Below are 60,948 nucleotides of genomic sequence, written 5' to 3' on the forward strand. Positions count from 1 at the left end.
ACCCCTTCCTTGCCTGCCGGAGTAAACAGCTTGTTTCCTGTGCTGCAGCTGCTCTGGGCAGGAGACCCTCCTGAGCTCCTGATGGCAGGGGAGTGGTTTCTGGTGGGCTTGCAGCTGAAAATTCCCGAGAGCTAGGGTGTGGCCATTAGTCAAGGAGAGCCCTATATAAGCAGCACTGGACCACAACAAAGGGGGCATTCTTGTTTCAAGGATGACCCGTGTCTGTGTGTGTGTGTGTGTTTCAGTCTCCAGTCCTTTGTCAGGCTCGCGAACCGTCCCGTGCTAGACAGGCAGGATGGTACACCTGCCTCCGGGTCTCACTGCAGATAACTTGCTCTGTCCTGACCTGGAGGGCATGGTCTCTCGAGGGACTCACACCACAGCCATTGCAGCAGTGGCAGTCTTTGACAAAGCTGGATGTCTCTTCCAATACTCAAGGTCACCCCTTAGTTATGAACCCCTAAAAATGAAAAAAGCAAAGAAAAATGATATGCTTCCGACATGCAGTGGCATGGAGAAAATACCCCCATTCTGTAAGAGAATGACACAACAGAGTTTAACCAAAGCACAGGAGAACAAGCAGCAAAGTCTGCGACTCTGGGTCCTGGGTCTGGGGCTTGTGGTGGCGTCAGCTGGCCTCCAGCAAGCACCCCTGGGCAGCCTGCCCCTCCGGTTCTGACGCCTCCAGCATCCACAGTCCCTCTGAAGCGGCAGCTCCACTCCACGTTCACAGCTTGCCTGACCCTTCGGGAATGAGGCTTATTTATCAACGACCATAAGGCCAGGATCAGGTCTTGAGCTGGGACATCAGAAAAGAACAAGGAGCCGGGGTGGTGGTGGGCCATGTCTTTAATCCCAGCACTTGAGAGGCAGAGGCAAGTGGATCTCTGTGAGGTCGAGGCCAGCCTGGTCTACAAAGTGAGTCCAGGACAGACAGGGCTAAACAGAGAAGTCCTGTAGAAATATATCAAAACCAGCATGAAGGGAATGAACAGCTTCACTTGAAGACATGGACAGATACTTCACAAAGAGTGTGACTGAGAGAGCCAGGGAGGGCTCAGAGGAGCCTTTGGGGTGAATCCTCCAAACAAAGGAAATAGCATAAGTTTTGGGGTGCTGGTGGGAAGTTTTATACGATTTAGTCTGGGATAGTATGCCTGACAAACTGCATGGAGGAGCCAGAAATGAATCCCACAGCACAGAACAGCTTTGAAAAGAAGATTTGCTGAGTGTTGGTTGCGCACACCTTTGATCCTGAGGAAAAGACAGGTGGATCTCTGTGAGTTCGAGGTCAGCCTGATCTACAGAGTGAATTCCAGGACAGTCAGAGCTACACGGAGAAACCCTGCCTTGAAAAATTATAAGAAAAAGATCTGTAATGTTTCGTGTGTGTTCACGCACACACACAAACATGAGGGATGTCATGCATGCACACAAGTGCAGGTGTCTGCCAAGTCCAGCAGAGGGTGTTGTATCTCTGGAGCTGGAGTTACAGGAAGACACTGTCCACTGTGGGCATTAGAAATCGAACTTAAGTCCTACGCAAAAGCAGTCAGTACACACTCTTTACAGGAGAGCCATCTCTCCAGCTCCCAGAATATCTTCTTAATTCTCTGCCCCAGGGTAAGAGCTGAAGTGGGTACAGCCTGATTTCTTCAGGCTGGGAGATCTAGCCTCCTAAGAGCGACTGGCTTCTTAAAGGGGCCGATTCACGTTCTAACAAACACAATTGTCAATAACGTAATGGATCTGTGCTGTACACTGTGGAGGAGACAAGCGGTCAAGTTCTCTTTGAACTAAGTTGCGACACAGGGCTGGAAAATTAACATACCCTTGAGAAAGGACAGCGAAGGCATATTGCTGGACCAGCCAGCTGAGAGCAAATTGCTTCTGGTAGGCGTTATCGACAATTATGGAGAAAAAGCATTTGCAATGTCAGTCGACAATACTAGAGGCCAGGAGCTGGGACAGTGCACAGCCCCACATCTGGGGCAGCAGCTGCACCGGAATTGCCACTTGATTAAATTTAGGATAATTGGCTGTCTTTCCCCAGATCCATCCATCATCTGCACAGGCCAAATAGGAGGCAGAGTTAGGCAGAGATATGGAAGCGACCCCCAAGTCTTCATCTTCCAAGTCTCTTGGCGCTGGTCTCTTCTGCCCCTGCAGGGGTTCCATACTGACTTCAGTTCACTGTTTTCCAGGGCAGAGTAGCTTTAATGGATTCCTATTGGCCTTTTCAATAAGAGTCCCCATTCCCTCCACAGATAGGGGAGCCAATGTGAGGATTCTGCCAACTCTTAAGTATATTTGTCCCTATTATGCATTTCAGGTCTAAGGAAGCAACCGCCTCAGGATGAACTCAGGGACCCACGGTGTAAGGGAGGGTGGCCCTGCAGAATCAGTACAGGACACACTCAGACACCAATGTCTCAGAACAAAGGAGATTTATTACCCTGGGAGGGCAAGCAGGGTGGGGTAGAGTTGTGTGTGTGTGTGTGTGTGTGGCGGGGGGGGGGTGTTTCAAAGGTAGACAGCAGCAGACAGCAGACAGCAGCAGACAGCAGACAGCAGGAGACAGCAGGAGACAGCAGACAGCAGACAGCAGACAGCAGGAGACAGCAGACAGCAGACAGCAGGAGACAGCAGACAGCAGGAGACAGCAGGCAGCAGACAGCAGGCAGCAGACAGCAGACAGCAGGAGACAGCAGACAGCAAACAGCAGACAGCAGGAGACAGCAGACAGCAGCAGCAGACAGCAGACAACAGACAGCAGCAGCAGACAGCAGACAGCAGCAGCAGACAGCAGACAGCAGCAGCAGACAGCAGACAGCAGACAGCAGGAAACAGCAGACAGCAGGCAGCAGGCAGCAGACAGCAGGAGACAGCAGACAGCAGACAGCAGACAGCAGCAGCAGACAGCAGACAGCAGACAGCAGCAGCAGACAGCAGCAGCAGACAGCAGACAGCAGCAGCAGACAGCAGACAGCAGCAGCAGCAGCAGACAGCAGACAGCAGACAGCAGACAGCAGGCAGCAGACAGCAGACAGCAGCAGCAAGCAAACAAGCAAGCAGGAGTGCGGTTTTAAGGACAAAAAGAGAGAATTCGTGCTAGGGTGAGTTGGTAAGTCCTGATTGGACATAATAGCCAAATAATGAATTTTAATTGTTGGGCCTTAGTGTTTTGTGTCAGGAACGAGTCAGTGGCCATATAAGGGAGTGGACCTTGGTGGCTAGCTTTAGGAATGCAATCTAATGTTTTTTAGCAAGGAGAAGGGTAAAAGGCAAAACCTATTGGTGCCATGTTTGCCATGCTTGGGCCTGTGGTCGCCATACATGGGCCTGCTAGAGCCCTTCATTTTTTAAGTTTATAAAAAGAGATAAATGTTAGATTGCCACTGTTTGTTATTTATACTGAAATCTATGTTGTAGAAAGGGCAGTAAGTTCTTGTTTTGGGGCCATTGTAAAAGTATGGGAATCCCGACAATAGCCTAGAGGGAAAGAAAGAAATCTGGAACAACTTGCCAGCCCTAGATGTTCCCTCTGAATGTGCATTCCAGACAGCCCCAGAGCAGCTAGCTCAAGACAGTCCAGCTTCACTGCTTCAACACTGCTTCAACACTGCTTGTACTCCTTAGCCCCAGATGGTCCCCCAAAATATGGACATCAACTGACACAGCCTGCTCTTCCTTGACCAACAATCTAGCTCCCCGAGTCCCTAACAACGATTCCCCAGTATCAGCAGGAAGAAGCCAGAGAAAACGATGCCCACTTAGCTAACACCTAACACAAAACACAAAGAGGTGGGAATGATGGGTTTTAGCAGGCCCAAGCCTGGCAAACATGGCACCAACAGGATTTGTCTTTCACCCTTCTTCCCCTTGCTAAAAACCATTAGATTGCATTCCTAAAGCTAGTCCCCAGGATTCATTTCCTTATTTGGTCACTGAAACAAAACGCCAAGGCCCAACAATCCAAATTCATTATTTGGCTAACATGTCTATACTGAGTGGTTTTGTGTGTCAACCTGACACAAGCTAGAGTCATCAGAGAGGAAGGAGCTGCAGCTGCGGAAATGCTTCCTTAAGATCCAGCTGTAAGGCGTTTTCTCCTTTAGTGATCAATGGGGGAGGGCCTAGTCTATGATGGGTGGGGCCATCCCTGGGCTGCTGGTCCTGGGATCTATAAGAAGGTGGGTTGAGCAAGTCATGGGAAGCAAGTCAGTAAGCAGCAACACCCTCATGGCCTCTGCATCCGTTCCTTGTCTCCGGAATCTTGCCCTGTTTGAGTTCCTGTCCTGACTTCCTTCAGTGATGAACAGCAATACTGAAGTGTCAGCCAAATAAACCCTTTCCTCCCCAACTTGCTTTTTGGCCATGCTGTTTCTTCGTAGCAAGAGAAACCCTAACTAAGACAATGTCCAATCAGGATTTACCAACTCACCCTAGCACAGAGTTGCCCTTTTCGCCTTAAAACCTGCAAAACCTACCTAATTGCTTGCCACTGCTGCTTGCTGTCTGCCTTGGCAGCATCCCTGCTGCCCCTCCAGGGTGATAAAGTCTCTTTGGGGCTGAGAATTTGGTGTCTGGGTGTGTCCTAAGTTGATCTCTTAACTTCCATAAGCTCCATCTTGATTAGAAGGTCATGATACTTTTGGGGGTCCCCTGGAATCAACATCAATTCAGAGCCAGAGTCTAGTAGGCTCCCAAAAGTATGATCATTTTCTTTCTGCTAACACTGTTATCTTGGTAGAAGGCAGTAGGTTCTTCTTTTCAGCAGTGTAGCAAGATCCTTTCTCAAAGGGACTTGACTTCCCCTTTCTCAATGGATTTCTGGCCCATAAAGGACTTAAGTCTGCTTGGTGGATTGAATAGGTGTGGCTCCCATAGACTCCTGTGTTTAAATGCTTGGCTCATAGGGAATGGCACTATTAGGAGGTGTGACCTTGTTGGGCTAGGCGTGGCTTTGTTGGAAGAAGTGTGTCACTGGGGAGGTGGGCTTTGAGGTCTGATAAACTCATCTGGCCAATGTGACAGGTGCTTCTGCTGCCTACAGATTAAGACGTAGAATTCTCGGTTAGGATTAGGGTTAGCTTGCATGCTATTATGAGGATAATGGACTAAACCTCTGAAACTGTAAGCCAGCCCCAACTAAATGTTTTTCTTTATAAGAATTACTATGGTCATGGTGTCTTTTCACAACAATGGACATGCTGACTACGACATCTGGTCAGACGGTGATGGCACAAGGCTTTAATCCCAGTGCTTGGGAAGCAGAGACAGGAGCATTTCTGTTATGGAATATTAATTTTAACTATGTAAAGATGTGTTACATTTGTTTATGCTGCAGAATATGACTTTAACTCTGTAAAGGTGTGTTACACTTGTTTATGCTGTATTTGTTTAACAATGTAAGGATGTGTGTTTAATTATGTAAAAATGTGTTACATCTGTTTCACCTTGCCTGACTAAGGCACCTGATTGGTCTAATAAAAAGCTGACTGACCAATAGCCAGGTAGAGAAAGGATAGGTGGGACTGGTGGACAAAGAGAATAAATAGGAGAAGTTGAGGCTCAAGAGGAACAAGAGAAGAAGGAGCCAGAAGCCAGGCAGCAGCCAGACAGACATACAGAAGCAGTGAAAGTAAGATACACAGAAGATAAAAAACCCAGGGGCAAAAGGTAGATAAAGAGAAACACATTAATTTAAGATAAAAGTTACCCAGAAACAAGCCTAAGCTAGGCTGAGCATTCAAAACTAATAGGAAGTCTCTGTCATGATTTGGGGAGCTTATTGGTGGTCCCCCAAAAGCCTTGTACACATCTCTGAGTTTAAGGCCAGCCTGGTCTACAGAGTGAGTTCCAAGAGAGTCAGAGTCAGGGCTATCCAGTGAAACCCTGCCACCCCTCTTCCTGCCCCACCCCCCAAAAAAGGTCTCGAGTGTGGAAATTGGTTGTGGGGCCATGATGCTCCATTGCTGGGATGCATGGTGGCTTTGGTTCATTTGCTTTGGAGTTTTTCTTGTAGGCTCCTATCTATCATTTTGGGGACACTGTGATCAACCAGCTAGTGCCATAAGTCTACATGAGTCAGACCATTGTGATCACCGAGTGGCCTCTGTTGCCAGTACAGTAGCAAGTCTGCTCATCTTATGCTGCCACCTGGCCCTGGTCACTCTGGACTCCATTTCACTTACACTGTCTGCTTAAGCAACTGCAGTTCCCATGGAAACGCCTGGCATACAGGGAAGAGCAATGGCAGAGCTCAGGTGTGTTGGCGCCTGCTTGCAAGTCTTCCTTCCTGGGGTAGTGTTCTACCCCAAAAATGCATTCCAGCATTCAAGTTCTCTGGCCTTTGCGTCCCCCCATGGTTAAGCCAAGGGCACCAGCATTTCCAGTTCACTCACAGTCGGTGTTTGGATCTCGACTTCAAATATAGCTGAGCCATCACATTGAGATTATTGGCACTTTGTTTTTTGTTTGGAGACAGTCTCTCCACATGGCCCTGCCTGCCCTGGCATTCACTAGGTAGACCAGGCTAGCCTTGAACTCACAGAGATCTGCCCACCTCTGCCGCTCAAGCACTGGCATTAAAGGTGTGCACCACACTTCCGGAGGCACTTTGGATTGTTTTTTGTTTGTTTGTTTTTTTGTTTTGTTTTGTTTTGAAACTGAGGGACTTTAACGTTAAACTCAGACTGCTCAATGAAGCAATGATGATAAATCCAGCTTGATTCAATTTTATGTTTCTTCCTCCTTTATCCCATACTGTTGGGGACTGCAGACCCTCAGACCCTGAATTTTCTATGACCCCTTGCCTGCCGGAGTAAACAGCTTGTTTTCCTGTGTTCGCAGCTGCTCTGGGCAGGAGACCCTCCTGAGTTCCTGATGGCAGGGGAGTGGTTTCTGGTGGGCCTGCAGCTGAAAAATCCCAAGAGCTAGGGCATGGCCATTAGTCAAGGAGAGCCCTATATAAGCAGCACTGGACCACAACAAAGGGGGCATTCTTGTTTTAAGGATGACTTTCTCTCTCTCTCTCTCTCTCTCTCTCTCTCTCTCTCTCTCTCTCTCTCTCTCTCTGTGTGTGTGTGTGTGTGTGTGTGTGTGTATTTCAATCTACAGCCCTTGCCCAACTCATGAATTGTCCCATGGTGCAGGCAACACACCATACCCCTAAAATTCATTCCTATGCATATTCCCCAGAGCTCAAAAATTCTTTTGTGGTGTAGTGTTCCCGTATAAGGGTCACATTGTACCTAACTTCTGTAACATGAGGGCCGACTTGTTGGGGTTTCTGTCCCGCCCGGTACCCCAACAGCCGGCAAATCCCAAAGAGAAATTACACACAGGACTCCATAAGGTTATAAACTGATTGGCCCATTAGGTCAGGCTTCTTGTTAACTCTTATGACTTATATTAACCCATTATTTTCATCTATGTTAGCCATAGTGGCTCCGTACCTTTTTCAGCTGGGCAGGTTACATGCTGTCTCTTCGGTGATCTGCTCAGGAGTGCTTGAGGAACCTTTCTCCTCCCTAACCTTATCCTATTCTCATTACTCCGCCTCTACTTCCTGTCTGGTTGACCCGCCTATACTTCCTGCCTGGCCAATCAGCGTTTTATTAAAATACATGATTGACAGAATACAGATAATTCTCCCGCACCAAACTTCTAGGGGCCTGTATCAGTCAGGATTCTCTAGAGTCACAGAACTTATGAAATAAATCTCTCTATGTATATATACATATACTATATACATACATATATATGTATATTTATATAAATTTATTGGAATGACTTGCAGGCTTCAGTCAAACAATGGCTAGCTATGAATGTAAAGTCCAAGAATCTAGTAGCTGCTCAGTCCCATGAGGCTGGGTGTCTTAGTTGGTCTTCTGCATATTCTGGAATCCTGAAGAAGCAGGCTCCAATGCCAGTGAGGGAATGCATGTGCTGACAAGGCAAGAGCAAGCAGGTGAAGAAAGAATCTTTCCTTCTTCCACTGTCCTTACATAGGCTTCTGACAGAAGCTGTGCCCAGATTAAATGTGTGCCTTCCAGCCTCAAGATCTGGATTAAAGGCATGCATCATCCCACCTCAAGATTTGTATCAAAATCTGTGCCTTCCAGCCTTAAGATCTGGATCAAAGGCATGTTGTCTCCCTGCCTCAAGGTCCAGATCACAGTGTGCCCTCTATTTCTGGATTGTAGTTCATTCCAGATATAGTCAAGTTGACCACCAAGAATAGCCATCACAGGGCCTGTCTGATTATAGATCTAGAGGCAAAGAGAGATGGGCAGGAAGGTCATTGCTCTGTCCACATATAATGCAGTAGTATCACCCCACGCACTGGCAGAGGGTGATTCTGCACCAGATGGGCGTGGGACTGGGATGGATCTGCTTCTGAGGGTGGGGATGGATGTCACTTCTGGTAAAATACTCATCAGCCACCGAGTGTTTGATGGCCACAACCTTTCCCCAGTTACAGGACCCCAGTCTTCCAACATCTTCACTTTATGTGGCTACTCTGAGCAGATGAGTCGGCTGCATGATGAGGGCAGGGCTTCTGTTTGCTGGTCAGCGGCTTTCGGCTCCGGGCTGCAGGCGAGGCTCTCTATAAGATACACTTAGAAGCCTTGCAGGTTTGGCCAACCTTTTGACGCTGCTACAAGATCTCACCTACAAAGTCCATCCTGGAAAAAAGCAAGCAAACAAACAAACCACAAAAAATGTCTCAGAAAGTTTTAAGTAAGTTTATGATTTTTTATTGGATTGTGTTTATAGCTATCATTGGCCACGTGAGGTCCATGAACTATGGTCAGACGTCTTCATCTGGAGCTGGGAAACTTGCCTCTTTAAGTTTATTTCCTTCCTCTGTTTCTTTATTCTTTTAGCAATCAGTCAGCACCATTCTAGCCTTAGTTTCCCCGGAGTGTTCCACAAGATGATGGGGAGTCATTAAATTCCTTGCCTTTCACAAATGGTGAATCAGGAGTCGAGAATGCATTTTTCTCTGTGTAATTCTTTTAAGACTGCACGCAACCCATTAACTCTAGACTATGCGGAAGATTTAGGGAATGTTGGTTGTAGCATAATTAGAGAACCCACCAACCCTGTTAGAGAAAGCCACCCTTACAGCTCTCCCTAGACCATTGTGATGCACAGATGTTGTGAAGTGCTATTTCCAGAGCAGCACAGCCACATCTTCACCAGGTCAGCCATGCCTGCTTGCAGGAGATCACCACCACTGGGCCTGCTGTTGATGGTCCTCCAAAGAAGGAAGGGTGGGGCCATTAGAGCCTCCTCTGAGATGTCAGCAACTCCCAGACATTTGTATGCAATTCTAATTTTCTTTTTTTGAGTGTGGAGTTTATTGAGAGAAGGGTAAAGAGGAGGGGAGAGAGAGAGAAAGAGAAAGAGGGGCTTGCCTCTTTAGAAGACCAGGGGGAAGAGCTGCAATTCTGATTTTGCAAACCCTGATTGCATTTGCATGGTGTCCGGGAGGTGCTAGGTACTTAGGTTGAGGAAAGTTAACTAAGAAAGGACTGCATCTTTTCAATTGTAGGGAAGCCATCATACATACTGCAGGCTTCTCAGTGGAGCTGCTTTTGGCTCCCCAGGCTCCTGTAAGCAGCTGTTCACCCATGTTTATGTGAGCAAGCCCAGTGAACTCTTGACTCCCCAGGCAGAATGTTTGTGGAGTTGTACTTCACACTTGGAACCGTGTAAGGAGAGGGTAGATGTTTACACCTCTCCAGAGAAGGACTTCTCACAAGAGTAGAGGCCTCTACTTTTCCTCTGGTCTGGACTCTAAAGCATCTTTTTTCTTATGCTCTTGCAAGGGAAGAATTCACACCATCAGTCAAGAGTTTAACTGGGGCAGGCTGGCATGATGGCTCACTAGGTAAAGGTGGTTGTGTGGGCCTGGCAATCTGAGTTCAATTCCTGGATCCCAAAAGGTGGTGGGACAGAAGAGACCCCTGACAGATGTCTTCGGACCTCTTTAAGTATGTGTGTCATGCGTGCGCGCGCGCACACACACACACACACACACTAACCTTTCCAAGCTTATTTAATGATAGTAAACAAGGAAGCAAGACCCCACTCTAGTAAAGAGTAGCCTGGTCCAGGTAGGCATGGGGGCTTTTCATTTCTTCTCTCTGCAAAACCATCCCCCATGTCTACTCCAGGGTAGACATTTCCAGGAAAGGGGTGTGCACTCCTTGGAAGCCCATTGTATCCAAAATTCTAAAATAGATGCATAGGGTGCAAGAATAGAAGGGCAGAAGGGCTTAAGTTACCCACCCTAAAATTGAAAAAACTTGCTAGGAAAAAAAGGTAATAGTTCTACATGCTGCCTGCTGAGGAAGTCCTAAAGTTGGTTTGATCTGACCTAGGCTCACCATCCTGTTTTGGGGCCCTGAACTCGCCACCTGGAGTATCCCCACTACCAGCTATTCTTCTTCTGAGGTTTCTTATTTTAGTCCTATTTTTTAATGTCCGATTTTTGGTTCCTATTTTGGGACATCAATGACCAGTTCTTCTTAGAGCTAAGCTCCTGCTTACTACCAGTACATTAGTTTTGTTGTTGTTGTTGATAGGGTTTCTGAGTGAAACAGCCCTGGCTGTCCTGGAACTCACTCTGTAGACTAGATTGACCTCAAACTCAGAGGTCCACCTGCCTCTGCCTCCCAAGCGCTGGGATTAAAGGCATGCGCTACTACCACCCAGCTCCAATTCTACATTAGGAAGGGTTCTTCAGAGGAGAACCAGCATAATGTAGCTTTAAGATCTACCAGATTAGTTTGTACTGAAGGGTTGTGTAGCCCTACATACTGGAGAAGGTAACCTGGTAGCTCACAGCCCCATGGAGCTGGACCCCTCTAGTCCCAGCCCAATGCCAGGGCCTGGAGCCCCTGGAGCGCTGCAGATACGGTCCATAGTAGAAGGTTAAGGGGCTGGAGCCTGAGGGCCAGGACAAACTGCCTTCCTTTGTATCTGGCTGCCCCTTGGAAGCTATGGCCCCCTGTGCAGGCAGGCCCTCATCTGCTTATTTTCTCTGAAAGCATATTCACAGACACCCGCAATCAGTCTTCTGGGTGATTCCAAAACTCATCAAATAGATAATCAATAGCAACCATCATAGGTATGAAGTGCCTTCCACTGACTTGCAATTCCTCCTGGGCCCACAGCTGGTGGCAATGTTTAGAGAGCTTCTGAGAATGTGCAGGCAGAGCCGAGCTGTCAGAAGTAATAGTTACTGGAGTGTATCTTGTCTATAAGAAAAGTAACACACACATTAATAATCAGAACGTATACATCAAGGGTGGAAGAGGTCCGTCTACATTCAGCAGACACTGGCGGTGCCACCTGACAAAGATTTAAGTAACAAGAACTAATAAAGCCCGGTGGGAATGTCAAATCCACACGGCAAAGCATTTACTACCTCAGGTGACATGGATAAAGTATCGACTCTGGTGTTAGGATAAATCATATATTCTGCAGGACATGAAGTGCTTTGATCTTTCTGGCCTGGGAAGAAAAATAGCCGGTCCTCAACTGACCTGTCAGAGAAACTTTCCAATTTTTGCCAAGTTTAGGACTATTTGGTGTCATGTCCAACACTCCAGCCAAGCCTGCATGTTATCATAGAGGACACGCGAGGTCACAGGTTTCTCCGGAGTTAACAGGTTTTTGAAAACATTGGTTTGTGCCTGTGTGAAAGATGGATGTGCCACAGTGCGCATCAGAGGACAACTCGTCAGTACTCTCCATCACGAGGGTTTCGGGGATTGAACTTGGCTTGTCAGGCTTGGCAGCAAGCTCCATTACCTACTGAGCCATCTCACACTTTAATTCTTAATTTATTCCTTAAAACTTTGAAAGTTTCACTAGGTTCTGCTGCTCCCAGTTTTGGATAATAATATTCACAAGTGTCATTCTATGAGATTTTCTTTTTTTAAACTACTTTTTCAGTGTTGTTATCTTTCCCATTGGCTGTGTGAGAGGTTAGGATGACTTTCATCTCTCTGATTCCTTTAGTTATAAAAAATATTTTAAGGCGAAGCTCTGAGAAATTTTATTATGTGATATTAGAAGAGAATAATTGGATCATGGAGTTCTGTTTGATTAGCAGATGGAGAGAGGACTGAACAGGATTTTATTTAATAAAAGTGTAATAAGAGTATATTGTTTTTCTACATCAGTAAATTGAAACACATACATTCCTAGCAGTTCCTAGAGAGATCCTCACAACCGCAGACATGCCTTACAGCGTTCACAAAGTATTGCTCATCAGAGTGAGAAATCTGGAACAGTTCAAACATCCATCCAAGGGAGAACGTGTAAACAGAATCATGGTGCGCTTGTATAGTAACAGTAGGATACAATACAGTGGCGGAAACAAGTTAGAACTCTACACATTAATATGCATGAGTTATAAAAATAGAGAATTTTAAAACCATGGGATATATATGATTTCATTTATACAAAGCTCAAAAATAGGCATATGCAGGTGATAATAACCATAAAGAAAAAATCGAAGGGACAATGTACACGAACTTCAAGATGGTGGTTCCCCTTCTGGTGGAAGGAAGAGGTAGTGACGGGGGAGGGACCTAGACATGTTTTCCAGGTCTGTTATTTAAGTCGAGTGGTAGGTACAGAGCGTTATTCATTTTATTATCCTTTAAACTGTACATATAATTATATACACCCCACCCTCCACTTTTCAAACAGTGCTGGGATGGAGCTCCAGGCTTTGCAAATACTAGGTAAGTGCTCTACTACTTGCTACACTGGGAGCTACATGCCCAGCACTAAATCCTATTGTATACATCATTCAAAATCAAGGTGATTTTCAAAACAGTGCCTGGAACATGGAGCTGGCAAATTTTGGTTGTGGAGATGGGCGAGGTTTCACTTAGTCATAGCAGGACTCAAGGGGACATTGTAGAGATCCCCTGTGTTACCTACTGATAGGAAAGAGGGGCATGGGAAGTAACTGTTAGAGACAAAGTCTGGAGAGGTGGGGGAGGCATTTGACGAAAGTAGGAAGCACCTCCCATATTAGCACAGTGTCTCTGGAGAAAAATTTAGTGAGTCTGTAGATTGCGAGATGAGAGGCCAATTGACCTGACATCTTTTTACTGAGGCATCAAGTGAGGGTCTCAATGGAGATAAATGTGGAACACGTGGGGGTCACAAGGAGAGAGGAGGCGTGAGGGCCTACAAGGGGAAGCTAACTTCCCAGGGACCGAAAGTAGGTCATGGTGCAGTGATGAGTGCCGCTGCTTTGTGGACAGAAACGTGAGGCCAAGCCAACCCACAAAGTGGCAGTTAGACACTGGGAATCTAGATCCCGATTGGGCTAGCCAGCCAGATAATAACAAAGGGGCACTGAAGTAGTAGAGGGACCTGAGGAGCAAAGGACTTAGTTGCTGGCCATGGGATTTAGTTTGGGTGACAGGAGAAATTGGTGGGTTTAAGGAGATGTTAGTAAGTGCTAGGTATAATAGCTTTGGGACCTTGCAAAGGCCAATGACTTCTTGCAGTGCAGTGGATCAGGGTAAATCTAAAGTTAATGGTCAGAAATGCTTGGAACAGATTCCGGAAGTGATCAGGCATGGCTCATGCCTTTAATCACAGCACCCAGGAGGCAGGGTGAATCTCTAAGTTTGAGGTCAGCCTGGTCTACAAAGTGAGTTCCAGGACAGCCAAGACTGCACAGAGAAAACCTGTCTTGAAACAGAAGATTCCAGAAACGGTTTAGAACATTCCCAGTGATAGGGCTAAAGTTTCCGTTCAGGGTTGAAGTGACAAGGAGACTGGGACAATGACACTGGTTATTAACTGGGGAAGGATGGTGAAACTAGTGGGGGTAGAATAATGTTGATTGAGGAGGGGCTGGCAACTGGGAGGGGGAGGGTGCCAAGATGACAGAGGCAAATGGCATGTGGATGTAGTCACTGGGAATGAGGACAGAAAAAGGCTGCAGAAGCGTGTGAAGCAGCAGGTAGCATCTGGCATAACTGGATAGCACAGGCTCTGTAGTAGAGAAATGACAGAAGCAGAAATGGAGAACACAAAGGTTTAGAGGGCTTCTCAAGGGACAGGGTGTGGCTGAGAGATGCTTCTTGGAATACCCCAAGAGTCACCTAGAGCAGTTTTGGCAGCCACACTTCAAGTGTCAGAGGGGGCAGCAAAAATGAGCAGTTGGCACATGAGGCTCTGTGCAGGGCCCCTGGGGATGAGGGTCTGAGCAGTTTGGGTCTTTAGTGATGACTGACATAAACGTGATGGCTAACTGAAGGAGGTGGTCCTCTCATGGCAAGGTGGCCCTTGGACTACAGGCTTCTAGACAATTGTCTCTACAGTGCCCAGGTTCATGTTTTACTTTGTGGTTACTTTTTGAATAATTTGTATAGGTTGACTCAAACCCACCAAAAACTTGGGAAGTCTTGCCTCCACCTCTACTGAATTTTGCAGGGGAACCAGTGACTCCAATGGTTCACCTGTCCAGGCTGCCAGTCACTTTATCCAGGAATTCTGTGTGATTTTAGGCGAATGACCTCTCCATTGTCTTTGAGACACAAAGGATGTTGTGATGAAGTGTATTTAGTGATCTAGCACAGACCCAAACATGCGAGAGGTAGAATAAAAGGATTTTGCTTTTTATTTTGTCTCCAGTCTAAGATAGACATTTTTTATATTTGTGGAGGGCAATGCTACGGTACTCCTGTGGCATCTGTTCACTGATGGCTGGCAGAAGAGGAAGGTGTATACATTTTCTGCACTTGCTTATGGCAAAGTGTGACGGCCTCTGCTCCCTCAGGCCATATTCTAGCTTTGCCACCAGAAAGTTCCACATCATATTTGAGGGGATAAGGACAGGCCACCTACACTGAGGCCCCACCCCAGGTGGACCAAACTACCTTAAACATTCTTTTAGATGAGTATTTTGCCTGCACATATATCTGTGTATCATGTGAGACTAAAAAGGCGGAAGAGGACTTCAGATTCCCTGGGACTGCAGTTACAGTCAAGCAAGCCACATTCAAGCTGCTTTGAGGAGTCTGGTTTAGCAGCCTGGGTAACTGTACCCAAGTCCTCCAACTCACAGAAGTTCGAAGGGTAGCCTGAGATACAGTGAGGGCTTCACAGAAGCAGATGATTGTCCTGACACGAAACCTACTGCTTGCCCGTGAGTTTTGGATACGACAGAAGACAAAGTGATAGTCAAGGCCTTCCTCCACCTGGAGGCCCATTTCAAGTAAGTGCTCCTCAGCATGAGGGGCCCCGGGAAAGGCTTTGAAATGGCAGCCCTCAACAGCATGGGAGGGGGCTCACTCTCAACTAGGACTGAATTCTTTTCAGCCACAGCAGGGCTGCAAAGCAAAGCACGTGGAGGCTCATCTGGTCTTTGTAGTGGAAAGGTGGTTCCTTTAGTGTCCCTTGGTTTGGACAGGAAGAAAATAGTTCAAGTCAAGGCGTGCTGACAGGAATTAGCTTTGAGAATGCTTAGCAGTTCTGTTGTGGAATATTTGTTTAACTAGGCAAAGCTGTGTTAGATTTGTTTATGCTGCATTTATTTAACTATGGAAAGATGTGTTATATTTGCATTAATTAAACAACCTGGCCGAACAGTGGTGGTGCAGGCCTTTAATCCCAGCACTCAGGAGACAGAGGCAGGTGGATCTCTGTGAGTTTGAGGCCAGCCTGTTTTAAAGACCGAGTACCAGGACAGGCTCCAAAGCTACACAGAGAAGCCCTGTCTCGAAAAACCAAAAGCCAAACAAAACCAAAAAACACTGGGCTCAGAGGGGTGGGACTGGCACCTAGTTGGCAGGAAGTAGCAAGGAGGTGGGCATGGGTTTTTTTGTTGGAGCGGTGTGGAGAGAGGCTCCTGGATGCCAGCAAAGAAGAACATTAGCCAGTTGCTACTCTCTCTTTGAATCTCAAGTTTTATTAGAATGAGAGAGACTGAGTTAAAGCTGCCTTTGGCAGCAGCGGCAGAGCCACAGAAGTCCCCTAGACTACGGCCTGAGCAGCAGGGCTGCTAGTAGTTTAAACTGCAGATGCTGACAGGGAAGACAGCAGTTCTGTTTCCTATCAGTAACATCAGTAGCTTTTTGCTTCTCATTTACTGTTTAGAAAGTACAGGAAATCATTCACCTTCCTTAGCATAGACTTTCAAAAAGTTGGAACAAGGTCAATACACAGGTAAATTTACGGACAATTAAAAAAAAAAAGATTACTGTTCCCTAGTATTACTGGCATTCTTCTTAGATGGAGGACCTTTAAGTTGTTTTTAGCAGATCTGAATCTATTATGAAATTATGGTAAGAGTTCCACGGAGTGTCCCTGAGGTGAGAACAGCCTAGATATAGAAGATCACTCTTATTTGGCAGAGTGGACAAATCTTGGTAGATCATAAAAACTATTAATTTACTTGACAAAACTTAATTCAAGGGAAGAGTTTATATAGGGGAGAAAACATTGAGCTAGGTACAAAAAGGTCGATGGAGGTGAAGGCAAAGGTTCAGGCTGGAGGTACCACGCAGAGGAGTCTAATGGAAAACAAGGTGCAGAAACACACAGGCTCCTACTTAATTCCTCAAAGGAGGTTGGGAAGTCTTCCAGTCGGTCCACTCTGTCTCCATTCTTGAGACATCCGAGCTTCTATTGCTGCTTGTGCACAAGAGTAATTATCATTGAGTAAGGGAAGCTGTGAATACAAGAACGACATGATACAGAAGGGCTGGCCGCGTTCCTGCAGAGCAGATGGGATTCCTGGATTTACAAATAACCCTTCCCAGCACAAATACACAGAACAGCCTTTTCTCTTAGAGGTCAGAAAGAAACTATAAAACATTTCTTATAAAAGTAGTTTTTAATAAATTGATGTATTTCAATGTTGTAACATGATAACCCAATGCTGTATCAAGGTAGCAAAAGTGAAGGTTCCTGGTGTTTCATAAACACTGAATGACAGTACACTTGCATTCAACTTCACAAGAAATTCTCTTCAGGTCCATGAAGATTCACTGACAGCTGTCCCAACTGTTGACAGTGGGGATGTGTGTGTATAGAATGAGGAGATAATGAAAGTCTAACAATTGAGCTACACTCTCAAACCCATACTGACAAGAATGAAGTGCAATGGCAGGATGGCCAACTGCTGACAAAAACTAACTTTTAAAATTAGTCATTTAAAGCAAACATAGCATATACCAAAGCTACAGGAAATATATAATGGAGTTATAAGATGACACATGGGTTAGAGTCCTGAAGCAGTGAATGTGTTTCTAGCCGTCTTGTGACAGAAGCAGCCATGGAAAGAGTTCTGCAGCTGTCGGTGGTGCCTGATCTCTACACACAATGCTTTCAATGGACTACACCTGGAATTCCTTGCTCTGTAAGATGCTGGTGATGGGTAAGATGCTATTGCTGTGAGTCAGAGCAATAGTTGGCTGGAGCTCAGGCCTGGAGGCGCTCTAGGACAATCACCACCTGCTACCGTCCCATGTTACACTTCTAAAGCTGATGCCCCCAGTGAGGGTTAAAAAACCCAAGCATATTTAAAACAAGTACCAGAAAACAGCTGTCTGATCTTTTACAGCTATTACTGTTCAACCCTCCAGGAGAAATGGTTTCACTTGGTTACAACTGCAGAAGCTATACTGGACTCCATGGATCACATGTAAATTCATGACTACAGTTTTGACCTGGAATTTTTTTCTTATGAGTTCTGGTTGAGAACAAGATTGCTTTCTTCCAAGGGCAGGAGAAGCAAAATTAATAAAACCCATTTTTAATTTGCACTGTAGAAAAGGTCCTCACTAAACGAGATTTTTTCTCTTTCAACCTTAATAAAGTACACTAGACTGCAAGAAACCTCATGTCCAGAATCTGACCTGCTCACTTTCAGGTTTCCCAGAAGACCTTTATATCACTTCAGACGCTACAGAGACCAGCAAGTCACTTGTATTTTGAGTTGCTGAAATATGAGTGAACAGAGAAGAGCTGTTACTGGTTATTTACCCAGAAATGTCTGGGAGGCCATTCCCTTGGGTCAACAGCAGATTCAAAACATATCTCAATGGGTTAGAAAACATCATGATCCATATTATTAATTTAAAAAAAAAAAACTCCAAGTGAACCACATCAAGCATTACCTACTAACCTGGGCTTGGGGGCTAGGTCTCTTCTTTTAGTGAACAACCTCCTGGAGAGCATTAGTGTTTTGTCCTAAGTCTCATTTTCAGACCTGAACTAAGTCAACTCTTCATAAAGACCGCATATTCTGTCCTGCTGCATGGTTCCTGAAACACAGGCTCTGCCCCCCACAGAGCAGAGCAACTTTCCTCTCTGGAAACAGAACAGTCAAACAACACAAAGTGGCTTCATTTTCCTCAGGCCAGTGTTTATAACCCAAGGTTTACTTTCCCTAAAGAGGGTGTGCTTACATTAAGTATCAATCAAAATCAGCTCATGGCAAAGTTAAAGATGTAATTTACTCAAAGATATGTATCCTCACATAGAGAAATGTGACTTTCACACTAATGAAGTATCTAAAGCTGCAGTCAGTACCTTGGATGTTTCTATGCTGCATCCACTACTTTACACAGGACACTCACTCTTAAGGCAGAACATTGATTGTGACATGTAATGATTGGTTCTTACATCCAAGGGTCAACTGGGGGTAGACTCTAGCAGACAACTTCCCTACTAAAGAAGATTTAACTGTAGCGACAACTTCATTCCTACGATTATGTTATGTAAGAGACACACATTTGAGAGAACATAAAAAGATGAATTTAAGACACACAAAAATATGACTTTTCAATGAGAGATCAATGAAAATAGAATTTCTATTATGAGGCGAAACTACTCTCATCATGAACTAATAAACTCCAACAAGTCATTTCTGGTATGGTGTACACAAAGTATTAAATATTAAAGAATTACCTTTGGGGGGGTGTTTCTTTAGACTCTAGTTTTCAACGTCTAGTATAAAAGGTAGCCTGGATAGTTAAAAAGCAGTTTAATGTCAGTTCATACTGCTGCTCAGGAAGCTAGGTTAGGATACTCCCGCCCCACCCAAAACATCCTGGGCAGGGAGGAGTTTAGTATGTATTAAAATAAAAATGAAGCCCCTCCCCAACATATGTGCAAAAACACTTGTCAGTTGTAAGAGTATCGTCCATGAAAACATTATTCATTCATTATAGAATCAAGGCATCAAGCCAGGCAGATACAAGAATACCACCCTGCTGAGGTGGGCGTAGTTGGGATGAACCAGCTGCTCCACGGGCACCTTGGGAAATGTGCTACTCAGAATGGGAAGGGGTGGAGTGGAACTGACCCAGGGCTCCAAGCCCTCGGGCTGTGTGTGTGCTCCTTCATGTCAGGCCAGTTTGGATTCCTGTATCTGGGCACCAAAAATGGTAACAAAACAAATACAAATCTAACATACAGCTCTTAAGCAGGTGATGGGAACTGTAACCATGTAAGTACCTCTTCAAGTGCCTACTTTTTATGCTGTAGTTCTGGCGATTTTCAGGATGTGTACAAAGATGACCTGCCTAATTTCTGAAGATGAAGATTTTCTTCTTTCATGGTGGCAGAAGTCCATGCAAGATTTGTAAACAGTGATACAAAATACTGTAAACGTAATTTAACAGAGCTCATATAAAACAGAGGAAGTGAATCCAAATTTACAAGTGGATTAAAAAAAAAAAGAGGGCAGCTTCATATAAAGTTTTCCCTCCTGCGCCAAGTGATTTTTCTTCTTCTTTTTTTTTTTGTTTTTGTTTTTGACTACAAAGATAATCCTGAGCTGAAAAACTGGGATTTGGGGGAGAGCCATCTTTGCATACAAAATATCCAGAGGACATTTACTCTATTTTCTTTTCTCTAGTGATATTCAACTGCCAGAGACAGTTCTGAAGGTGTGACTTTGGAGATGCTCATAGTTTAGTGTGACGCCCAGTTCTGGCACCAGCTGCAGCACTTGCCATGGCAGCGGATGCGGCTGCATCCTCTGCTTCTTCCAGTTCATCCTGGAGCTCTTGGCTGACACTAGACTGCAGTGCAGCAGGAGTGAGCCACTCCTTTGGGAGGCAACTCTGTAGAAAGGGTATACAGGAGCTGAAGTAGGCCAGTCGGTTGATCCAGCGAGGAATCTCTTTCCCACAAAGAATCTAAGGAGGAGACAGCTCTGTGTTAGGGAGAAGAGAATAATGCTGGCTGTCCTGCTAAAGGGTGGGTAGCTACAGGGTGAGAAAATATATTGCAGACCAGCTTGTGGGGCTACTATTCCAGGTTGTCGACAAGCAGCTCCTTAACTCAGGAGCCAGGAACCCTTCTGCAATCCCTTCCTTTCTTTCAGCTGTGTATTTTTTTTTTTTTTACAGTTATGAAGTCAAGCTAATTCTGCTTGGCTTCTGTCTGTCTTGGATCCTTGAGCTACTTTGAAACATGTAAAATTACTTTGAACAGTACACGGAAGAAAAAGGCTTATTAGCACAAGATGTTATTAGAGTAAGGGAAGCCCCAGGCTGTTAGCAGAGTCAGTCTTGGGTATTCTTGTCAAATCTTTTCCCAGGTTCTTTTCTACTCTCTTCCAGTTTCTACCATGCCACTTTTTCCTGGGCTGCATTCCATGTATTTGCTTTCAACCCAGACTCATTTGTTTCAAGGATGCTCAGATGGTCCAGAAAGAAGTGTGCCTACGTGAAGACTAGCTCCACGATACCCTGGCAGAGGGACCATGGTCAAAACAAAGCACGGAGGCCTGGCTAGGGGGACTAAAGGGGATAGAAGTGGGTGTCAGCTGGAATCCTTCTTGGCTGGTGACATGCTACATTTCTCTGCCCACTTCTCATTCTTATAGAATCCTTGGGACTGGGAGTCTTCCTCTTCCTATTTTAGATAGTGAGAAGCAGCTCAAAACAATGCTGACTTTACCCTGTATCATCTTGGCTCTCGTAAAAACTGGACTCAACTGAATCCATGTTCCACTGCCACTTCGATGGTTTGCCTCTAGTCATGCTAAAGATTATTATCATGTGATCTGAAACTAGTATCTTAAAATATCTGCAAACATTAGGTTAATGACTTTGGAATAAGGCTTCAAAGTTTCTTACAGCAACAAGGTAGTAAGCATTTAGAAAGCTGGCAACTGTGCAACACTTTCCCCTAAGGATACAGCAATATTCCTTAATCCGTTTTCTAGCTTGGCTAAAAGGGAAATTAGGTGACTTCATTTACGGACAGGTAGGGTGTTCTGACCATTTTTGATTACCCAGGATCTATCACAGTGCCTAAGAGCACAGAGTGAGGCAGATGGGTACTTAAATATGTTTAAATAATATTTACTTGGGTAAAATGTGGGAGAAGACCGAGCAATGAACTTACTTGATACCGTTCCCATCTGTCTACTCCTGAATGCACTAGCAGCATTGTGTCTTATATTTGAGATAGACCTAGGAGTATCTGCATACTGCATTAACCACATATAAAGCAGTTAAGAAAAATTAGGTTAACACGACAGCCTCTTGCTGCCCATTTCACATTTTCCTTCTCAAATTTTGATTCCATTCAGCAATCTGTTCTCTTAGACATATCTTTGTGTTTCAGGGAAGCTGACTTCACACAGCTTCAGTCCCAGTTGGGGACTGATCAACCTAAAACAGTCTGTAATATCCAGCCACCTGTGTTCATAGATACGCGCCTATGGCTCTTGGTTACAATGAAAAGACGCAGAGCTAAGGTCATGAATAGTTCCAAGTCTAAAACATCCATTAGCTGACTCTTTCATAAAAAGTTTAGCAATTCTTGGGTTGATGTTTCACTTTTTTTTAAATTTCCATTTTAAAGAAAGCATTTTATGTACAAGCATTTTACCTGCATGCACATTTGTATGCCATGTGTGTGGAAGAGGGCTTCAGATCCTAAAACTGTGTAACACAAGGGCCGGCTTGTTGGGGTTTCCGTCCCGCCCGGTATCCCAACAGCCGGCAAATCCCAAAGAGAAATTACACACAGGACTCCATAAGGTTATAAACTGATTGACTCATTAGGTCAGGCTTCTTGTTAACTCTTATAACTTATATTAACCCATTATTCTCATCTATGTTAGCCATAATGGGCTCAGTACCTTTCTCGGTGTGGCAGCTTACATGTTGCCTCTTCGGTGGTCTGTACAGGAATGGCTGAGGAACCTCCTTGCTTCCCAGAATTCTCCTGTTCTCATTGCATCATCTCTACTTCCTGTCTGGTTTTCCCACCTATACTGCCTGCCTGGCCAATCAGCGTTTTATTAAAATATGATTGACAGAATACAGACAATTCTCCCGCATCAAAACTGAAGTGTAAATTACCATGTGGGTGCTGGGAACTGAACCTGGGTCACCTAGAAGAGCAGCCAGTAGCTGCTAAGTCATCTCTTCAACAACCTTGGGTCTAAGTTTTGAAAACTCTGAGTCAAAGTCCATTAGTAGGTTATTTAGCATTGTAACCAGAATTTTATTTTAATGAAACAGATTATTAATAGTGAAGAAACTGTGACACTTGTCTTCCATGCATTTGTATAAATGGGAACATAATATTTTTTACTATGGTTATTCATCAAATAGTATTTGGTTTATACTGTGTGAAGGGTAATGTCAATTGGACCAACCACCAAATAGATAAGGCTCTAGGTAGGTCTGTGAGAGATTATCTAGGTTAGATCATTGAGGTGAGGAGACATACCCTAAATGAGGACAGCACCATTCATGGGCTGGAGTTCCAGATACTGCACAAAAAGGAGAAAGGAAACTCAGCACCAGATTTATCAGTCTGCCTCCTGACTCTGTAGATGTAGGGAAGGCATGGCTCTTGCTGCAATGATGGACTTTCCTTTAACTATAAGCCACAATATACTCTCCCTTGTTTTATTTATTTGAACTCTTCTTCTCCAGCTCTCCCCCTCTCTCTAATTTATTTTTTGTTACTTCATGCACATTGATATTTTGCTTGCATGTATGTCTATGTGAGGGTGTTAGATCCCTTAGAACTGGAGTTACAGACAGTTGTGAGCTGCTGCCACGTGGATGTTGGGAATTGAACCTGAGTTCTCTGGAAGAGCAGTCAGTGCTCTTAACTGTTATCTTTCCAATTCCCCTTCTTTTATTCTGTAAATAAAAAAAAATTGTGCTTGCTGTATGCATGTATGTAAGTACACATATGCCATGATGTGTGTGGTTAGAGGTAACTTTCTGGAGTCAGTTCCCTCCTTTTACTGTGTGAATCCTGGGGATCAAACTCAAGTAGCCAGACTTTGCAGCAAGGCCCTTTACCTGCTGAGACATCTTGTTGGTCCTTAAAGTTGCCTTTGTCAGGAATCCTGTCACAGCGACCAGACAAGTAAAGAATAAAAAAGCAGGACCAGGAGTGGAGCTGCTGCTCTGATAGACCTGAACCTGTGGTTCTTTGGGCCACTGCAACTGGTTTACGGGAGAAATATTAAAGACTTTGGAACTTTGGGCTAGAAAAACCCTTAAACACTGTAAGCAAATCTTAATGGGGTATTTCTGTGAGAGCTGGGAAGATAAGAATGTTGAGAGAAAAGGAGACAGTGGAGTCCCAGCTTAGGAAGTTTCAGAGGGAACCACTGACTCCATACATAACTGAGCTAGAAGTCATCCACATGTTATTCTGGCAAAGGATTTCGCTGCATTTTACCCATGTCATGAGAACTTGAGTGAAGTCAAATACAGAAGTAATGGACTAGTTAGTCTGATGGAAGAATTTCAGGGCAAGATCGCTTTTGGCTATGGTGTGGCCACCGATTTTTGCTGTCATTTAGATCTAGGTAAGAGAGACCAAAAGTGAAGCAGACATTAGAGATGTACAGTACGTACAGGAAAGAGCCTGGGCACATTTAAAGTTGCAGTTGAGGCCCTTGTTGTATGGAGCACTGAAAAGGTGCTCTGAGGACAAGAGTCTACCCATCTAAGGCTCTGACTTGTAAAAATGCAAATACATCCCACAGAAGGAAGTCTAAACCAAGAATGTAACTGAAGGCGTTAATGCCCAGGGAAGTGTCTGTGCAGGACACACTCAAGTTGCTGCACTGTGGTCCAAAGGGCAGGCTACATCCTGAGCTGGCAGCAAAACTTGGTAGTATCATCTATATAGAACAGCTTTCTAAAATATTTATTTAATTATTTATTATGTATACAATATTCTGTCTGTGTGTGCGCGCCTGCAGGCCAGAAGAGGGCACCAGACCCCATTACAGATGGTTGTGAGCCACCATGTGGTTGCTGGGAATTGAACTCAGGACCTTTGGAAGAGCAGGCAATGCTCTCTTAACCTCTGAGCCATCTCTCCAGCCCCTATAGAACAGCTTTCTGAGGCATAATATAAAACTGTGTGAATCATGGCATCTTATACTATGGTGTCAGAAAACTGCTGAGCAGGCAAAAAACCTGGCAGTTCCCGAGAGGCTAACTGTGTGAAGCTATGACAGTGAACCCCAGTTAGTTGGAGAGGTCAGAATCATGGCTGACAAGGAAAGCTGCATGCATGAAGTGGCACTGACATGTGCTGAGGCAACAAGAGCTTGGACAGCGGCACTACCCAAGCCCTTTAGGTCACAAATGGGTCCAACAGGAGCCCTATATGCCAATATGGAGCTATGGGGTTTGGTGTTTTCCTTGTTGGTCTGGTTTTTGGTCTTGCTTTGGTCTATTCATTCCTTGATATGCTCCATTTCTGCCTTTTAAAATAGAATGTTTACTCTGAGCCACTGGATCCTGGAAGTAGGTAACTTGGTTTTATGTGAGAAAGGCTCAGTTAAGAGGTTACAGTTATACTTTTCTTCCCCTCAGAGACAGGGTTTCTCTGTGCAACAGCCCTGGCTGTCCTGGAACTTGCTTTGTAGACCAGGCTGGCCTCAAATATAAGAGGTATGCATGGGGAGTTCCTTACAACACTCTGGTATCAGCAAGACTAGGCTAACTCAAGCACCAGAAACAAGAAACTAGCTGACAATATTATATTCTCATATGAAGACTGTTCAACTATCACTACAGAATGGACTCTAGGACAGAAATGGGCCCTCTTATCTGTAATTTTACTGCTGCAATTTAAGTTATAATCAGTCACTTTTAGTCTAAAAAATGCTTTTAAGAAAGACTACATCAAGCCTTTAATGCCTGCATTTGTGAGGCAGAGGCAGAGAGCCAGGCAGATCTCTGTGAGCACAAAGCCAGCCTGGTCTACATGGTGAGTTCCAGGCTAACCAATCTAAGTAGAGACATCCTTTCTCAAACAAACAAACAAAAAACAAAACAAACAAAAATAACCAACCAACCAAATAAACAAAAACTATGTCTGCATAACTTTTGTTACAGCACAGCGTGATGTTTTTGCTGCTAAATTTCATTGCAGGTATTTATGTGTAGTGGTTTGAATGAGATATGTTCCTTATGGTCTCAGGAATTTGAATACTTAGTCCTGTTGGTGGCACTGTTTGGCAAGGTTCAAGGCTCAGGAGGTGTGGCCTTGATGAAGGAAATATGCCACTGGGGTTTAGAGCTTAAGACCATACCCACTCCTAGTGTGCTATTCACCACTTGCAGTTTGTGGTTCAAGATGTGAGCTCATGGCATCTAGTTCCCGCCATCATGCCTGCTACTTACTGCCATGCTTTTCCACCACAATGGACTCTTATCCTCTGGAACCGTAAGCTGAGTAAACCCTTCCTTCTAAGTTGCCTTGAACATGGTGTTTTATCAATCAATAGAAAAGTAACTAGTATATCATACATACAAAAACTATAGTATAAGCCAGATATGGTGCCTTTTAAAAAACAAATAAACAAAGCAAGTTATCTATTAACAAGAGTCAGGAAAATTCAGGTAGGCAACTAAAATTTACCAAACAAAAAGTCTCAGCAGCTAAGAAATTTCTTCTTCTTTTTTTCCAAGACAGGGTTTCTCTGTGTAGCCTTGGCTGTGCTTGAACTCACAGAGATCCCACCTGTCTCTGCCTCCCTAGTGCTGGGATTAAAGGTGTGTGCCACCACTGTACAGTGCTAACAGTTTCTTAACCTTTATTTTTTTAAAGTTAAGAATTTCAGTGTGTTATGGTTTGAATCTTAAACATTCTCCCAAGGTTCATGTACTAAGTGTGGTTGCTAGCTCAGGGCACAATGGAAAGTACAAAACTCTGAAGGGGTAGTCTAGTGAAAGGAAGTGTGGCTGGAGTCGTAGGAATGCCCCTGAAAGAATACCAGGCACCAGTTCCTTCCACTGTTTCTCTCTTGGTGACAGATGGTAAGCTGCTTGGCTCTTCTGTGTAGTTCCCACCAAGACACACTGTGCACAAGCTCCAACCAATGGTAATCCACAATGATTGGAAAATATGTCTTTTTCTATGTATTTGTCACAGTTATAAAATGCTAACATAAGGATACAAACCAAGTGAGTAAGAGGCAATTATCTGTAGTCATTCTACCCACTACAAAAGAATGAGCAGAATCACTACTTAAAACTCTGCTGACTCTATGGGCAGTGGTGGCACACATCTTTAATCCCAGCACTCAGGAGACAGAGGCAGGTAGATCTCTGAGAGTTTGAGGTCAGCCTGGTCTACAAGAGCTAGCTCCAGGACAGGAAGAATCAGGGAAAAAACACCAAGGTTGAATATAGTGACACAGAAAGTACACCAGCAAAGTGTTATCTGCAGAACTTTAGGAGGAAACTGAATTTACCTCTGATAAAGCTGAAGAAAAGTGATTGCAGTTTTTGTGCATCAAATGGTAGGCATTGCCTTTATACTCTTTCCCCAGTTCTTCTACAATCTTCTCTACATCATCTTCTAGAAAGTCCGTACTCCCTAAAACAACAGCTTCTCTTAAAGAACAAAAAACAAAATAAACAAAGCAGTTTCAATCAGGTTATTTATAATAAGCATTATTAAATACTTGCTTATTTCCAGGTATATTGTAATAAATAAATCAGGGCTAATATATTCAGACTAAGGTAAATGAGATACTTAGTAATTTCAATTTTAGTTTCCATTTTGCTTTATGAAACATGTTTGTTATTAGAGCACCAGATTTAAGGTAAAAATAACCTTGCTAAATACTCATAGCAAACAGCTGGTCATATTTTCACTAAAGAAAAAATTCTTGGTATTAACCACCCTTGTGTTGCATTGAGGCAAGCCATGAAACTTGACTAAATTTTAAAATATAGTATTCAAAACATCAAATAAAAACACTTCAATATATTTCCTGGAAAATGTAACAGATACTACTCAATAAAAGGTAAAATTTAAGATATAAGCTAGTTGTAAAAGACAGCTAAAAATTACTAGAAAATCATTTTATCAAGCACAAATGGAGACTGAGGGGCATCAGTGCTGAGTTAGGAGCCGTGCACTCATAACTGTTGCAGTCCTGTACTGAACTGTCTGTTTTATTCTGGGCACATTCACTATTACAGATCCACAAGTTTCTTCAAAGCTTCTTGAAATAAAGACTCTAAATCTCACTTAGGATGTAACAGGTGAGGGATAAACACTCTGACTAACGAAGCGAGGGGTCTAGAGATAGCTGCTGGGTTTAGGGCTACACTGCACTGAGGCCATCGACAAGAGTGTCCAGGTTCATCAGTTCATTTATTTTAATTTTACAAATGTTTCTTTCATTGGGAAAATGACGAGATTTTTATAGTAGGTCATACTAAAAAATCCCACCCTGACCACTCTCCCTTTGCAATTCGGAGACTAGGCAGAAGATCATCAGGTGAATTTCCTAAGGCAGAATGTAAAATAAATAAAGACAGATATATTTGAAAAGCTACAGAAAGCAAGTTACAAAGATTCTGAACAAAAAGCATAAACAGGTTATTTCACACATTATTTGATTTTGTATCCTTATATAACTTAATTCAATTTTAAAATTTTAACTTTTTAGATTTTTTTAATCTAAAAATTCTTTATACCCATAAAATAAGCTCTGACACCTACAATAGTGTGATAGAAGTTACTCTCCCTACTTACTTAAATTTAAATGTTTCTCCTAGTTCAGAAGCATTTCCTGGGGAAATTTCAAATATTCCAGAAAAAGGGTAAGGATGGCCACCATAAGCAAATTCTGAAAAGATAAAAGTAAAAATTTTTAGTATGTAATAAAATGAATCAGAATGCTGAATCAGCTTTAAAATACCACAAAGATAATGTTATTATCTTTGAATATTTTTCTAAAGTGCCCTTTGCAAGGTCCTTGTTTGGGTATTAGCAGTACAGAATACCTGTCTTTTTATTTTTTATTTTTGGTTTTTTGAGACATAGTTTCTCTGTAGCTATAGAGACTATCCTGGAACTAGCTCTTGTAGACCAGGTTGGCCTTGAACTCAGAGAAATCATGTCTCTGCCTCCCGAGTGCTGGGATTAAAGGAGTTTGCCACCACTGCCTGGCGGTGAGAATATCCGTCTTTAAAAGCTCTGAAATGGTAACAATTACAGACACTCCAAAATGCCTGTGACTGCTCTGTAGACTGCTCTACATGTACTCCAGCAGGAGAGTGACCAGTTTTTTAAAGTGCTCAGACACTGTGGCACCATCACACCATGAGACCAGCAGCTCAGGACTTGGCCACTTTTCAAGACTGCATGTCCCTGGAGAAACTGTCTAGTGAGAATGAGTCTTCACGGTTCCTGAGAAGAGCTGTCCTGTTTTGGTGTACTTTGTCAACATGCTGCATGCATCCACTCATACATGAAGACTCTTCATTTACACTGGATTAGAAGTGAAAACACCACTGCACTGCACATAGTGGTATATGTCTGTAATCTTAGCACGCAGGAGGCAGATGGATCATGAGTTTTAGGCTAGACTGGGCTATTTATTCCTAGTGAATTCCAGGCAGGTCTGAACTATATATATAGACCCTGTCTGAGGAAAAAAAAAAAAACCCAAAACATCAAAGCTGAAGTACAGTAAAATATCAACATTAAATACACAACCATCTTCATATTCTTCACAGCAAGTCTTGTAGTTAGGAGGGCACTATTTGTACGTTCTCCCAAGACATGTATTTCCAGCTATATGCTCTCATCTCCAACAAAAATGCAGATAGCTTCAGGTCAGAAAAGAACCAGAACTTCTGGCTTCAATTCTGGCATCTCATATTAAGTGGTAAAGTCTTATTAGATATAAGCAATTCCAAATAAATGTTTAAGTAAGTTAGTCCTATCACTTAAGATTTACTAAATAACTAAGCATGGTGGTACATGCCTATAATCTCAGTGCTAGAGAGGTGGAGGCAGGAGGATCACTATAAGTTTGAGGACAGCTTTGTCTACACTGTGAGTTCCAGACCAGCCATGCTATATAGCAAGCCTGACTCAAAATATTTAAATAAATGAACATATTTGTTAAATACACAACCTTAAGTTTTGAGACAAAGCACAGCAAAGAACGAGGTAGATGAGGCTTAGTTTTTCTCATTTAAATTTTACTTGGACATGTGTGTATCTAGGTGTATATGCTATCAAGTAGTGCTGGTTCCTGCAGAGGTCAGAAAAAGACAATGGATCCCCTGGAGCTAGTCACAGTTATTAACTCCAGTCCCCTTCTATCCACAGCCAACAGAGCTGAACTCTAGTTCTCTGGAGCAGCAGGAAGTACTCTTAACTACTGAGCTCCAAGGGTATCTCTTCAGACAGATTTTGTAGAAATATAAACTTTCTTTTTTCTTTTTTTTAAAAAAAGAAAGGATTTGGTTACCCTAAACTGACCTGATTAACTATGCAACCCAGGTTAACTTTTAACTCATAATTCTCCAGTCTCTGTTCCCTAATTGGTGAGATTATGGGTGGTCCACTTCTATGCTTGTCCTAAATTTTGTTTGTTTATCTGGTCTTGAGGTAGGGTCTCATTCTGGCCTCAAACCCACAATCCTCTTACTTTAGCTTCCTAAGTACTGAGATACAACCATATACCACCACACCCTGCTCCTCTTTAAGATTCAATAAATAGTTCTACATAATTTTTATTAAAATACTGTATATAATTAGATTGGATTTGGTAAAAATCATTGTTTTTTGTTTTTGTTTTTAGGGGCAGGGTTTCTCTGTGTAACCCTGGCTGTCCTGCAACTTGCTCTGGAGACCAGGCTGGCTTTGAACTCAGAAATCTACCTGCCTCTGCCTTCTGACTGCTGGGATTAAAGGTGTGTGCTGCCACCACCACCTGGCTTCCTACTTGGATTTAATTTTTTTGTTGTTTATATGTTATGTATGAGTGCTCTGCATGTATACCCGCATGCCAGCAGGGGGCATCATGTCCTACTGTAGATGATTGGGAGCCACCATGTGGATGCTGGGAATTGAACTCAGGTCCTCTGGAAGAGCAGTCAGTGCTCTTAAATGCTGAGTCATCTCTCCGGCCCCACATGGATTTTAATCTTAAGTAGAGTAAGAGAAGACAAAGGTCTTTTTAGTTTTTATTTTTTGTACACGAAACAATTATAATTTCTCTGAGTTTCCATGAACATGTTTTGAATCATGTTTTTGTTTTTAAATTATTTTATGAAGGGGAATAAAAAATTGTGCAGGATAATAGAGCACTGGACTAGCATACAAGAATATTTGGGCTCAAATTCTAGTTCTGTTAGTTATTATTAGTGTGAATGGTGACAAGTTAGAGCCTTAATTTCTTTTTATAAAAAAAAAATGCCACATTCTCTTACTTTATAGCATGATCATATGGTCTCAAAGTTCACAGCACTAAGGAAACCATAACATGCTATTCAAATTTAACTAAAAAGAAGTAATACAACTTAGACCGAAGGTCAGATAGGAAACTCACAGGCTATAATCCCATCCACCTGCAATACTCTAATCATTGAAGATTTCAGCTGAAGCCCCTCATTGTTTCTTGGCGTCAGCAAGTGCACTCATTTCAAGTAAAAGTAAAGCTTAAATGACAAATCTTTACAGCCAAGATTGAATATGTTAAACTGTAGCTAGAAGCAATCATCATTAAAAAAGGCAGGGGTTAGGGACATAGTCCAGAGGTACAGAACTTGCTTAGCAAGTATGAGGCTATGGATTTAATTATCAGCACTTCTCTACCCAGATACAAAGACAGCAGAAACATTGTATTGAAATATTTAAGTAAATGGAGTTTACTTAAAATTAGTGAACAAGAAGGTACATAGTTTATCCTGGGTGAATTAGATAATGTACTCTAGGAAGTTACAAAGACTGCCTATCTTATGCAAATATAGGAACTTCGATAAAAGGCAAGCTTATAATTCATGGTGATATATCATGATAATTGAGCAAAATGGTGTATGTTACTAAAGGCAAGAGTGCTTAGCATAGACTATTGATACTCACAGACCTACAAAATCCAATGTTTATTGAAATTCCCTAAGAAATTGGTATTTCAAATTTGACACTTTCTACCACTAACCAAAATGATTATTTTTGTTATGCAGTTTTCAAAGTGCAAAAGTTTCTTAGACACTCTTATGCATGTTAGAGAAAAACAATCATGATTTAACAACTTCAGAAAAGAGGTATTTGGGTTTTTTTCTTCTTCTTCAAGACAGGGATTCTCTGTGTAGCTGTAAACCAGGTTGGCCTCGAACTCACAAAGATACACTTGCCTCTGCCTTTTGAGTGCTGGGATTAAAGGTGTCTGTCACCACTGCGTGGGCAGGCTTTGGTTTTGAGACAGGTCTCACTTGTAGCTCTGGCTGTCTTGAAACTCTGTAGACCAGGCTGGCCTCGAACTCAGAGAAATCTGCCTGCCTCTGTCTCCTGAGTACTGGGGAAAAGGGTGTTTGCCACCAAACCTGGCTAAGAAAATGTTTTAAAGACACAATAATTAGAAAAAAATATAATGAATGTACTCTCTTGTATTCTACCACAGACATTTTTTTCAAAGTACAGTATAAACAAACGTGTTTTATTCTATTTTTTGCAATAACATATGTGAGTCACTTCAAAGAAAGGGGACAAAGAAAAAAAATCTAACAGTATTTTCTTTTCTTTTTTTCTTCGAGATAGGGTTTCTCTGTGTATCCTACCTGTCCTGGAACTTTGTAGACCAAGCTGATGGCAAACTCACAGAGATCCACCTGCTTCTGCCTGCCAAGTGCTGGGATTAAAGGCGTGTGCCAATAACACCCAACTGATTCTGTATTTTTTTTAACTGGAAGAAACCCCAGAAAGCATATTTAAACTATGTGCACACATACCTCTGCCATACACTTCAATTCCAGAATGAAAAACTCCAATTCCAATAGATGATGTGTATTCATTCATCCAGTACTAAGGAGAGAAAAAAAAACAACTTTTGAATATCCATTCATTTATAGTCCAACCCTACAGGACAGGTAGAGTAGAAACCCAATTCTTGCTATTTTGCCTTACAATGATGAAATTCTACTTAAGAGTAGCCTAGTTGGCTCTCACACATCTAATCTGGAAGGCATTCCTGTGTCTAGACAAATATTCAACTTAAGTTCAGCACACTATTTAAGGTTTAGCATATAACAAAGTTAAATGAGTGAAACCTAAATATGGATCAGGCTGGTAACAAAAACTGACATAAAAGTGCCATTAGTGATTAAAATAGCACACAGATAGCAGGTCATTAACAAGGGTTATTGAAGAGCCAACCTCAACGCCCTCTCAGGGTTCAGATTAGAAGCTACATGAAGTGAAAAGGGCTCTTTTTCCTCTGGCTATCTGAAGGTGAATGAACGAACTCTCCCATCCTGTACTACTTCTTGCCAGTCTCTTTATCGTTCTGGCATATAAACACACCCAAACAAAGGCAATTCCCTGGTAATCACGAAGTGACAGAACCAGAATTTCTCAAAGTCATAAAACAGGTAAGAGCTGTCCCAAGTGACAGTGAGCTTCTTTAGGGCTCCAGGGAGGCATGGCTAGAGAGATGCCTGGACAGCACTGAGAGGTAAAAAAGGTGATTTAGGAGACTTTAAATTTTAGGAAGGGAGAAGGGGAGTTCACATGTGATACATTTCTATACTAAAGTCCTATATTGGTAAGTCGAGGTAAGAATAGGTGTAGGGAGTTTAATAGCTTTTTTAGGGTTAGAGCTGGGGGGTCAACTGAGGTTAAAACTTTCCCAAGTTGGCTGTGGGAGAATTTGAAACACCTAATCTCTTTATCAGGAAAGACTAAGAATCAAACAAGCTTGGACGTGCCATTCTCCTTTCTTTGAAGGTCCCAAATGTGATCTATTTGAAAGACTTGGCGTTGTTTTTTTTTTTTTTTTTTAAAGACAGGGTTTCTCTGTAGCTTTGGAGCCTATCCTGGAACTAGTTCTTGTAGACCAGGCTGGCTTCGAACTCACAGAGATCTACCTGCCTCTGCCTCCCAAGTGCTGCTGGGATTGAAGGCACGCGCCACCACCGTCTGGCTGGCGTCTAAGTTTTATCTCAGGGAATTAAGCAGAGATTTGACTGTGGGAACCAAGGTTTTTGACTGTGTGACCAAATTTTCTCATTGGGGTACCACATATTGGGGGAAAGTCACCCAGTAAACAATAAAACAAAAGGCAGGTTTTTAAGTTTTCCTAGACCTTGTAGGACAAATAGATCCAATTATGAAGTATGTCCCAGTATATATTCTATATATCAAGGCTGTATAGCTAAATGAAGTCTTTTTCCACAGACACATGTACCCATTAGACTGAGATGCAATCATGAGATTACATATACACATCACATGAAATTACTCATCACAGTGCAGACATTGGGGCGACACCAAGTGCTTTAGCAAAGTGAGCAACAGTTTCAGTCAACGGTCCTGCAGACTCATCTGGACAGAATTAACCTCCATCAGATAACCATTCCTCTGGTGGGTTGATATCTAAACACTAGTTGTCACCTGTTATAACTCTTATGACCTCTGACAGGTCATGGTGGCACATGCCTTTATCCCCAGCACTTGGGAGGCAGAGGCAGATGGGTCTCTATGAGTTCAAAGCCAATATGGTCATTAGAGTGAGTTCCAGGATAGCCAAAGCAACACAGTGAGAAACTGTCCCCCCAAAAAACCCCGAAACAAAACAACAACAACAACAAAAAACCCCAAACATAAAGTACCACATATAGACATGCATATTTAGTTCCTATCTATTTTTCTTCTAGTCTAAACTTTTTCTTTCATGCTCTAGTGAGTTCTCTGAAAGTGGGGATACTTTATTCCTTGTTAACATTTATGTTTGTTTACTACCCCAATTCAGCCTAAAGTTTGAAACTAGGAATAAGTAGTATAAAGCACATAGGAACTCTGAGGGTAAGAACAACCCTCCTACAGGCACCATGAAGACAAACTTCCTAGAGGAGGTAGTTAGTATATGAAATGGATCTATAGGCACAAAAAATTTTTTCTCAGATACCAAGTTTGGACTGGGCAGGAAAGAGAAAATGAAAAGAAAAGTCTAAGACTGTGGAAGGGGAAAGGAGATGTCTATCAGTAGTATGGTATGAAACTATAGGGAATGACCGTGAAAGGGTTTAAAAGGGTAGGCTAGAGAAGCTTACACTTAGAAAGAGGTAAATGAGTTAATAATGCATTAAGCAAATACCTAGGCAGTAATTCCAAGTGTTATAAACCTATTGGACTTCTCCTGGGTTAGATGACTGATAATTTGTCTCTAATTTTTAACTTCTATTTTGTGTCTATGGGGCATGTAGTATTGTGGAATATTATTTTAACAATGTAAAGATGTGTTACATTGTTTATGCTGCAAATATTCACTATAGCTGAGGAGGTAGCAGAGTTGTCGAACCTCAGATCATGTACCAGGTCCTGTGCTGGGTTCCCAACACTGAAAAATTAATCATGACAATACAGGATATAGCAAGAATATCCTGAAACACATGTTTATATATACAAATAGTTGCTGTTTGACAAAGGTAGTATTTAAAATCAATTAACAGTGGATAAATTATTAAACTAAGTATAGTGGTGAGTGCCAGTAATACCAGCATTTGGGAGGTTGAGGCAGACGGTGGTGAATATAAACCAGAATTGTAACACAGCAAAACCCTCTCAAGAAAGGAAAATGGAGGGAAAGAATGTGCCCAGCAAAAAAAAAAAAAAAGAAAAAGAAAAAAAAAAAGATTGTGCCCAGCTAGGGGTGGGTAGGAGACAGAGGTGAGGGCAGCGAGGAAGGTAATGAGTGAGAAGCAAGAACATATGAAGATACCAGATGAAACTCATTATTTTACATGCTAATCTAACAACAACAATAACACCTCCAAAAAGCAAACACCCCCACCCCATCCCCCTTCTTTTTCAAGATAGATTTTCTGTGTGTAGCCCTGGCTGGCCTCAAACTCAAGAGATCCACAAAACATTTACCCAAATATATCTATCCTTACAGTCCAAGCAAACAAAAGCTCAGGACAGCCAGGTATACCAACAAACAAAAGTTCCATAAAAAAAAAAGAATGCCCAAAGATGTGTAAGCAACCACAGAAACAATGTGTAGTCAACCAATATGAATAATCTCACTAGTAAACAGGAAAATATTCATTACAATTTATCCTTTTTTTTTTTGCCTAAGACTGTCAGTACTTTGTTAGAAAAAGGACGAGGAAGGTTGCACATTTAGGAAACAATCTAGGCAGTTAACTATCCTCTTCATACAGACACACAAGTATTTAGATTTTTTTTTAAAAAATGTGAACTGGTCCTAATGGGCACAAGATCTTTTTTTTAATTTTACTTATCTATTAATTTCATACGCATTGGTGTTTTGCCTGCATGTATATTTGTGAGAGGGTGTCAGATCTTGGCGTTACAGATGGTTGTGAGCTGCCATGTGGGTGCTGGGAATTGAACCCGGGTCCTCTGGAAGAACAGCATGTGCGCTTAACCTCTGAGCCATTTCTCCAGCACCAAGTATTTAGATATTAATTGTTATGTTTGTCATTAACTTCCTATTAAAGACAGAACAGGAAATAGAAAAGAAAATAAATGTGACAAATGTTAAAAATGGGTCAATTTAGGCAAAGGGTATGTAGACTATACTCTTCTTTCAATTCTTCTGAAGATCTAAACAAAACAAAACAAAAGGTGGGGGAGGCTAGGCATGGAGGTATATACTGTAATCTAGCACTCAGGAGAGCCAGGCAGAAGGATTAGGAAAAGTTCAAGACCCTGCTGAAAATAAAATAAAAAGGGAGAGGATAGGTAGTAAGCAGTTAATGAGATTTATTAGTTCTTTGCCTCCTTGCAGCAAGAGATGCCTTCCTAAGTTTCTCCCTATTCTCTTTTTGATCTCTTTTCAGATTAAGAAAACAAAAACACTCTGTAGTCTCAGGATTATCTGCTAGTCTTTTCTAGCTGAACAACTAATTGTTCATACAGCTTGGAACCAAGGCTTTGGTCTATGTGCTACTGCTATCCTTAACAACAGTACCGACATGCTTTTATTCTAGGTACAGAGAGCTCTACTTTAAAGTTACCTTATCTCTCTTTCATGTGCACTTCTTTCAAAATACAGAATATTTTCCAAAAAGAGACATACATACAGTGTTTGTATCACTCAAAAAGATTTTAAGCAAGTACTAAGTGGAATATTTCTATCTAATGTTCACTATTAATTATAACTTTTCTTTTAGGTAGACAGTAAATAGTCTTCTAGAATGGGGAATCTAAGTGTTTTATTAAAAAGAGAAACAATTTTATGAAGAGATTATACTTAAACGATGACTGCTGACAAGAGAGTAAGGCCGGAAGGCACTTGGCACAATGAGGCCCCTGAACTCTCTCTTTTCACAAATGAAAATAATTTCTTCCATACTTAAGGATTCAAAGCTTAGAACTAATATGTACTTGTGGATTCATTACTTTGGTCTAAAATTCAAGTCATTACTAAAAGTAAATGACTATGCTTTGACACATTTTTCCATAAACTGAGAGAATCTTAAAAAGAAGAATCATGTATCACTTCAAAATCTGATCAGAACTTTGGAATTCACAATAATGACATGTGGCCTACATAAAGCACCTGAAGAATTGCTGAGGCAGCACAATGATAAACCAATACCAGTAGCTTTCTTTGCAAGTGGTAACTTCTTTCAAATGGAAAATTAGACAATCCGATTGCTTTTGTTCAAGGTTCTAGAAAGTCACAAGTTGCTAGGAATAGATTTTTTCTTAAAAGCAAAAATATTCCTTTGGGCAGAATTTAATAACAAGTACAATTCTCATTCCTAACATCTTTTTCTTTGAAGGCTTTTAATACTGTGTAAGGCACAATAACTAATATTGTTGCTTAAACATTGCTTGCAGTAACCACATAACACATTCCACGACTCATATGAACAGCCCGTAACAGGCAAACCTATACAGATAGAAAGCAGGTCACACATTGCTTATGACTACAGGACTGGCAGTGTGAGGAATCACTGCTGACGGGTATGGGTTTTCTGCTTATAATAATGGAAATTTTGTAATGTTCTCAAATAGTAAAGGCTCCACTAATTTGTATCAAATGGCACAAGAATGCACTTGCAAACACATTTTGAGACAAGGGTCTTACTACGTTACCCAGCCTAATTGGAACTTATAATCTTCCTCACTTAGCCTACTGAGTAGGGAGGTTACAGATGTATTTTAATACTATACTTGGCTGAGTATGGTTTTGTTTTGTTCTGGGTTTTGGTTTTTCCTCTGTATAGCTTTGGAGTCTGTGCTGGCACTTGTTTGCTCTGTAGACCAGGGTGGCCTTCGAACTCAGAGATCCGCCTGCCTTTGCCTCCTGAGTGCTAGGACTCAAGGCGTACCACCACTGCCCGGCATGTATATTGTTTCATAGATATAAATTATAGTTATCTGTTTTGACTAAACAAAAACTATTTTATATATGCCGTGAATTCCTCAGCAGCACTTTTTCCGAGTATAAAACAGGTTTTATTCTTTTAATCGGCAATGCCAATTTCTTCCTTGTCAGCAAATTGAGAACAAAGAAATTAACGAGGAAGTTTCTGTTCCTTATTCTGAGATGTTATACAGTAAAACATTGAGAGGAACATCTCATCATATAGAACTCACATGCCACAATGATTCTTAGTCAGTGACAGTCCTCATATATGACGATCCCATAAGATTATAACAGCTGAAAAGTTCCTATTGCTTAATGACACATAATTAAGGTAATGGTGCGGCACATTATGTTTGTGGTGATGCTGGTATGTATAAACAAACTTAAAAGTATATGTAAGATACAACATTTTATATAAGTATAGTACATATAATTATAGTACAAAGGACTTGATAATAATAAATGTTGCTGGTTTTTGCTGTTATTTTACAATGCACTTCTCATACTTATTAAAGAAAAGGAAAAGCTCCCTGTAAAGCCAGATGCTGTGTTATGAGGGCAGTTTTTTTTAGCACCTCATGTTTACCTCACCTTTTACTGTATCCGTAGGTCAGATGTACTGTGCACTGGGATTCAACCACAGCACCAGGCCATGGTGAGGTGACTGGACTATACTGTGTAGGTTTGTACAACTACATTCTATAAAGTATGTATAAAAAAATTACCTGATAACACAAATAGGTAACCGATTTATGTCCTCCCTTAATTGATTCTTTTCTTTATATAGATTATAGATATAACTCTCAATGAAAACAAACAAAAAATGCAAAATACAGATACCTTAAAATTTTTTCTGGCAACACTAAAGTGTAGTTATATTTTGTTTGTGATCTAACATATAAATCTTGCCTTAAGATCAGAGTGCAGAGCTAAGACACTAGTTAGCCACAGAAGCCAGGTAGTGTGGCAATCACAGCACTCGGGAGACAAAGGCAGACAGATCTCTTGTCAGTTCAAGGCCACTCTGGACCACACAGCGTGAATCTGTCTAAAGAAAAACAACTTACACAAAGATGATCCTAGCACTTGGCATCCCACGTCTTTAATCCCAGCACTCCCTAGGGAGGTGGAGACAGGGGTGATATGGTTTGGAAGAGAGAATATAAGACAGGATTCAGATGCAGTCTGAGGACAAATAGAGACAGAATTGTCCCTTGGTCTGAGCATTGGTAGAGGTAAGAACTCTCTAGTGACTGGTTGCTCTGCTTCTCTGATCTTTCAGCATTAACCCCTATATCTGACTCTGGGATAAAATTAATACCAATTAGAATTCATGTTACACTAAAGGAAATACAGTTAGTTCCCGAATTTTCTATTCCTAACCAAACTTCAAATAGATTACTTCTTAAATCACAGCGTGCATATCTAACTGTAAGCTGCCTTCTAGGTTTGTGTGCTTTCGGTTACAAGAAAAACAGGATGTAAAAAAGTAGCACTTTACTTCAACAGCAGCAGGAAAGAACTCAGTATGTAGTTTGGTCACCACCTCTTCATGCACAACAGAAGCACATTTCTGAAGAAACTTAGTTTTCTTGACTAACAAAATGAGTCAGAGTAAACAGATGCTTTTTCTTTGTGTGAGCATTTCCCTGAATACATTCATCACAGAAGGGCAAGCCCTTCCTTGGAGGTTTGGTCAGAGCATGATGTCCTCCAAATGTTCTGCCCCTGTTCAGGCTTCCTAGATCTATTATTAGAGAACAAGTTTGGAGAGCTCACTCTTTACATACGTGGCAGGCTGCCTGGGAAGACAGAAATTTAATTCAAGGTCAGTATGTTTTATCATGTCCTGCCTCTGCTGTGCAGACAGCATGGATAAGGCCGTTTTGAAATTTCCTGAGATAACTGTAAACAAGCTAGGAGAACTGAGCCTTTTACTGAATGATCAGTTGTGAAATTCTCCTACAGTGATTTATCATCACTAACTATTCATGCTGAAGTAACTAACATCCTTTCACAGGTAAGATTTGTAAAATTAGTAGTAGTGATTTCCAATGCTTCCCTAACATGATGTTTATTCCTTGTTGTCACTATTTTTGGTTCTTTTTTACGGAGTCACACACAGTCTTGTTATGGACTCCAGGAAAGCCTCGGATTCCTTGGATGCACTAGCCCAGGGGACCTCTGAAGTGTTAGCATTACAAGTATGTACCACCAGGCCCAGTTCTTTTAATTACTATTATTATTATTATTATTATTATTATTATTATTATTATTATAGGCAGGGTCTATGTGTGGCTCTGACTGTCCTGGAACTAACTATAGACCAGGCTGGCCTCAAACTCAAGAGATCCACCTGCCTCTGCCTCCCAACAGATGGGAATAAAGGTGTATGCCACCACTGCTCAGCTACTTTTATTACTCCTATTATTTTATATATGCATGTGTCTCTGTGTGCAGTATTTTTTGTTGTTTCTTTTATGGCATGTGTGTGCGTGCATAGTATATAAAGAGATCAGAGGCTGTGTGTTAAGAAAGGAACTGAACTGAATCTGGAACTCACAAATGTGCCAAGGCTGGCAAAGCAGCAGGGACCTGCCTGTCTCTGAGCCCCAACTACAGATGCATGCCTGGCTTTTTTACATGGGTGCTGGAGATATAAAGTCAGGTCTTTGGGCTTCCATGGCAAGCAGTTTACCAACTGAGGCACAGTTATCCCCCCGCCCCTTCCCTTTTTAAAACAAGGTTTCCTTGTGTATGTAGCCCTGGTTAGCCTGGAACTTAAAGAGATCGGCCTGGTTCTGTCTGCCGAGTGTGGAGATTAAAGATGTGTACCACCACTGCCTGGCTTCACAGTTTTGTTTTTTTTTTTTTTAACCACTACTTTTAAAAAATTATTTTGCTACCTTCAAAACTTATTTTATATAGCATTTAAAGCAAAATCTCCCTACAAAGTTCATAGAGCTTCTTAAACATGCAAAATGGAAATTCCTGCTTCTGTAGAACACCAAGTATAATGTATCTGTTTAATTCCATTTTATAAACTAGAAACATTTTTTCTAACAGAAAATATTATAAATATGCAAAATGAAATCACAGCCAAGAAAAAGCATCTATGAAAAACAAAACAAGCTGCTGAACTAGATTATGACTGAATGTCAGCAAGATTTCTGTTAATTTGTGTTGAATGTGTCTTTATTGATTTTGTTGTCTAAATAGTAACAGATGCCAAAAGTTTAAACATAACGTACACAAGAAAAAAAATGGATTATCTAGGATATTTTATTCAAACAAAGTCTTAGAAGTTGGCTTTTTACTTGAACCAGGAAAGGTCACTTCTATTCCCAGGGTGTGGGCCCACCAGAGTTGAGTGGACTAAGAACACTTGCTCTGAGACAACTGCCAAAAGTGGGATGAAGAGTTATATGTGACACCAGGGGCCAGTCCTGCAGACAAAGCCCAGCACAGAGAGGTGGTGCTGGATACAAGGGAGGGATGAACCAGGACTCGGGACAGATCAACTAAGGAGGCTCCAGATTCAAGTTTATGCAGTGTTGGCTTCACAACATGATTGCCCAGGAATTATATTGGGGGGGGGGAGATAGCAAACATTTTAATTTGAAACTTACAATTTTCCTAGATGATTTTCTAGTTTGGAGCATAGGGGACTTTCTTCTATTGTATTTGAATTGATCAAGTTAGAAAATGTATCCAAATATTACCACTAACAGAAATAGCATAGAAGACTGGATTCCCTGAAGATTCAGTTGTTTGGCCTTCATTTGTTAGTGGATTTGGTAACTTTTTAAGGTATTCAATCTGTCTTAAAAAAAAAAAGAAAACAAAAAAAGAAAAAGAAAAGGAAAGAAAGCTAATGTGGTGCTAAATTCAAAATTCTGGAGCTTTGGTGTAAATATTGGCTTAATTACTCACTAATTCAAATTGGGGGTGTCTAAGTTATCTGATCCTTGATGTCCATGTGTATATGATGAGTTAATAAACAGAATCCATCTTAGACTGCTGTGAGGGTTAAATGAATCAACACCATGTGTGCTCAGAAGAGTGCATGAGCCCTAGAAAAAATTAGTGTCAGAAATAGAGAACTTGGCTCAAACCTGTACTACCAATACACAGGAGAGTTTAAGGCTGTTGAGGCTACAAAGACAGTCACAAACAGGGGGAGGAGAATGATTAAGAAAAAAAAGGGATAGTCATTTTTTCTATACTAAAAAAAATTGTTTCAAATGTATATATCTACTAAAGAAAATGGACTATGATTTTTCAGCAGACAAGAAAGTGCATATGTAAACAAACAGATCAGTTCTGGTTATCTACCAATCTGTGAATTCTTAACAATTTTCATGATTCTTTCAGAGCTGAAGTCAAATTACCAGGGTGATGACTCACTAAATTGAAGAACAAACAATGCTAGCGTTAATGTAACTCTACTTTCAGACTCCTACAAGATTTATTTATATCCTGGAGAAGCACAGGGATGAGTGCAAGGCCTCTTGAAGGAGGGCTGTATTTTATAGGATGTTTGTATTTGTGAGGGCCATGAGAGGCCTAGAGACTCAAATCTCATTTTGGTACAAGATCTTTACTTCCTAATGTCTAAGGAAATGGTAAGCACACAGACTAGGACCACTGATGTACATTTTACTTCCTCTGATATTTATCTTATTTATTCATTCACATCTAGAAAACTTTTAAAAAAGCATCCCATAGTATTAACAAATGGAAAGGAAACAATGGGAAAGTTATGTAGGAAGACAATATGTAATTACTTAGGGCTCAATTTTGCTTCAATATAAAAACTATTTATTATTTTAAACTATTGTATACTCAAATAAATTGAGTTATTGACCACCTTCTCAGAGTCCTTTCATGAAACTTCACTTTAGTCAATGACTTGACTAAATAAATTTAGTCAATTTAATAAACACTTATGCTTCAGTTTGAGATCAACAATGACAAGTCTATTTCCCTGGTCTGGAACCTGAATACTTAATAGAGCCACCAACTTCTGTACACAACAGTGTCAAACAATCTGTGTAAGTGTAAAGCATGGCTGTTTTCCTCCAAATCCACAGCAAGTGTTTATTTAACATGTTAAGGGGAATACTTGACTTGTTTCTCACCCAAAAAAGAGTGCTCAGGAAATAGAAAGTATTTCATTTACTAACTTTTAAATCCTCAAATAAACCACAAATAACAGAAACTACACAGTACTGTCTCTTATAAGCTGTTCTTGGTGATCAAAGCATTATTTTACAGTCATCACATAAAATCATTTCATTATAATACTTATATAGCAGTCAATACTTAAAAGCCTTGAAGTTTAAAAGTACTATATTCCTATAAAGGATCAGCTAGCAACTTTTTGTAGTATTTTAAGCTTCTGAAAAACTTCTATAGTTTTTTTTTTTCTGATTCTGAGACTATCTTAAACTGAAGGTTCCTAGTCATTAGTGAATTCCTGAATTGGTTTCAGTGGGTTACACCAACATTTTAAATGAACACCACACAGTAATATTCATTGAGGACAAGTGATAAGGTCCTTCCTATATATATGTATGAATGTATGTATGTATGTATGTATGTATGTATGTGTGTGGCCTTAATTACATGTGGACACAGTGGTTATTATATAAAATGTATTTCTTAGTTGATTCAGGATAAATTTGAGAAACACTGTTCTAGAAGAGGCTTCTAAATTGTACTTCAGTTTAAACATTATTTTACATTGTTTGCATTGCTTTGAGATAGGTTCTCAACTCTGTAGCCCAGTCTAGCTCAGAACTCAGAATGTAGTGAAGGTTGGCCTTGCATTCATGGGTGAGCCAGAGCCTCTCAAGTACTCCAGGTGTGAGCCACCAAAGCAAGGTCCAGGTCAGCCAATGCTACACAAATAAACGTTGTCTTAAAAAAAGAAGAAAAGAGTGTAAATCAGTTACAATTTGGTGTTAATAGAAACATAGGACAGTTTTTTTGAGAGGCCTTTCTAAAGTATACATTCACTTATTCTATGTGAAATAGGTAAACTGTAAGGCAGGTGTAGAGGTACAAGCCTTTAACCCCAGTACTCAGGAAGCAGAGGCAGGTAGGTGGATCTCTGAGTTTGATACAGCCTTGTCAGCCATGGATACCCAGAGAAATCCTGTGTAATCCCAGCCTGGCTGGCTTGGAGCTTGATGTGCAGAAATCCCCATCTCAAACAACCAAAAGGGGGAAAAAAGAGTAAAGAAAAAAAGAGAAAAGAAATGTAAACTATGTTAGGGAAATGAGTGGCTGTCAATACAGACCACAGTTAGCATCCTCTGTCACACAACTCTACATCCTAGTAACTATCCTCACTGGCCCCCACGTTTCTATATGATCTTGAAATGTGTTCAACAACTTCAGAATTAGGAGGAGGTTAATTTATCACTTCTCCTAAGACATGAAATTACAGTGTGCCTTCAGGTACTACCACAAAAAAAAAAAAGAACAGCTATGGTTTTCTATTGTTTGAGCATCACACAATGTGCTCACTTTGCCATTAATTCAGTAACGGAGAAACATCATTCTGAGAACTGTACTTAAATTCCAATTTGAAAAGCAGGCAAAACCAAGAAGACATCTTTTTGGAAATTAGAATTTCAAATGTATGTGAGCCACACAACTTTCACATAATTCAGCCACACTAAGACCTGCTAGAGACAATAAACATGTTAGATCCTTCTTGATTGTTCTTCTTCACATTGTTGGACAATAAGCTAGAAATCATAATTACCTTATAACGTTAAGAGCTTTTCTCAGACTAAGTTCCTCTTCCTTTAAAAAATATTATTATGTGTATGATGTGCAAGAGTGTACATGTAAAATGGTGTATGCGAAGGTCAGAGGGACAATTTTTGGAAGTCAGTTTTCTTCTTCCTCTATGGGTTCTGGAGACTGAACTTAGGTTGATATGTGCATAGCACACTCGACTGCATAGCAAGCACTTTTACTCTAAGTCTTAGGGTTTCTATTACTGTGAGGAGACACCATGACCATGGCAATTTTTTTAAAAGATTTACCTATAACTATTTTATGTGCACTGGTGTTTGTTGCATGTGTCTTTGTGGTGGTGTCAGATTCCCTCAAACTGGAGTTACAGACAGTTGTGAGCTGCCATGTGGGTGCAGGGAATTGAACCCAGGTCCTGTGGAAGAACAGCTAGTGATCTTAATCACTGAGCCATCCCTCGTGCCCCAGCAATGGAAAACATTTAATTGGGGCTTGCTTACAGTTTCAGAGAGTTCATTATCATCATGGTAAGAAGCATGGCAGCATGCAGGCAGACATGGTGGTAGAGAGGTAGCTCAGAGTTCTACATCCAATTGTTAGGCAACAGAAGTGAACATCACACTAGACTTAGCTTGAGCACTTAGACCTTAAAATCCACCCGCTAGTGATTAGTGATGAACTTCTTCCAACAAAAAGCCAAGCTACTCCCAACAAGGCCATGCATCTTAATAGTTCCTTAGGAGCCTATGAAGGCCATTTTCTTTCAAACCACCACACTCACTGAACTATTTTATTCATTGAGAACATTATAATGCCCAATTGACCCTAATTTTGCACATGTATTATGGAGACTTTGAAGGTAGTGTCCAACAAAACAATCATACTTTTAGTACTTCAATTTGGTTAGCACTGTTCTTTCTCTATAGTGTAACACTTAAATAAAGTGCAGTTAAGCTGCACTTTAAAGCTTTTTTTCCCCAGGCAGCACTGGAGATTAAACATAGGGTCTTCACGTTCTAGGCAAATGCTTTATCACTGAGCTACAGCTAAACTGCAGTTACTAAGTAACTGCTGAAGCAGATAAACGGTGGCTTACTTAGCTTACGTAGTCTTGCAAATGATAACACTACTAATAGCAGCTAGCACTTTCTAAAGCTTATTAGGTGCCAGATATCATTCTAAGCATTTTAGTTGACTCATGATCCTTGTAATAACTTCATGATGTGGACACTGCTGTGATTCCTGTTTTAGAGAGGAACACAGACACAGAAGTTGACTTCCCTGAGGCCACACAACCATAAAACCTAAGGATATGAACCATGTTGCCTGATTCTAGGCTATTTGCAAAGATCTGTATTATACTACCCCTAATAACAAATTTCAGATAGCAAGCTTGACTAAGGAGATCAACTATAGCCACCTGTTGCTCCCTTCTCAGTTCTGCCTCTTAGACCAAATCAATAAAGACGGTTGACGGCTTTCAGTTTCCCATCTGACAGACTGGGAGGATTGGGGATGGCTTGGGGGAATGGGATGGGTGGGGAGGAAGGATGGATATGGGACTAGGGAAGTATATATCTCAACTAAGGGAGCCATTTTAGGGTTTTCAAGAGTCTTGATTCTGGAGGGGTTCCCAGGCCCAAGAAGAAGTCCCCAGATTGTTCCCTGGGTAGCAGAGAAGAGCGTGCCTGAACTGGCCTTGGCCCATAACCATACTGATGAATATTTTGTATATCACCATAGAACCTTCATCTGGCGATGGATGGAGATAGAGTCAGAGACACACACTGGAACACTGGATTTAACTCCCTAGGTCCAAATGAGAAGCAAATGGAGGGAGAATGTGAGCAAGAAAGGCAGGACTAGAGGGAACCCTCATCTGACGATAGATGGAGATAGAGACGGAGACCCACATTGGAGCACTGGACTGAGCCCCCAAGGTCCAAATGAGGAGCAGAAGGAGAGAGAACATGAAAAAGGAAAGCAGGACCGTGTGGGGGGCGTTCACCCTCTGATACAAGGGGACTGATCGAATGAGAGCTCACCAAGGCCAGCTGGACTGGGACTGAACGAGCATGTGATCAAACTGGAGTCTCTAAATGTGACTGACATGGGGGCTGACTGAGAAGCCACTGACAATGGCACTGGGTCTTATTTTGTCTGGCTTTCTGGGATCCTAGTCTGTTTGGATGCTCACCTTCCTAGACCTGGAGGGAGAGGGGAGGAACTTGAACTTCCCACAGGGTAGGAAACCCTGACTGCTCTTAGGACTGGAGAGGGAGGAGGAGAGGGAGAGGGGGGGGGGCGGAGGAGAGGAGGAGGGGGGAATGGGAGGGTATGGGGAGGAGGGAAGTGGAAATTTTTATAAACAAATAAATTAATTAATTAAAAAAAACCAACAGACAGCTGAAACGGTAGAACACCAGCACGCCTACTTTACTCTTCTGTAAGCTTCAGGAGAAAGCCCAACAGCCCCTACTCCTTTTAATATAGTGTCTCACAGTATGGCATTGGCTGGTTGGCTGGCCTTTAAGTCACAGAGATCCACCTGCCTCTGCCTCATAAGTGCACACCATATCTGCCTCCAACAAACCTTTTTAAAGAAGAAAAAGATCAGCTAAGATCTGGCTTAGATCCGCCCTCAAGTTCACTGCCTGTAGTAGTATCAATGTAACTGGCCCCCATAAGCTCATAGGGAGTGGCACTATTAGGAGGTGTGGCCTTGCTGGAGGAAGTATATCACTGTATGGTTAGCTTTGCGGTCTTATACATGCTCAAGTCACACCCAGTGTCTCAGACCTCTTCCTGTCACCTGTGCAAGATGTAGCACTTTGAGCTATCTCTCCATCACCATGTCCCACCATGATGATAATGGACTGGACCTCTGGACTGTTTAAATGCTTCCTTTATAAGAGCTGTCATGGTCATGGTGTCTCTTCACAGCAACAGAAACTCTAAATAAGACAGTAGTACCAGGGACTGGGGCATTGGTGTGTTAGGCCTTGACCATGTTTTTGTTGGAAAGTATATGGACCTTGGGGTTGTGGGTTAGAAAAGCAGTGGAATGCTTTAAGTGCTGTATAATGGGCCTTATAAACAGGGACATGGATGACAGTGGTGCTGAATGTGATATAAACTGTTGGGGGGAGCGGAAGGCCGAATAAAGAGGTTTCAAAGAAGAATGTTAGTATGTGGTCTAGAGACTGGTCTGGTGAGATTTTGGTGAGGAATATGGCTATTTTTTTTTTTTTTTGCCCCTGTCTGAAAAGTCTGCCTGAGGCTAACATGAAGAATTTAGGATTAATTCCATTGGCAGAGGAAATCTCAAAACAGTCTAGTTTTTAGTGGTAACTCTAATGAAGATTTAGAATGAAAAGGAACAAGTTGAGCAGGATAAATTACCTAATGTAAATTTGGAGGAGAAAATGAACACCAGAAGTGGAAAAGAGCTAAATTCTATGTTCAAGGAGATAAATGGATTAAGAAATGGAATAAAGACCCTACCCACATTAATTAATCCTAGCACTCAAGGCAGAGGCTGGCAGATCTCTGAGTTTGAGGCCAACACAGTCTACAGATCAAGTTCAAGGACAGCCAAGCTTAGGTAGTGAAGGCAGCCACTGAAAACAGAAAGTTGGTGAAGATGTAACTGAAAGAGGGGTCATGTTCCAGCCCCAGCATAGGCAGTCTGTTACTCCATGCAATGGAAAGAAAGAGCGTAATAATAGGCCAGTGGTAGTGGAAAGAGGAGAAAACATTTCCTTTTTTTTTTTTTTTTTAAATTTACCCTTCAGTGACATAAACTGTGAGGTCATCCTGGAAAGTGAGCTGAGAATAAGGAGTAGAAAAGAGAGTATGAAATACTGTAGCTGTCTTGGAGACTGAAAAAGTCAATTGACCAGAGGAAGGAGGAAGCACTGTCAAATAACATGAAGGGCTCTCTTGGGATATGTGGTCACAACTTCTAAGTGAGATCAGTCAGAGTGGTTGTGTGTTTCTCTCTAACCACATTCAGCTTCTGAGGTGTGGAGGAGATACAATTATTTGAATTGGAGCAGCCAGAAGTGTGGCAGGGAGTGACTAATGAAAGACTGTGGAATTTAACCCCAGACTGTGGGGTAGAATGAATGATTTTAAGGAACTAGCTCATGAGACTGTGGAGACCAGCAAGTCCAGGACCTAGGGCAGCAACATAAAACACTACCATGGCCTAGTCAGGGGGACAAAATAACCATCACACAAAAACAGTTTAGGATATATCCTATTATTTTATTATCATTATCAATTGGCTACTGTCCATTCATGAAAGTTACAGAGAACACTGTAAAAACTGAAGTTCAGAGAGGAAGTGTGAGAACAGGACAATGCAAAGCATAGGCAAGGCCTTGCACATGTTAGGCAGATGCCCAAAGTCAGTGGTTCTCAACCTGTGGGTCATGAACCCTTTGGGGGTTGCATATCAGATACCCTGCATATAGGATATTTATATTATGATTTGGAGTCACCACATGAGGTACCGTATTAAAGGGTTGCAGTATTAGGAAGGTGAGCACCACTGTTAAGACTACCCCTACCCTTATAAGGAGAAAACATGCTGGATGAGAGTATAGTTTAAGTGGTAAGAGTGCTTAGTCTTAGTTATGCCTGTGCTCTTCTACCACTTACATTCTGGGCAGGTTTTTCTCTTTTCTCTCTCCTTCCCCTTTCTTTGATTTCCTTTGTTATTAAGAGGTATCACGTGGCTTTCTTTCTCCTTATAATATCTGGTAAACAAAACCCCTTAAATATGTTAGTTCTTTTAATAAGAAAAATCAGTGTCCTATATCTATCAATTATCTCCCTCCTCAAATCATTAAATATTACTACACTTAAAATTTCATTTTTTGGGGGCTGGAGAGATAGCTCAGCAGTTAAGACCATTGCCTGTTCTTCCAAAGGTCCTGAGTTCAATTCCCAGCAACCACATGGTGGCTCACAACCATCTGTAATGAGGTCTGGTGCCCTCTTCTGGGCTGCAGGCATACATGCCAGACAGAATATTGTATACATAATAAATAAATAAATATTTTTAAAAAATTTCATTTTTTACGAACTTCTTCAATTAGCTTATGGCCATGTTATTAAGGGTACAGATTATTTCATAAACAGTTTGAAACAAGTGGTACCCTAATTGAGGATAAACATACAGATTATTTCTAAAACTTTCATTTCTGTTGCTGTAGTCACCCTGTGTAGTACCCTGACACAAAGCAACTTAGTAGAGCAAAGGGTTTATTTGGCTTACAATCCCAGGTTACTGTTCTCACTGAAGGGAAGTCAAGGCAGGAACTCACACACATCTACAGTCAAAAGCAGAGGAAACAAATAGATTATTTGCTTGCTCTCATCTAGTTTTAATTTATATAGCTAAGGACCACCAGAATGGGGAACAGTGCCACCCTACAATTCTATCTTTCAAATTCAACTGACAAACAAGATAATCTCTACAGACACGCTCACAAGACAACCTGATCTAGAAAATTAATTCCTAGCTGAGGCTCTCTTCTCAGGTGACTACAGGTTATAGCAAGCTTAAAGATTTTAATTAAAAAATTAAAATTAAAAAAATTAAAGCAGGGTGTGGTGGCACATGCCTTTAATTCTAGCATTCCGGAGGCAGAGACACACAGATCTCTGTGAGTTTGAAGCTAGCCTGATCTACACAGTGAATTCCAGGATTGCTGGGACTCTGCAGAGAGACTCTGCCTCAAAATAAATAAATGAGTAAATAACTGTCCTATGGGTGAAAGGTCATAAAAAGCCAATAGATGTTAAATTTTCAATACGGTAAATAACGCTATAACTACAACTACTAAATTTAATAGGGATTTTATTATTATTCCATATCATTTGTGATGACTATTCTTGATTGTCTACTTGACTACATCTGAAATTAACTAAAACCCAAATGGTTGGGGGATACATGTGAGGGAGTTTTCTTAATTAAATCATTTGAAATGGGAAGACTCACTTCTAATCTGGATCTTTGAGGTGGAAAGATATACCTTTAATCCAGATCTTTTGAGGTGGGATAATCCACCTTTAATCTGGACTCTCTCCTAAATACATAACTGAAGATGATTCAAAAGTAGGTGACAATTGTTCAGCAGGGAATTTTCAGGACAGTATATCATCCGGGCACTGGCCTAGTTACTACTCACTCCTCTTAGAGGTACAGTTAAGAGAGCAGGAAAATACGAGAAAGGTATTGTTTGGCAAGAAAAGAATTTGTGAGTTAAAAGATGCAGAAAAGGGGCCAGGGAGATGGCTATGTCGTAAATGTGCTTACCACACAAGTTTGAAAATCTGAGTTTGGTCCCATATCCCATGTAAGGATAAAAGGAGAGAACTGACTCCACAATGTCCTCTGACCTCCATGTGTGCCACGGCATGACTCCATGACAAGCCCCCATCATGCAACATACACATACTAAAAAATGAATAAAGATGCAGAAAAGGCATGTGTGAAGACAGCAGCAGCTGGAGACTAGTGCCTTTTAAGAGAAACTTTGTACTCTGTAATGACATAAAAGGTATCCCTGATTTATAATAATAATATACAACCTCTGCCTATTGAAGATTATTGTGAAAAATGCAGATTCAATAGAAGAGAGTCTGAACTTTCTTCAATCAATCAAGAAAATAGCTGCCTCAGGCTGAACTGCTAAGGTACATGGAAGTCAAAGCTGTGGTAGAAGGGGCCCAGGCTACACCTGAAACTGGCAGCAGAGCTTGGCATCATTATTCTAACAGAATTAGTTCTGTAGGCATGTAAAAATAAGAAAGCATTATGAGGCTAGTATCATGGTTTCAGAAAGCCCCGAGGCCTGGCAATTATGTGGCAGGGTTGGAGTCTCTGTAAGGCCCTGAGAGGTCACAGTATCAAAGCTGTGAAGGTGGAGCTAGTTACAATAGAGATCCCTAGACAATGGGATGGCCACCAAAGAAAGCAACAGGCAGAGTTTATCTGGCCCAAGAGAAAAAGGTCATACAAGCTGCAGGCAGAACTGGAAGGAAGGGACTACTCAAGGTTGTTAAAACTCAGATTGCTTTAGTTACTTCTCTATTGTGTGATAAAACAGCATGATCAAGGCAACTTATAGAAGAAAGCCTTTATTTTGGGTTTATGGTTCCAGGGGATAAGACTCCATCTCCATCACTGTGGGAAAGCATGGCAGCAGGCAGGCATGGTGACTGGAGTTGCTGAGTATTCACATCTTGAACCTTAAGCTGGAAACAGAGAAAGTAAACTGGAAATAGCATGTGGCTTTTGTAACTTCAAAGTCTGCCCCCAGTAACATGCTTTCTCCAGCAACACCACTTTCTAATCCTACCCAAACAGTGCCACAAACTGGGAACTAAGTAAGTATTCAAATGCCTAAGGGGCATCTATCATTGAAACCGCCACATTTCACTCCCTAGGCCCCTATAGGCTCATGGCTATTTCATAATGCAAAAGATACTTAGTTCAACTTCAAAAGTCCCCTTAGTCTTTTAGTCTTAACACTGCTTAAGTCTAGTCTCTTCTCAGACTCCAGACAATCTCTTAATTGTAAAATCAAAAAGCAAATTATATACTTCCAAAATACAATGGTACAGAATATACATTGCTATTCCGAAAGGGAGGAATCATGACACAGCGAGAAATACCGAACCAAAGGAAGATCAACTGAAACCCAGCAGGACAAACTCCAAGTCCTCCATGCCTGATGTCAAAGGGCTTAGATCACTTTGCCCTTCCAGATTTGCCACTTGTAACTCAATTTACTCTCTTGGGATGGTTCCACTCCCTGTATACAGCTCCAAGAAAAGATGTTCATGGCTCTGGCAGCTCCAAAAATCTGGGGATATCCAAGACAACATAGCTCCACTTCCACAGCTTCAAACAATGACCTCTACGTCAGAACATCTTTGTCACATATTGCCTGGCCTCACTGATCTTTGAAACTGTGGAGGAAGATTCCATATCATGTCATTGATCTTTCATGACTCTAAAAGCAGTACCACAGGGATGACACTGCCAAGTGTGGCATTGGTTTGGGATAACTAATTTGTTCCTTAAAATGCAGAAGCTTTTGTTATCCTTTCTAGAAGCAGAAAATTGTTTATGCATTTTTCTTTCACAAGTTGGTACCCCTCCCTTCAATTCAATGCAGATGAGGTATTAACCTCCTTATCCCCTTCATCACAAGCTGTAACATTAAGTCTCCCTGGGGCTTTTTTTTCCTCTTCAAGAGTATGTTTTGTATTTCTTTTTGCTCAGTTGCCTTTTTTCACTGTAGATTTGCTTAAGAGTAATTACTAATAACTGCATGACAAAGTCAATATTGGGCTATCTTGAATGCTCCTCTGCCAAAGAAATTACTTCATTACTTTTAAATTTAACCTCAGGTAAGTTTTTAGGACATGGGCAGAAAGCAGTCACATCCACCACCACCATCCCCCCAAATAGCACAGGAATGATTATTTACACTGTTCCCTCCTGAAACCTGTTGAGCTGGACCTCCACAGTCTGCAGAGCTCTCTGCACTACCTTCCAGGCTCCTACCAGTATGACCTGATAAGCCTTGCTTACAGTATTCTATGGCTTATCTAGTACAATGTCCCAAAGTCTTCCTCATTCCACCCAGACTCCACATGGTCAGGTTCTTCACAGTACTAGCCCACCCATGGCACCAAATTCTGTTCTGTACTAGATACTTTTCTATTGCTGTGACAGAATACCATGACCAAGGTAACTAATAGAAAGGTTTATTTGAGCTTATGGTTTTAGAGGAATAAGAGTCTATTACCATCATGGGAGTGGGAGGAGTTTGGTAGCAGGAAGGTAGGATGGCAGGAACAGCTGAAAGTTCATTATCTCAAACTGTAAGCAGCAAGCACATTCAATTTGCCATGACGCTTAAAACTCCTTTGAAGCCCACCTCCACTGACATACTTCTTCCAGTTATACCACACTTCCTATACATTCCCAAACATCACCACCAACTGGGGACCAAGTATTCAAATGCCTCAAACTATGGGGGAGGGGATCATCTCAATCAAGCCACAATATGATGCCACCAAACCTCCAGACACTGAACAGAGCCTCAGGGCTTGCTTGGTGTTTGGTTTCCGTATTGCTTTAGCCTGATCTTTCCTTGCTGTGCTCCATTCTTTCCTTTTGGAAAGGTTATATTTTTTTAATCTGTACCATTGTTTATTGGAAGTATAAGTATATAGCTTGTTCTTTAACTTTGTGGGGGATAACAGAATAATCAAGAGTCTCAGAAAAGACTTTGGATTTTTTTTTTGACAGGGTTTCTCTTTGTAACAAGAGCCCTAGCTGTCCTTTAACTCAATTTGTAGACCAGGCTAGCCTCAGACTCACAGAGATCCATCTATCTGTCTCTGCCTCCCAAGTGTAGTGACATTTCATTTGTATTTTAATAAAGCTTGCCTGAAGATAAGAGAGTAAAACAGTCACCCTGGTCAGTCTTACAGACCAGGCAGTAGTGACACACACCTTTAATCCCAGTAGCCTCACTAATTTGCCACTGAAACTGGGTGATAGTGCACGCCTTTAATCCCAGAACTAGAGAGGAATATAAAACAGGAAGAGATAGTGATAGGAGAGTTCAGCCAATCATATTCCGTTTTCGGGGCATGCCGCCCTCAGGCAAAAGCCTGCATATAAACCTAGCAAGTGCTCCGCTAGCTCTCTTTTCGCCTGGCTCCTGCGTCTGGACGGATCGTTTGGATTCTGGTGTAAGCTGTTGTAAGTCTTACTTCTGTTTATTAAAGCTGTAGATTTTGTATCAAGATAGTCTGGGGACTTTTCTTTACCAATCGCCCTGCAGCTTCAAGATAGCTCACACACAGTGTCATTCTGAGAAGGATCGCCATTTTGGACTGACTTAGAGATAAAAGCCAATGGCTGACTGCTTTGCTTTTCTGACCTTCAAGTTGAACCCTAATATGTCTCTGGGTTTTTATTAATTGTGTTACACCTAAGTGCTGGTATTAAAGGCATGAGCTACCAAACCCGGTTCGAGACTTTAGAATTTTTAACAGTTTTGAAATTTAAGACTACGGGACATCTGAAATCAGAATGAATGCATTTTGCATTAAGGTGGGCATGAGCCACAAGTAGAAAGTTATGACATATGTTTAGGCGTCATGTTGACAAAAGGTAGACTTGTAACAGTTAATCTTGATTATCAAAACTTGACAGTATTTTGAATCAGCTAGGAGATATACCTCTGGGCACATCTTTGAGGGCATTTCCAGAGAGGTTGAACTACTAAGAGGGAACACTGATCATTGGCGGGAGGGTTATAATTGTATCTTTTATTGACACTGTGGCAGGTGGAATGACTTCACAAAATAACTACAACCTAATGCCTAGAATCTGTGACTATATAATATGGCAGAAGACTACAGATGTAATTAAAAGTCTTTAAAATAGTTAAGTGACTGAAATATCTGCCTGAGTTCCCACTTAGTGAGATGAGCCTTTAAAAGACATAGCAACTTAAAGAGGAAAGGCCCAGAAGACAAAGGCATTAAGATTAGGAATTCAGGACAAACACGGTCAACGTAAGATTCTGTCTCAAAATGAACAAAACTAAACAACAGAACAACCAAATAACAAGAAAATTACACACATACAAACCGGTAAAAGAGGAAGAAAAATGAATTAATCTAATCTGAAAAATTTTAAAACATTAAAAAAAGTTGGGGACAGCAGGGTGGCTCAGTTGATCAAGTGGTTGCCTTGCAAACATGAAGATCTGAGTTCAATCTCCAGAAATTTATGTTCTGGGGGAAAAAAAACCCAAAATGACAACCAAAAACAAAAGCTTCTGAGCATGATGGCACACACCTTTAATCCTAAGACTCTTGAGGCAGAGGAAGGAGGATCTTTGAGTTCCAGGCCAGCCTGGTCTACAAAGTAAGCTCCAGGACAGCCAATGCTACATAGTGAGAGATTCTTATCCCCCACCCCCTAAAAAGCCAAGCACAATAGTATTTATATGTGCACTGGTGTTTTGTCTGCGTGTATGTGTGTGTGAGGGTATCAGATCCCCTGGAAATGGAGTCACAGACAGTTGTGAGCTGCCATGTGGATGCTGGGAATTGAACCTGGGTCCTTTGGAAGAGCAGTCAGTGCTCTTAACTGTGAAGTCATCTCTCCAGCCCCAAGCATGATGGTATTTGTAATATCTGCACAGAACAGGCAGAAACAAGTGGATTCCTGGGGCTCACTAGCCAATTTAGTAACTGGGTGAGTTCTAGGCCAGTTAGAAACCCATCAGAAAAAAAAAAAAACCTGAGGTTGTTTGATTTCCACATATGGACACACAATTCAGAGTCAAATGTGTAACCAACACCCTAATTAAATTACAACTAGCTATCTATAACTTGCCTATAAAGACTAGAAAGCCAGTGGATCCACTTATTCAGGTTCAGTATAGTTTTAGGTGAGCCAGTTCTGAACACTCTGGAGGGAAAGAGGGTAGCTCTGCCAAAGCTTTTCCTTTCTGCTAGAGTGTGGGTACAGGTAGAGCCCTCCCTGCATCCCACTACATCTTACTTCCACATTCTGTTCTACGATGACACCAAATTTAGTACTATGGCAGTAATTTTGCAACTCTGAGAACACAAAGACAAATGCCAGCAAGCTGAGCACAGAAGAGCAGGAGGTTGCAAAATCTTAATGACATGACTGTGCTGATGAACTATCTCAGGGGCTTTTTAAGACATTATCTTGCCAATTTAAGCTACTGATTGTCAAGTTCTGTTACTTTCACACAGATCAACCAAAACTAAGAGCTGGACAAAGCCAGGTGACTGATTGAAGAAGGGTTTATTAAAAAAGAGAGATTTAGGTTTACTTCCAAGTTTTTGATTTGAGATACTGAGTAGAGTACTGGCTATCAAAAGAGGCAGTGGTGGGTCTTGGCAGGGGTATGGTTGTTCACGGAGGGAGAGGGAAGCATAGGAGAGGCAAAGAAAGGAGGGGCAAAGTCCGCTACTAGACATATGGACTCAGACTGTATGGAGATGGTGCAGTGAAAAGTGTACTTAGTATATAATAAATAAGTATACATGAATGTCATTTAAAAAGTCTTAATTAAGCTGAGCGGTGGTGGCACATGCCTTTAATCCCAGCACTCGAGGCAGAGGCAGGCAGATCTCTATGAGTTCGAGGTCAGCCTGGTCTACAAGAGCTAGATCCAGGACAGTCTCCAAAGCTACAGAGAAACCCTGTCTCAAACAACAAACAACAACAACAAGCCAAAAAAGTCTGAACTAAATCAACAAATCTATGAAAGAAAAGTCATCATACTTGCTAACTTTCTACTCTCTTGGAGGAGCCTGTGAATCAGGCCAATTAAAAATGCCTTAACCGGAAGACTTCTAGGATGTTTCTTTCTTATTTTTTGTTATCGTTTTTGTTTCTTTTTTGGGTTTCAAGACAGTGTTTCTCTGTGCAGCCCTAGCTGTCCTGGAATTTGCTCTGTATACCAGTCTGGCCTGGAACTCAGATATCCACCTGTTTCTGGTTCCCAAGTGCTGGGATTAATGGCATGTGCCACCACTGCCAGGCTTCTTTTCTATTTTTTAAGGACTCTGAAAATACACAGGTACTATTTTTAAAAGGAAGAAACTTGTTTCTAGGATGAATTGATAAACACAAAACACTTGCAAATTTTAACTTTTAAGAAATTCATTAGTAGCTAAGATAGCCTGAAATACACAAATTTTGGAGCTATTAAAAATAAAGAGATTTATTGCAGTAATGGAAAGAAATCTGATTTGCCTGACTTTCTATAAATACAGATAAATGAGGAATATATGAATAATCCATTCCCAAGTTTCAGAGAATTATGCCTGGCCCTATTTAATTGGTAGTAGGTTGCCCCAAAGTATACAGAGAGCTATAATCACCAAAAGAAAATAAGTAACAATTTAGCATAATCTTTTGAGGACCATATTAGTCCTCCACAAAAAGAAAGGTAGTAGGCAACCCTGCTGATTATTTACATATATGTGGTAGGTGTAGAAAAAGAGGAATGATATACAGCCATCCAATCTAATGAACAGGAAAAATACAGTCACAGCTGAAGCAGGTGACAAAGAGACACAAGGATACATGGCAACTGATCGATGATTACAACAGGAAAATCCAGTGGTTGATTTTGGAAAAGTTGATATACCAGGCTTATAAACAAACACAATTATCATCAAAGGCATCTACAAAGAACAGAAATTATAACCAAAGATAAAAGGAATTTACCCTGAACATCAAGCAAAACACATCAAAAAGTAAAACTGATTTGAGAAAAATGGGTGTAACAGAGAAAAATGTACACCTTAATCCACTTGGCTTTGTGCTAAAGTCTGTGATCACATTGTTCCCCCTGAGGACAACAAGTGTTTCCCCTGGCTCACAGTCCTCACAATCCTTCCCTCACTCTAGTTGTTTTCTTTCATGCATCCTACCTTCCAGCTTCTATGTCAGCCTGTGCTTTCCTATTCTTGTCCTACCACTGCCTCTAGTTCACCCCTTTTTCTCTTTCAGCATTTCCTAATTCTACAGCTACAAAACCATCTCCTTTGCATCCTCTTCTGCTCTGAGTAAAATAATGCTAATCTGCTTCAAATGATAACTCTTCTTGTGTCTTCCTTATGCTATCCCAAATTCCTTAGAGCGGAGAGGTAACAGAGCCTATCTGTGGATTCTACAGTGTCAAAATTAAGTATCGATAAGTTTCTGAATTAGTGATATAAGCAGTCATAGATCAAAAGTACTCAAAAGAACATACAAGGGCAAGTTTCTAAAACATTTTTATTCAAATGCTTCTCTTCCTCTTGATGAAATAAAGCAATATGTAAGAGACAATACTGAATCAAGACTGTCACCTAGAAATTCTAGACCCTGCTTTTAGTCACCTGGGAAGTTCACTTGCCCTTTTTTTCTGTCTGCTTTCTCTGCAACTAGAGATAGGAGCAATAATTTTTTTAATTGCTTCATATTTTAACATCACTTAAAACACTCTTCCCCTAAAAAACATTAGTTTGAGTATCTTCCCTAGACCCCACTACTTTCCCGATTCACAGAACACACACTATATGTCATATAATGCATTTCCAATTTAAAAAGCAAAACTCTATAACCACGGCCACTGGTCGGTCACTGTATACTCCTAATTTATTAAAAATATAGATGATACCTCAATATATATTCTCCAGAGTCAAACATATCCAGAGGGATGGTTTATAATAGTTTTCATCAAGTAAAAAAAAATTCAAAGTCTGATGGGCAGAAGGCACTGAAATAATAAAAGTGCAATATTAAGTCTGAAGAAAGGATTCCCATGGAACGGAACACAATGCTTAAATCCAGAGAATAATTTCTTAACCAGTAGTGTAGGCTATTAGTCATATGCTCTTCTAGAATCTCTTGTTATTCAACTTTTTCTATCATGATTCACTTTTCCTCGTTTATTAATCCACCTCCTTTCATCTCCAGACTTACACTGGAACCTCCTAGAAGCCTCACTTCTAGTTACAGGCTGTCAATGTTAACTCCTAGATATGGCATGAGGCATCCCTTGTTCATTAAAAATCTTATATAAACAATACTAAGAGCTTAGAGCTGTAAATAAGAACCAAGACTCCCTACTGCCGAATTTCTTCCAGTATTTTTAAGCCAACAGAAATAATGAAGGAGAATTTCTCATCTGTCAACGCACATACAAAAAATTTCAGAATTTCAGGCTTTTCAAGCGAAGGTAATCCTCTACAAAACAAAAACTGAAGTCACCAAAGGCAAGGGAACAAACCCAAACTTGAATCTCATTGTGGCGACCATTCTATGGGGATTGCAACTGCAACTACGGGGGGCCAGTCTTTTGCCCCTGGTCTGGTGGTCTGCAGTTCTTCAAAGTTAGACGACACAATAAACAGGGCTTCCCTTCCCTCTCTAGTGGTCATGTCATCCACCTGTTGCGTCACCTGCAAAGTGGTCTCCAGAATCTAGCACAGGAGCACCTCTGTGGTCTCTAAATAATTCAACCGGGCTATTTTCTAGATAAATTTTAGCTTCATTCATTTTAATGAGGCGGCCTCGGAGGCGAAGGTGTACTGGCTCTGGTTCACCTTTGGGGAGACGCTAGCGTCCGCATCGCAGCAATGACTTTCTAGACTCGAGGGGCTTGGGAGCTGGTGGGAGACTTGAGCATTTGGAGGCGGCCAAGGGTCAGCAGGAGCATGGCAGAGGGGGCAAGCGGGCAGCTCGGAGGCCAGGCGGTGGCGCGGAGGTCGCACCGCTACGGAAGCCTTGGAGGGGGGGCAGGGCTCACCCGCCCAGGGGTCGGGCCCACAGTCAGGGGAGCCGAGCTCAGAGGAGGCTCGTTCCCCAGCCCTCCCTCGGGCCGACAGGACATCTCCCGGAGGCGCGCCGGCCAGTCTGGGGATTAGGAGACAGCGCGACGGTCCCCTCCCCCCACCCCCGGAGAACTAAGCTGGAGGCGAGGACGCCAGGCAGGAAGCCACGGGCCGGGGTCCCAGCCCGTCCCAACGGGCCGGTCGGCCGGCTCGCACGGGCCGCCAGGGGCCGCACTCACCATGTCGTACACGTTGAGCACCACTAACTGGTTAGCCCCCATCCTCCTCCCCGCGGCCGCCGCCTCGTCCTCCAGCCGCTCGATCTCCGCGGGGCGGAGGCCGCTGCCACCCCCGCGGGCGCTTCTGGCAGGGCACGAGCCGGGCACTAAGCGTCCAGCCCGGCCCGCCGCAGCCGGGGCGGAAGCATCCGGCAGCCGGGGACGCTCCCGGGAGCCGCTGACGGAGACCTGTCTGAGGACCGGGCCGGACCGGTGGAGAGCCCGCTCCGGCTCAGGCGCCTCCCCTCGACCGCAGACACGTGGGGGAAGGCGGAGCCTGGGCGAGGGGCGGGCTCCCGGCGCTCTGGAGGCGGGGCCCGCCCGGCACCGGGGTTGAGCCCGCCTGCGCGCTGACTCTCTCCGAAGCCGCTCCTCGAGACCTAAAATGGCGGCAGGCTGGGCGCCTCTTCACCTCGTAGGCGCGAGGTCGCAGGAAGACTACACTTCCCAGAATGCAGCGCGAAAGACCTTGTTCCCTATTGGGCGTATAGGCTTGACTACATCTCCCAGGATGCTCCAGGCCTTCCCTCTCCCCCCCCCCCCCCCCCACGGTCTTGCGTCTCCCAGAGAGACTACAGCTCCCAGCGTTCTATATATCTG

General features: G+C 42.0%; 1 protein-coding gene across 1 annotated transcript; it reads right to left on the reverse strand.

Moving 5' to 3' along the window:
- Positions 1-16,872: 16,872 nt before the first annotated feature.
- Desi2 (desumoylating isopeptidase 2) lies at positions 16,873-60,588 on the reverse strand. The gene is made up of 5 exons (XM_087906098.1): positions 60,310-60,588; positions 32,274-32,346; positions 28,063-28,156; positions 26,768-26,909; positions 16,873-20,204 (listed from the first exon to the last, which is right to left on the reverse strand). The coding sequence occupies exons 1-5, from the start codon at positions 60,349-60,351 to the stop codon at positions 19,971-19,973; spliced, it is 585 nt and encodes a 194-aa protein (XP_087762224.1). The 5' UTR covers positions 60,352-60,588; the 3' UTR covers positions 16,873-19,970.
- Positions 60,589-60,948: the final 360 nt, after the last annotated feature.

The sequence above is a fragment of the Myodes glareolus genome, chromosome 5, assembly GCF_982192425.1.
Source record: "Myodes glareolus chromosome 5, mMyoGla1.1, whole genome shotgun sequence".
Classification (NCBI taxonomy): domain Eukaryota; kingdom Metazoa; phylum Chordata; class Mammalia; order Rodentia; family Cricetidae; genus Myodes; species Myodes glareolus.

Bases quoted from the DNA above. Each gene is read 5' to 3' on its own strand.
- Desi2 (XM_087906098.1), bottom strand. From the start codon at position 60,351: ATGGGGGCTAACCAGTTAGTGGTGCTCAACGTGTACGACATG. The intron at 32,347-60,309 runs GTGAGTGCGGCC...TTCTCTCCTTAG, and splicing joins TGCTCAACGTGTACGACATG to TACTGGATGAATGAATACAC. The intron at 26,910-28,062 runs GTAAGTAGGGAG...TTGTTCTTTAAG, and splicing joins GGAGAAACATTTAAATTTAA to AGAAGCTGTTGTTTTAGGGA.